Raw genomic sequence first — 67,542 nt, 5'->3', positions numbered from 1 at the left:
AATTAGATATAGAAATCTCTCCTTGAATATGTAGGTTTCCCTTCCATCTCTTTTTAAATCCCTTTTCTTTTTTCTTTCTTTCTTTCTTTTTTTTTTTTTTTGTAAAATATGTAGGTCATTTGTCTTACAGATTTCCACAGTGTGGCGTGTGCCAACTGCATGGTATTATTCAGCATGTCCCTCTGTCCCGTATTTCTTGTAAATTGGTGGTTAGAGAAGCTTGATCAGATTCAGGTTCAGTTTTTGGAAGGTCTACTTTGCAGGTGTGTGTGTTTCCAACAGCAGGGGCATGATGTCTACTTGTCGCCAGAGAGCCATTGACGATCTTTGCCTCGGCTCATGAGTTGATTAGGAGGCAAAGTCATTCCATTTACATCCTATTATTTCTTCAAACATGTTATAGGTTGAAATGCTGAAAACGACGTATGTTTAGGTGGGTTAAAACAAGACCATGAAGCTCATGTGCGTGGTTTAATGCTTAGATTTGAGCACATCCTTTGACTGCAGCTGCTGCCTCTGCCCACTCAGCTCCCGATGAGATGTCCTCTGCTGCCCGTTCTAATGGCTGTCGTCCTCCACTGCCCTTGCCCATCGGTGAGAATGGAGATTAGTTCCATTTTCATCCCTGATCTTGAAATGTCTGAATGCTGCTCTTGTAACTCCAGGCCTGATTAAGTCTTGGCCACACAACTCAGCAGCGGCGTGACCTTGGGCAACTGGCCACCTCTGAGCTGCTGCATCCACCTCTGAGCTGCTACATCTACCTCTGAGCTGCTGCATCCACCTCTGAGTTGCTGCATCCACCTCTGAGTTGCTGCATCTACCTCTGAGCTGCTGCATCCACCTCTGAGTTGCTGCATCTACCTCTGAGCTGCTGCATCCACCTCTGAGCTGCTGCATCCACCTCTGAGCTGCTGCATGCCTGGTCAGCTGTGGCTGGGAAGCTGACGCCACGGCTTCTGTGGGGCCGGACGGGGTAGCTGACTGCCGTGGTGCTTATCAAGGGCATGGCGCCCTGCTCAATAATGGCTGATATTATTATCATAAGTTAGAAATGAAATGCACACGCACGATTAAACCCATCAAGTATATAAAGAGTGTGAAAAATCCCTGCTGCCATATCCCTTGAGTAGGCCACTGGGAACATTACTGATGACTCAAATGTGCTAATTTTAAATTAAATACCATGTCTCTCCAGAAGAGCTGGCCATATGTAGGGTGCGTTTGTGCTGGCGCCGCAGCGCCTAAGGGGGAAGAGTGGGTCTCTGAGGAAGGGGCCATTATCCCAGCAGAACAGGGAGTGGCTGGCGCTGGGCCGGCAGGCAGAGCCGACAAAAGCTCCTTGACCCTGGGGCTGCCCGCTGCTCTCTAATGGGCGCCTGCTACAGAAGCAACCAGGTCCATTATTAAAAACTTTTTTTCTAAAAAATCGTCCGATGTCAGTTACTTAATCCCCAATTTAACAGTCAAGTAACATTTATTGAATGATGCTATGTGCATTACTCAGATTATTTTACTTAATCCTCCCCAAAACCCTAAAAGGCAGTATTGAAAGTGGCAAAGCTGGGACTGGAACCCAGAGAGTGTGATGTCAGGCGTCTGGCAGTCTCCACGAGCCGACTGGGTTACCAAGGAAACCACACCTTCCTCTGCCCGAGCGCTCAGTTCTGCAGCTTGTCTCTGGGTGTGGAATAAAGGAATTCAGTCAGGCACGGGCACAAGGCGTCTGTGGGGCCCGATGCTTCTCTTGCTGGGGACGGCGACGTGGGGACGGGGGCACCTGCTCTTGTCTGCTGCGCTCTCGCCACTGCAAGTCCCACCTCGGTCCTCTGCGTCCTCCGCAGCCACCTCCTCCTGAGCTCGGCCTCTAAGGTCTGCTCTTCCAGAGATGGCTGAGACATGGAGCCATCTGCGGAGCTGTCCCAGGATCGTGATGTGAAACGATTGAAAGACTGGTGTCTTGTAAACACTCGATGTTCTCAATTTGGGAATTTTTCCATTTGGCAAAAATAAATAGGACAAAATCACAAAATTAAGATGTTAGCAAGAATATTTCAATGTGAGAAATGTTCAAAAAAGCAGGGTAGGCTGGGGGTGTTTGGTGCGGCAAAGAGTGCCTGCCCTCACCAGTCCCTGAGCACGGTGTCCACACGTGATGATGACACTTATGATGGTGGCAAGGGTGTTCACATTCTGCTCAGGAGGTGATCAGCACAGCAGCCACACAGTCCTCAGTGCAGCTCGGGGAGCGTCCCAGAAAACTGGGCGGAAACCCCCCTGGGCTCAGAAATGCTGGCGCTGCCTGGCCCTTCAAAGCCTGCGGGAGCCGGGACAGCCAGCATGCGTGTGGGTGTCCCAGGCCAAACGGCCACGGGGAGAAGCAGCCCCACACTGGGGCTTGTTAAAAAAATGGATGTTTTTTTTTCTCAAAAAAGTAAAATAGAGGGTTTTGGGCCCAGAGCTAAGGTCACAGTGCCGTCCAGAAGTGGAGGTGCCTCCCGGCCCTCTGCCCCCACTGCCTCTGACCACCCTGCAGTCAGGGACTGTGAGACTGTTTGGCAGTGACTGACCAATCCCAGAAGGTGGCCCCAGCGGTTCCCCAACTAGAAGGTCCAGCCACATCCTCCCACGTGGCCATGACCCACATCACGAGTCAGAATTTCCAGTCCCTCTGGTGCCCGCTCACAGCTCTGGGCAGCCTTCTGCAGCATGAAACTCTGTGCATACCCTCTAGCACAGAAAATAAGAACTAAACCCAAACAAGAGCAAAAAGCCATTCAGACAAACAGCAGCAAGCTGCACATGGCTGGAGAGAAACACATAAAAGCCACTGACCGGTCTCCCACATTTACAACCCCATGGCCCTCGGGGCTGCCATCCGCACTCCCACGCAGTTCTGGAGTAACTGGAGAAGCCAGGAGAAGAACCTGTGCTTTCCTGAAGTGTGGAGTCCCCAGACCAGCAGCACCAGCATCACCGTGGAACTTGCTAGAGACACAAACTCTCGGACCCTATCCCAGACCCATCAGATGCCTGCCCAGCTCTCTGTGTCCTAACCAGGCCTCCCGTGACTTCTGGAGCATGCTGAAGCTGGACAAGCACGTGTCACTCTCCCTCCTGGGCGACATTTCCCACTGTTTCTTCCCCCTTCATATCCCAACACCTCCTCCTCCTCCGTCTGCACTCAGCAGATGCTGCCTTGCCCACTCCTCCTTCCCTGAGAAATCTGAAGCCATCAGAATGTCCACAGCTGCCACCACCACCAACCCACCCACCAGCACCTGCGGGCCAGAGAGCGTCTGTGTGCCCGTCCGGAGCTGTCCTCCACCTGGCACCAGCCCCCATCCCTCTCACCTGCTGAAGGATGGCACCCCAGCACTGTGCCCTTTCTGTCCCACATTGTCCCTTTTTTAAAAAAACTGTCTTTAGATTTCAGTAGGAAAGTGATTTCCAGTCACGAATTCTACAAACAATGACTTAAGTGTCGAAGCAGAATAGATACTTTCCAGCCGCAGAGGGCGCAGAACAGCGCAGCTGCGCAAGGGCGGCCTCTGCCCGGGAGCCAGGGCGGGGCGGCTGCCTCTTGCTGGTCGGGAGGATGTGTGCAGATTGTCCCTCTTATCTTGGGGATCACACTTAGTTCCAGCAGCCAAGCATAAAGGTTTGATAACTTCTTTATAGCCTCTGCCAGGAAATGGTTTGCAAAGCTGGCCTTGCCAGTTCTTAGAATTGTTAGAAATACTTACGAGATTATGGATCACGTGTGATCATGCTGCTCGGTACATGTTTTATTCTCCTATGGGCAATGCTTTCAAGGGTAGGTAAGATCCACCTGAACACGTGACCAGCGCTGCGTCTGGTGGATGACCCTATGAAAGCCACCAGTCTATCTGGCATAATGACGGGAGGGGTGGGGGGTGGCACAGAACCAGGAAGCTCTCCAGGGGACACTGAACAGAGAAACGGCAGGTGTTCATCAGGCCAGACCATAAGCTGCATGAGCACTGGTCCATGACTCTTCCGTATCATTCACTCTCGGCAATCAGCACAACGCCTGGCACACTGTGGAGCTCAGTAAACATTCGCTGAGTGAAGGAATCAAGCCTCTCGTCTCCAAATAGGAGAAGAAAATGGGTTGAGAAGCAGACTGATTTCATTTTAGCCCCAGCTATGTGAGATCCCTGGGGCTGCAGTGATCAAACTCCAGGGAGTGGGAGTCTTGGCAACACTGGACCCTAAAGGAGGAGATATTCTTGTTTGGATCAGCTGAAGCAATGCATGGAGTACAGCCTTCTGAAGGCCACCGGCCAGTTCACAAGGGGGCTGTGTGCTGTGCAGCCCGGATCTCCATGCCCCCTGCCTACAGCAGCTGAGCACCAAGAAGAGGCTGACAAGCACCGAGGGACATGTCATGTTGTAATTGACACTGGCTCTCCTCAAGACAATCTGATGTGGAAAAACTGGGACCTGCAGGTGGCATCTTCTACTGTATGAGGTCTTCCAATATGTGCATGGCGTCTCCTGACTCCAGACTCCTGCCGTGACCATCTCCACGGCATTCCCTGCTCCCTGTTTTGATCCCAGCTCGCCAGCACACATTCTTCACCCCGCAACCTGGCACCTTACCCTTTTCAGGTCATAGACCACTTTGAAGCTATGATGAAAACTAGGAATCCTCTCCCCAGATAAATTCTTCATATGCACATAAAATTTTGCATACAATTTAGTGGGCTCCCAGCCTCCCAAAGACCACCTATGGCCCCGACCCTATTACACACCCAGCCTCTTCCCAGCTCTAGAGGCTCCTGAAAGGTAGGGTTCTTAGAAGCTGCAGCAGAGTCTGGGATGGAGTGAGAACAGTTTGTGAGAATGTTTTAGGAAACCTGGACTTTACACTTGGATCACTGTTTTTGTGAGTTCAGCAAATGAAGCAGATGTAAAACTGCCTTACTAAGTGTGAAGGTTAATTCTAGGTGCCAACTTGATTAGATTAAGGAATGTCGAGAAACCTGGTAAAGCTATCTTTTCAGGTGTGTCCATGAGGGTGTTTCCAGCAGAGATTAGTATGACAGCTTGAGTGGCCTGGGTAGGAAAGACCCACCCTCAGTGTGGGCAGGAACCATCCAACCCATTGGGGGCCTGAAGAGAATAAAAGAGAAAAAAGGTGCATCTTTCTTTCTACCCGCTGGAGCTGGGATACACTCTTCTCTCCTGTCCGTGGACATCAGAGCTCGAGACTCTTCAGCTTTTGGGTTCCAGGACTCATGCCAAGGATAACATCAGCTTCCCTGGTTTTGAGGCCTTTGGACTTGGACTGAGCCACACTACCAGCATTCAGGTTATAGACAGCCTATCGTGGGATTTTTCTTCACAATCGCATGAGCTAATTCCCCCAATACATCCCTCTCATATATTTAAAGCATATCCTATTGGTTCTGTCTCTCTGGAGAACCCTGACTGATACACTAAAAAGCAACATCAATTTGCAACAATTGGTTGTAGGGTCTCTTTTCCCACCAAGAAGGTGGGGGGAGTAGGGACGAGGGTCAGAGGAAGAGGCGCTGCTCACATCCTGCTCTTCAATTTGCCAGCCATGCCTCACGGCCCAGTTGCACAGCCTCTCCTGGGCTTCCACGGCCTCTCCTGGGCTTCCACGGCCTCTCCTGGGCTTCCACGGCCTCTCCTGGGCTTCCACGGCCTCTCCTGGGCTTCCACAGCCTCTCCTGCACTGACCTCCACACCGCACTTTCTGTGTCAGGCATGGAGGGAAGAGGTATCGAGTGCATCTGGGAAGAGTGACCTCGGGTGAGAACCACCTGGATCTGAGCTCTGATGGTCAGTGCCATGTACGAGCTGTGACCCTGAGCAAGCCCATCACTTCATTCATTTGTAAAAAAGTGATGATAACAGAACCCGCCTCCTGGGTTGTTTGTGCAGATACAGGGCCTGTCATATAAAGCAAGCTTGATATAGGCGGGTAATAGGCAGCTATTATCACTATTACCCAGGTTTTAGAAGGTCTTGTTGGATTCAAAAAAGAATGTCTGTATGGGGACCTTCAACTAGAACATGGTAACATGAGCAACTGCCTCATTTTCAAGCGAAGGATCGAATCTTCAGAGGAACAGTCACCAGTGCTCCTAACCGATGACAGACACAGACAGACGAGCATAGACACGAAGACCCCAGTCATCACCACAACTGTCTTTTACTAACCAAATCAAGAATCCCAAACACTCGGTGTGAAAATCAACTCCTTCCCTTCAAATTTTAAAATGGTATCGCACACGTACATATTTTTAAAATTTAGACACGTTTTGGAGAACAGTTGTAGACACGAACAAATCCAAGAAATGAATGTGAGATGTTCTGAAATCTGACTTCAAACGCTTGTAACTATTAAAGCAGCCTCTGTGAACCGTCTGCTGTGAAGCACGCGCTGTCTCTCTGCCTTCAGGGACTGAGCACTGGAACTGCTGTCACGCGGCAGCCCGTGGAGCGGATCGAGGAAGTGGGCTAATGTAGAATCCTATCTGTTAATATGTAGTGGTAAGTAAGATGTCAACCCAGCTGGCTTTAACAAAAATCTGTAAATAAATCTCCATTTATTCCACAGGTATTTTATCTTTCCCTCTAAAACACTAATAAGGGAAGGAACACTGCTAGGGAGTCGCTCTCACGGCTGCTGGTCTGGAGACACGTGGCCAGAACCAGGGCTTCCACCCGCCGAGAAGGGCGGTATGGAGAGCCCTGGGGTGGCTTCCACGCAGCCCCACGGGCTTCCTCGGAGAAAGGAAGGGGACAGGACCTGTTAGTGAGCTCTGTTCTGTGTTCTTGTGTGATGAGCTGGGGGTGCTCGGGGAGACAGGATGGATGAATGACACTGGGTGAGACCTGATGTGATGCGAGGTCCTCTGCACAACAGCTCCACACCCTGCCTTTGGGGATGGGGTGCTGTACTGCCCTGAGAGGCCCAGGAGGTCAGTTAAGATAAGATCGTGAGGATTTACACCCAAAGAAGTCATAGGACTAATGTGAAAGGAAACAGTAATGTCCTTCCTGGAAGCAAGAGTGTCTGCAGCGAAGAGATGCGTGAGGCGTCCTCGGAAGCCAAAAGCTGCGTGTTCAGGTGCTGGCCCCGCAGAGGCGGCTCAGCCACACCCCAAACACCACATGTGCACAAGGAGACTTGTCTTCTACAGTGATGTCCTTTCTCCTTCAGGAAAGGAGTGGAAACTAGGCCTGACAAACGTTCAGACAGTCCCCGCAGACAAGGACCATGGAGTCCCATCTTGTCTTTCATGACACACGCCTTAGTTGGCAAGACGGAAAGTACTTACGAGGTCCCAGACCACTTGTACCATGATGACAAAACCCTTCTAAAAACTGAAATCTACATGACACAATTACTGAGTGTATGCGAATCCAAATTGATGCCCATTTTTTAAAAATAGAAAATGTCGACAGATAATGCCATAATTTTCTTGGTTAGAACATTTCCCATTCCTGTGAATGTAGACTAGTACTTTTGATTTTATCACCCAAAAGTGGACAAAATATAAGAAATGTATTCATCCCAAATTTATACTTTGATAACTTCCCTAAATTTTGAAATAAGTGTCATTGCGGGGACATGGGTGCAGTCGAGCACAGTCCTGTTTACCCCCATCTGGAATCGTATCCACTGCTCTTACAACACTAATTTATAACGTTGGGGAGTCTGAAGTGGAGTCTGCTTGTTCCTGCCAGTGTGGTATTAAAAAGCTTCCCCTGGTGTCCCCTGGCACTGTGAAGCACACTGCCCAGCGCTTGGCCACCCCGACTGTGAGGAGCCTCCTGACCTGTACTTGGAATCTCTGTGAGGATGGCAGCCCTAACAGTGCACACTGCGCCCCGGCTTCTCGAGGACACAAAGGTGAGCACAGAACAGAGAGGAGACATGTAGCAGCAGCTCGCCAAGCGCCCCAGCAAACCGTCATTGGCTGCGTGTTCTCGGGTTCTGGAGTGGAACAGAAGGGAATCATACTCGTCTGAAAGGGGCCTGCAGAGAATGCTGACAGTGTTGTCACGAGGCTGTCACCCTAGACCTCTTCCTGATGTGAGACATCACCTGACTGTTCCCTTGCGTCCATGTGGAAGACCCCCACTTCATGTTATGTACACGCGGGCACAGCCAGCTACGAGCTTGTGCGGCAGAGGGTTTCCCTTTAGAACAATCTACACCTACAGACAACAAACACCAAGAAACATGCAAACAAACACTACAGAGCGTCTGGGGTGAGGGACTTGTATTTTACACCAGCGAGGGGACACAGTGACAAAACGCCAATGGTGGTTTCTGTCACTCATGCTGTAACTTGAGGGTGTTTGCTCTGCTTTTCTCTCTCAGGATTCACGGTTGGTCTATGTCAGGCACTCAGCAATCTGGTGGTGTTTGGTCCAAACCGGTATTTGTTATCTTTTTGCACCTTTTAAATCCTCTTCGAAGAGCCAAGCTCAAATGCTGGGAACTGCGATGTCTCCGGCACCAGGACGTCGGAGAGGAAGTGAATAGCGCCAGCCATGCCTGCAACGTAAATGCGAGCCTTTTGTGAACAGGCACAAGGGCAGCATTGACAGAAGCTGACTTTCAACCAATTCCTTTACCAAGGGCTGTAAAGGTGTGGGAAAGGTGCTGAGGACTTTAAAAATGACTTCATTGAGAAAAAAGAAAGAAATCCTTATGCTAGCACCCAGCAGGTCACCATACCAGCTTTCTTCACTATCTCATTTTTTAAAAAGTGGCTTCTGGGCTTTAATCTTGTATCCTGAAACTTTAAGATGATATATAATTGCTACCAAAAAGTTATGGAAGCTGCTAGTTATAATATTTCAGCACATGAAACTTCCCATCTCAGAGCCTTTATATTCTCATTCCAAACAAAAAGTTGCGTCTTACACCTTCTTTAGGTTCTAAGAACACTATTTTTAAAAAACAAATTTATTTGGTCAAAATACCCCCCCCCCCAAATTAAGTAAGCAACAGGTTTTCACCTTGACTTATGTGAAGGGTGTGGGGTGGGAAGGCCACTAGCCATTGGCCTGCAGCCCTCCTGCCTCCCACTTATGGCAGAACAATCCCTCCCTCATAGGGTCCTGTTTGTTTACAATTTTTCTTTTGATGTAAAATTCCCACCCAGCAAAACACACAAATCTTAAGTGTACTTCTCTGAGTTCTGACAGATGCACGCACCTGTGTAAAACAAATCTGCTGCATTCCCATCACCCAGGAAGTTCCCACACCACTCTGTGGGGCCATCCCCACCCCTCTGGTCTGATTTAGTTCCCCCAGATTGGCTTTGCCTGCTGAGGGCCTCACATGAGTAGAATCATAGTATGTGGCCTCTTTTGAGATTGATATAAGATGTGGCTGTAAAGCAATTAAAAGTTGTCATCAGGGCTGGCCAGTAGCCCAGCTGCTTAGAGCACCACCTGTGGATGCCCATGCTGGCCAGCCGCCAAAAAAAAAAACAAGACTAAAAGTTATCCTGAATTTATCCCAACACCATTTTACACTTGCCCTTTGATTTCTGTGTCTTATGTTATCAAGTATCCAATTCACCACCCCCCCATATAAATATAAGAAATATAAGAAATGTCCGGGTCTCTCTGCAGGACTTCTGTCCTGTTTCCCTGAATTACATCCTATCTGTTGTGCCTGCAGCAAACTGTTAATTATTGCTGCTTTTACTGACTTCCTGTTACTGGTCATCTTCTTCAGAATGTCCTTCAATATTCACTCATTATTTTTTTCTAATTACTGACTAATATTTCTAATTACAAATACTTCTAATTGTTAATATTAATAATCCACACTTTATGTGACTTGAATTGTAGACACATTTAAGCTATGCAAGCTTCCTTGCAACACACGAACATTATGTACACAGTATTACACACCAAGCGTGGAGGAGTGGACCCTTCATCCCTTCTGCTGGGCAGCAGCCTTCTGTGTTCTGCCTGCATATTTGCAGGACACTCACAGGAGCACAAACAGGTAAGGTAAAGAGACGCAATATAATTTTCAGCAAAACTGATTGGCTCACTATTATTTTATAGTTTTGAAGTCACTGCTCAAGAAGGATCAAATGCAATCGTGCTCGTCCACAGACAGCAGGACTGACTTCACTCACCCAAATGTTTAACTCTGTAGCTTTTCCTCACTCTTACCTTCAAAGAGGGAATAGGGCCTGTCAGGAATGCGGCAACCATGTGCTCCATAATCGAGACACCACTCTGCAAACTAAAGAGAAGACAATTCTTTTCAGGAAAGGTGCTTTCACTGGGTGAAAAGGCACACACGAGACTGCAATAAATTCACCAAGGGTCAGAGAAAGAGGATTCCCCTGCAACAGTGCTGTGCATGGGGTCTAGACTGGACAGTGGCAAGGTGTCACCTCTCCCTGTCGGTTTTCTCATCTGTAAGGTGGCATCTGCCTCAAAACGTGGCAGGGAAGACTGGAGTGGAAAACCAGCAATGCCACACATTGTGCCCTTCCTAGGCCGCTGCCTCTGCCCCTTCACACAATTCCAGAAGTGACTAGAAACACGTGCCCCATCCTGAATTAAAACGCTGGCTATGGAACTGCCTTCAAGTACCTGCAGCTCCCCCTGGCTACCTTCTCTGGCCTCAGTGGGAAACATGGATTCTCAGCCCTGGCACAGGCTGCTCTCAGTCCCACTCCTAAAAGCACAACCTGCGCTGGCCACGGCCACTTCTCTTACCACAGCTGCCGCGCCCCACTCCTCCCCTTGCAGCCACGGCGTGGCCACTGCCTTCCTCCTGAAACCCTGGCCCTAGCTCCCAGCTCTTTCCTCTGAGCTCCCTGCCCCTCTCCTCACACCTCTTCAATGGGTTTTTCTGTATTGTTATAATAAATTTATCTTTTTTGCTTAAGCTAACATTTGTCATTTGTATACTAAGTATCATAATAAACACAATTGTTATCAAATTCAGCACATGTAAAATAAAATTTATTCTGCTTTCTGCCTCCAAATCTGCCAACCCTTTTAGCTTGTTTGATGTACCTTCCACCCGGTTTTCTTAGTCAGACAACAGGGAGACATTCAGATATTTCCATCTTCTTCAGGTTAGGAAAAATGCACTGAATTCTGTGGGTTCTACATTCTAAATCTAAATCTCTCCTTTTTATTATCACACCCAATGAGTTGGTTTATACATCAACATTCTTTGCATTAGTTATTAAACCACAATTTGGGGACACCAGCTTCTGCCTCCTTCTTCCCACTGTGACCACAACAACTTTCTAAGAAAGGAGTCTGAATCCAGTACCTGGGGATCCCTCAATAATTGGCCTAGAGTGGGTCCCGGCCCGGTGACTGGAAGGTGTGAGCAGGCAGGGACTGCGGACTGAAGGGAGGCCGCTGCCCGCCTGTCCAAGTTCGCCTGTTGCCTTCACTCCTCTTTGCATTCCATGGCGCAGAAGCGCTCGGGCTTCAGGAACACGCCAAGCTGCTCTGTGCTTCTGTGGCTTGGCATGAGCTACTCTCCCTATCAGGAGTGTACACCACCTCCCCAGGCCACCTGAAAATCCAGCCATGTTCCTACCCTCATAAAGTCTTTGCAGATTCCCCATGTTTACTTGTCATCCACCGTTGTGATCACTGTCAGGGCTGAGGGACCTTCAGAACCCAGCTGCTCTTGCCTCTCTGCCTGTCCCATTCTGCTCCAACCCTCACGCTCCAGCCACAGTCAACTCCACACAGTCCCCCGGCTGCCTAATGCCTCCAGGTCTTGTACAAACAGGCAATCTTCCCTCGTCCCCCTTTGCTTAATTTCTAGCTGTCCTTCAGGTCTTGGCCTCATGTCACTTCCTGGCCTCCCATGACCAGGTCAGCCACCCTCTCTATGTACTTCCACAGTGTTTCTCTGTGACAGCGGGTGCCACAGAGACGTGTGTGTCTTCCTAGGGGCACGAACGAGGACTCCATTCTATTTGGGTTGACAAAAGGCTTCATAATAGTAGCAGATGTCCATTGTCCAAAAAACATGAAGACTGTGGCAGCCGTGATGCCTCTACCTATCAGGGCCACGGGAGGCCTCCCGAGGCACTTTACTCCAGCCTTCCTTCCGCTGCACATGGGCGCTCTCTGTGGACTGTGTATAGTAACAGAAACCCCAGCACACATTCACTAGGCCTTGTTTGTTCCTTTCATTTTCACACATCAAATGCATATTTATCAAGTTTCTACCTGGAGCCACATGCTCTTCTAGGCACCAGGGTGGGAAGGTGACCTAGACAAATAAGATCATGGAGCTCACGTTCTACCGGTGCAACACATGCAAGAAACAAGCAAAACTATTCAAGGAATGACAAGGGATCCTTCCACCCGGGAGATCTCAGAGGCCCTGTCTGAGAATGTCACAGTTAGGCTAAGATTGGAATGGCGAGGAGCCACCATGCAAATTTCATGGGAAAAGAGCATTCTTGATGAAATGGGAACAGCGTGGCACACTCTGTTCCCTGGAGAAAGAGGGCCAGTGTGGCTGTTGTGTCGTGGGCCGGGAGGTGGGCTACAAGGAGCTGATGAGGGAACAGAGGCTGGCGAGGGCCAGGCGCAGGGCTCTGCAAACTTGGGAGCAGCATGGGCTATGCGGTGCATGAGAAACCACTGAAGACCCGAAGCAGGGGCAATTCCAGATGCTCTGCACATTAACCCAATTAATTCTTCTTGGAATATCCTTAGGAGATGGGTAGTATTTTTTTTTTTCCTTTTTACAAATGAAGAAACTGAGGCTTGAAGAAGAAATATACCCAAAATCATAAATCTAATAAATGGTATAGATGGCTATTCTCTCTTTTTTTTTCCCCAAAAAGATGATCAGTAAGGGGATCTTAACCCTTGACTTGGTGTTGTCAGCACCACGCTCTCGCAAGTGTGCTAACCGGCCATCCCTATATAGGGATCCAAACCTGCGGCCTTGGCGTTACCAGCACCACACTCTCCCTAGTGAGCCACGGGCTGGCCCCACAGATGGTTATTCTAATCAGGCAGCTGTGTGTGATTCCAGAACTTGTGTGACCTCGGAAAGTCATTTACATTTGTTATCCTCATTTTACAGACACAGATGCCATGGCACAGAGAGGCCAGAGACAAGGCTGTGCCAGAGGAAATATAGGAAATGACAGAGTTGGGACAAACAGACTACAGAAGAGGAGGAGCTGTATTTTTGGACTTTGTGCATATCTGGGGAGTTCAGAAGTTGTTTGGATAGAGACATTAGTACCTTGCAAGCTCGGTAGAGGTACTTTTTATCTTGTGTGAGGTGGTAAAGGGACAGGAATGAGTAGCCATTTCCAGCAGTCCCGTGGCAGATCCCATAACCCTTCCGTAGTAAACCTCGCTGCCAAATCACATCACTGCACTCCATGGCCTCTTTCAAGTACTTCTCCTCCTTAAAAACCTGGGCAATGAAGAAACAAAGCAGTATTAAAAAGATGTTTTGAATGAAGAGTCAGCAAAATCCTTTCCCTTTCCAGTTAGAAAATTGCATGACACTAGGAAAACGGAAATGGCATTGGGGGCAAAAAACCAAAAAAGCACCAGCAATATGAGACTTCACAACTTACAATCTCAGTCTCTCACCGCCTTTCCCCTGTCCTCCTCCTAATTTGTAGCTTCGCAAAAGCAGTTCTAAGTTTTAGATTAAAAAATTAAAATTAAAGCTACCACATCTCTCTGGTAAGATGTTTTGCCACAAATAAACCGTTCCATGTTTCCTGGGACAGACAACCTGCAGCTCTAAAACTCGTGCTCTTGTAGAAGGCAATCAAGTACTAATGATTCTGCAGTGTCCTGTCACTAAAACAAGAATATCCAGTATTCTGGGTCAGCCCACACAGCAGCAGGACCTGCACTGCCAGGGCTGGTGAGGTCTGTCATGATCCACCACAAGGAAACTTGCATAGAGCTCTCTGGAGTCCAGGAGCAGGCAGGCCTGGGCCGAAGACTTACGGGCACCGTCTCCACGGAGTTGGCTATAAGCAGAGCTGCAGAGACAGAAAAGCTCAGTGCAGGCAAGTGACCGGCAAGAGGAGGCTGTTTTAGCCTCCCCAAACTCCCTTTTAAATTTCTTCTCTTTCTCCTCACATCTCATTTACTGTTTCCCTGGTCCTGTCCTCAGAACCTGTCACTAGTCATCTCCATCTGTCTGGCTCATTCCGTGCTGGTGCAAGTGAGCTCTGGACAGTGAAGAAGGGGAACGAAGGTATGAGTGGTGATCTACTCTGGGGCAAGCAGGATCTCCTTAACTGTGACTGTGGGTGGTGACCTCCTGGTCACTGCCAAGAAGGGTTCTGAGGCTGCAGGGAAGAGAGGGCACAGACTTTGATCAATGTCTGCAGGAGAGAGAGGGGACAGGCACATTGAGTCAGCAGGGAGAGTAAACGTTCCTGAAGTCAGGCTGCCAGAGTCAGAAGCAAGCCTCTCTTTCTTAGTTGTAAAAACAGCTGAGATGTGGGCTCTGGGGTTTGACTGCTTGAGTCTGAATCTTAGTTCTGTCACCTTTTATCTGTGTGACCTTGGACAAGTCATTTAATCTCTATGTCTTAGTTTTATTAACTATAAAAGGATAATATTTCTTCCCCTCAGTGGCTTATTGTGAGGATTTAATACACAAGAAGCTCTTGGAATGGTGCCCAGCACATGGTAAGTGCTAACTACCTTTTAGCTATAATTAACCATTATTCTTTCTATGTTATCATGCCAGCGCAAATATTTCATTCTGTCATTTGCATCATAAGCCTCTTAAAATTGGAAAGGAAATATTTGGCCAAAGCTAATGGGTGAAAAGACAAATGTTTTAGAGGCTGTGTCCTGAAATCACACGAAGAGTAAGGCCAGCCCTAAAGTAAACCTGATTTCCTCCTTGCTGGTGGTAGCTGGTGCCACATGAGAGCTGGAAGGGAAACAAAGCACATTTACTTCACACTGTCCCTGCTCCCCTGGTAAGAGCGTGGCTGCTCCGTCGCCAGCAGCAGCAGCAGCACTACAGCACAGCACTCCTGTTCTGAGCAAGAACTCCTTTTCATAGGAGATACTTAAGAATTTAGCATTACAGGAAACAGCTCCCAGATTCAGTCATAGATCGATCTTCTCTACATTGTAGCATTCATAACTTGGCCAGAAAATACATTTACTTATCCACACTGCTTCTTCCACATGGTAAACCTCTCGGGAAGCACTGTGACAGACTGTGGAGAGAGTGCCATGCAGAGGAAAACCTGAGGGGTCTGCAGTCCAAGACTGGGACGGGGTCCTCCCCAACAGCCGCTGACAGTGTGACCTCAGGCAAGCCACTCTAGCTCCTCTGAACTGCTGTGTTCTTATAACAAAGTAGATCGACTCTGAGATGGCCCAAATGTTGGAAATAGAAACAAGAATGTGGGGTGGTTATAAAAACTGTACGTAAGAATGAAAAGAAGACTATATGAATCATCAATGAACACTTAGGAACTCTCAGAAGAGAGGGTACTATGAAAAAAGAAGCAAATGAATATTCCAGACCTGGAAAAGCATCAATAGGTAAAACTGAAAATTCACTGGGTAGGCTTCATAGTGGATTGGACATGACAGAAGAAATCATTAGTGAATATGAAGGTGGATATATAAACATTATCCAATCTGACTCACAAAGAAAAAAAAAAGCCTCAGGGACCTGTGGGAAAACAATGGCAAAACATTTACCAAATGTAGTAAAAGACACACAGTTACTAGCGCAAGAAGCTCAAAGGATCTCGAGCAGGATAAACACAAACAAATACATCTAGGCACATAATAATTAAACTATGGAAAACCAAAAATTAAAAGAAAATCTTGAAAGTTTCTAGGGAAAAAAAAACAGTACATAGCAGAGAACAATAAGAAGAACGACTAACTTCTTGTCAAAAACAATAGAGACTAGAAGAAAATAGAATACTACCTTTAAAGTACTGAAAAGAAAAAAAAAGAACTGCCGACCTAGAATTCCATATCCAGCAAAAACACCTTTAAACCATGAAGGTAAAATAAAGACAAATTTAAAATAAATTAAAATCAGTTTGTTGTCACCAAACCTAGACTACGAGAGACGCTAAAGGAAGTTCTAAGGCCGAAGGGAACAATGGCAGATAGAAATCTGTACCTTCAGGAAGAAATGAAGAACACTGGAAATGGGAAATATGGGCATTAATATCAGAACTATCTCTTTCCTGTCTGTCTTAATTTCTTTAAAATACTCATGATAAAACAAAAACTATAACAGTATGTTGGGGGTTATAACACTTGTACACGTAACATGTGATAGATACAGTGTGAAAAACTAGAGTCAATAGAACTGTATGCTTAGTTTCTTACATTTTATGTGAAGTGCTACAATGTTCACTCTAAGAAGACTAAAAAGGTAGGGATGTACATTGCAAGCCCCAGAGCAACCACTGAAAAAAATGTACAGATATACACTTAGAGAGCCAACAACAAGGGCTGGCCAGTTAGCTCTGCTGGTTGGTTAGAGCACAGCCTTGTAATACCAAGGTCATGGTTTCAGATCCCTGTACTGACCAGCTACCAGGAAATAAATGAATAAACATATAAATAAAGAGCCAACAGAGAAATTTAAATGGAATTCTAAAATATACCTGACTAATCTCTACTACCTCCCTATAAAAAGTCGGGAAAGGAAAAACAGAGCAGGGGAAAAAGACCTAACCAAAAGCTAAATCCAACCAGTATCAATAACTACATTAAATATATATGAACTAAACATTCTAACTAAGAGGCTCAGCTTATTAGACTGGATATAGTACAAGTTTCAACTATAAAGAGACATACTTTAAATATAAAGACTCAGACAGTTTGAAAGCAGAAAGATGGCAAAAGCTGTATCACTGAATCATGTAGACAGTAATTACGAAATGCTGCAGTGGCTGTATTAATATTAGACAAAGCAGATTCAAGAGAAAGAATATTACCAGAGATAAAAGGACATTTCATAATGATAAAAGAGCCAATTCATTAGTAAGACATAACAATCACAAATATTATAAATGCCTAATAACAGATCCTCAATGTACATGAAATAAAAACTGGCAAAATTAAAGAGAATAAAATAAATAAATCCACAATAACAGTTGGAAGATGATAACACTCCTCCTCGCCATAACTGAGGCCACAGAACAGGGCCAGCAGACTCCAAGCGCACGCAGTCTGATTTTGTAAATAAAGGTCACTGGGAGCACAGCCACGAACTCTCATTTACATACTGCCTATGGCTGCTTTTGTGCTGCAACGCAGAATTGAGTGGTCCAGCAAGACTGTATGGACCACAAGCCTAAAATATTTATTTTCTGTCATTACAGGAAGTTTGCTTACCCTTGTCACAGACTACCTGAACTATATTTTCCACTATCAGACTTAATTGACTTTTATACAACCCGATGCCCAACAACTAAAGAATGCACATTATACTCAATGCCCATTCACCAAGACAGGCAAAATGAACCATAAAGTAAGACTAAATACGTTTTAAAAGATTTAAATTGTACAGAATATGTTCTCTGACAAAATGGAATAAAATCATAAATCAAAACTACAACATCTAGGGTTGGATCAGGTGGTTAGAGGGTGGTGGTGATAACACTGAGGTCCAGGATTCAATCCTTGTACTGGCCAGCCACACACAAAAAAATAAAAATAAATAAATAAATTAATTAATTAAAGAAAGAAAGAAAGAAAGAAAGAGATATCTAGAAAATCCATAAAATATGCAACACACTTCTACATACCCATGGGTCAAAAGAGAAATAATAAGTATAATCAGAAAATATTTCAAACTAAATGAAAATGAAAACAAAACATAAAATATTTGGGGACAGAACTAAAGGAGTGCTTAGAGGAAAATGTAAAATTTTAGATGCTTATACCAAAAAAAAGAAAGGCATAAAATCAATGACCAAAGATTCTATTTTAAGAATTATAGAAAGAAGGATCAGCAGCGGCATGCCCAGGGACTTCACCAGCCATGGGCACCAGCCGTGCCTGCAGGGCACCAAGGGAACTCACCAGCTGCAAACCTTGGCCCCCACTGATGCCACAGACATGAATGCCAGGCGAGTGGTTCACAACAGCCACTGCCACAGTCACTGCCATCACAGGGGCAGCTCACTGCCACAGCAGCAGCCACTGCTGCCTTATAAGAGGCCTGCTAACCACCTGACAGCACTGACAGAAGGAGAGTCACCAGGGGAGCCTAGGGAAAGAGGTGAGCAAGCACAGACCTGCGAACCAGTGGCCCAATCCATGGGGGAATTATACCACCACACACAGTCGCACACTTGGGGATGGGAGGTACATACGCAGCCCACAACACTGCCTTGATCCAGGGAGAGAGACACACGGAACCCCCTGAAAGTGCAAAAACCCATGACACCCCAATAGAGTAAGAAAAAAATTCCCAATCATCGCCAACCCATCCCCCAACTAAGGGAAGCAAGAACTCAGGAAGAGCCTCTGCCTGAAGGAAAGAGGAAAGAAAAAAAGAGTCCAAGGTCACCCTTTAAACTGAGGAGTACGTATACCCCAGTCCATCCATCAGGGTCATGGGATGCTAGCTGGGGTACCAACAAGCCTGTCCCAGGTCACCCACCTAGCCAAAGAGCAACAGGGCACCCAGATGCTTCTCCCCAAAACTTGAGAGTTTGCCTACATCCTCAATAAACCAACACAGTGTCATTGACCCAAGCAAAGAATCACCAAGTGCCCCAGTGCCCAGGCCACAGAAGCATTCACATGCAACTCCATCACTGAAAATAGCCAAAGTACCCACAAGGAGATTATACTACTGTGTCTACCCGAAACCAATACTAAAAGAGTCCACCCAACCATCAATATAAAACACACGAGGAAGTCTCTCTCCTTGAAGTCCACTAAAGAGTAACAGAAGCAACTGTTCTACCAGATGACCAGACATCAAGATAGAGATACCATATTATATGGAAAAAAAAAAAAAAAAAAAAAAGAAAAGAAAATGTGATATCACCCAAGGAATATAATAATTCTCAACTATCAGACCCCATAAAGCAGGAAAAAGAATTTGGAGCAACAACCTTAAGGAAACTCAGTGAGATATAAGAGGACCCAGGATCTGAAGAAGGAAATTTACAAGCAGATTAATACCTTTAAAAAGAATGTAGCAGAACTCTTGGAGCTGAAATATTCATTTCACAAAATAAAAAACACAAATGAGAGTTTAAGCAGCAGGTTAGAGTAAGCAGAAAAAGAATTTCTGATGTTGAAGATGGCCTTTTCAAAATAACACAGGTAGATCCAAAAAAAAAAAAAAAAAAAAGAAAAGAAAAGAAAAGAAAGAAGGAAAAAAAAAAGAACAAAATCTAAAAGAGCTAGCAGACAACCTTAAGAGCACAAACATCTGAATCATGGGTGTTCCAGAATGGGAGGAGAAAGGAAAGGGCATTGAAAACCTCTTCAATGAAATAACAGGGGAAAACTTCCCAGGTATATGGATCCTTCAGATCCAGGAGGCTCAAAGATCCCCAGATTCAATCCAAAAAGGTCCTCCCTGAGACACATTATAATCAAACTGGCAAAGCTCGAAGACAGAGACAGAATCTTAAAAAAAGCAAGAGAAAAGCATCAAGTCACCTATAAGGGAGAGTCCCTATCAGGCTAACAGCAGACTTCTCAACAGAAACCCTACAAGCCAGAAGAAAATGGGATGATATATTCAAAATACTCAAGAAAACTGCCAGCCAAGGATACTCCCAGCATGACCATCCTTCAGAAATGAGGGAGAAATAGTGCATTCCCCAGACAAACAAAAACTGCAGGAGTTCACAACCACATGATTAGCCCTACAAGAAATCCTCGAGGGAGTGTTGCACCTGGAATCCAAAAAATGATAATCACTACCATAAACACAAAGAAAGAACAAAACCCACTGGCTGAACAAAAATGCAAACGAGAAAGAGAAAGAAACTTTATCTTCCCACCTCATAAAACCAACAAACACCAAAGACAAAGAATAAAAAGGGAAGAAAGGATCAAAAGGTATTTAAAACATACAAACAAAAATCAATAAAATGCCAGGAGTAAGACAATACCTTTCAATAATAACCCTAAATGTAAATGGATTAAATAGGCCAATCAAGAGACACAGCCCAACTGAGTGGATAAAAAAGGTAGACACAAATATTGCTGTCTACATGAAACTCACCTCACCTGTAAAGACACATACACACTACACTAATAGTGAAGGGATGGAAAAAGATATACCACACAAATGGAAACCAAAAACAAGCAGGAGTAGCTATCAGATAAAATAGACTTTAAACCAAAAACCAAAAAAAGAGACAAAGAAGTCTACTATATAATGATAAAGAGATCTATCCAGCAATAACACATAACAATCAGTAATATATAAGGACCCAACATCAGAGCACCCAGATATATAAAGCAAAAACTATTAGACCTAAGGAAAAAGATAAACCCAAATACAATGTTTGAGGACTTGAACACCCCTCTCTCAACACTGGACAGATCATTTAGGTGACAAATCAGCAGAGAAACACAAGATTTAAACTACACTTTAGACCAGTTGGACCTGCAGATTTCAGAACATTTAATCCAAAAAACTACAGAATAAACATTGTTCTCATCAGCACTTGGAACATCCTCCAGGATAGAACACATGTTAGATCACAAATCAAGTCTCAGAAAATTTTAAAAACTTGAAATCATTTCAAATATTTTTCAGACCACAAGAAATTAAAACTAGAAATCAATAACCTATTAAACTCTGTAAACTATACAAATACAAGGAAATTAAACAACATGCTCCCAAATGACCAAAGAAGAAATTAAACAGGAAATCAAACATTTCTTGAAACTAATGAAAATAAAGACACATAACACCAAAACCTGTGGATTACTGCAAAAGCAATACTAAAACGGAATTTACGGCAATAAAGACTTACATCAAAAGAATAGAAAGATTTCAAATGAAAAAACCTAATGCTATATGTGAATGTTAATTCTAGATGTCAACTTGGTTAGATGAAGGAATGCTGAGAAACCTTTAAAGCAATCTTTTCAAGTGTGTCGATGAGGGTGTTTCCAGCAGAGACTAGTATGAGAGTCTGAGTGGCCTGGGTGTGAAAGACCCACCCTCAGTGTGGGTGGGAACCATCCAATCCACTGGGGGTCCAGAGAGAACAAAAGACAGAGGAAAGAGGTGAAGCTCTCTCTTGATCCGCTGGAGCTGGGACACACTCTTCTCTCCTGTCTGTGGACATCAGAGCTTGAGACTCTTCAGCTTTTGGGTTCCAGAACTTACACCAAGGACACCATCAGCTTCCCTGGTTCTGAGGCCTTTGGACTTGGACTGAACCACGCTACCGGCATCCAGTTTATAGATGGCCTATCGTGGGACTTTTCTTCATAGCCACATGAGCTAATTCCCCTAATAAAATCCTTCTCATATAATTATAACATATCCTATTGATTCTGTCTCTCTGGAGAACCCTGACTAATACATTATACCTCAAAGAACTAAAAAAACCAAGAACAATCCAACACCAAAAATCAGTAGATGGAAAGAAATAATTAAGATCAGAGTAGAACTAAATGAGAGACCCAAGAAATGATACAAAATATCAATGAAAGAAGAAGTTGTTTCTCTGAGAAGATAAACAAAATAGACAAACCATTAGCTAGGCTAACCAAAAAAAAAAAAAAAGAAGAGAGAAGACACAGATAACAAAAATCAGAAATGAAAAAGGGGACATTACAACCAATACCACAGCAATACAAACAATCATTAGGGAATATTATAAACAACTACATGCAAATAAATTGGAAAACCTGGAAGAAATGGATAAATTTCTGGACACATACAAACTACCAAGACTGAACCAAAAAGAAATAAAAAACTTGAACACATCAAAAATGAGCAGTGGACTGAAGCAGTAATCAGCAGTCTCCCTACAAAGAAAGCTGAGAAATAGATGGCTTTACTGTTGAATTCTACCTAACCTTTAAAGAGGAATTAACACCAATTCTTTTCAAACTATTCCAAAAATTGAAACAGAGACCATTCTCCCAAACTTATTCCATGAGGCCAGCATCACCCTTATACCAAAACCAGAGATACAACAACAACAAAAAAGAAAACTATAGGCCAATATCTTTGATGATCACAGACACAAAAATTCTCAACAAAATATTAGCAAACAGAACACTGCAACATATCAAAAAATTTATATACCATCATCAAGTGGAATTCATCTCGGGGATGCAAGGATGGTTCAACATATGCAAGTCAATAAATCTGATGCACCACATCAACAAAATCAAGGACAAAAAAACACATGGTTAGCTTACTTAACAGACACAGGAGAAATGGTAAAGGGCCACAAATATGATTACATTGCATAATGCTGAACATAACAATTATCCTGATTTGATCATCATACATTGTACACAGGTATAGATATTCAACTCTGTACTCCACAAATATGTACGATCAATTATGTTTCAATAAATATAAATAAGTAAATAAATTACAAAAAGAAGAACAAAGTCAATCTAAAATTGGGAGAAGGAAGTTGTAAAGAGAAGAGAAAAAAAAATCAATGAATTGGAGAACAGATAAAACCCAAAGAAAACTAACAAAGCTAAAAGTTGTTTCATTGAAAGACCAGCAAAACTGATAGGCCCTTATTTAGACTGAAAAGAGAGAACACAAATTACTAATGAGAAAGAAGCTCACAATAGACCCTAGAGCCATTAAAAAGATAATTATGAACAACACTGTGCTATTAAATTTACAACTTAGATTAACTGAGAAAATATATTGCTAAATACAATTAATAGTACTAACACCAAATGAATTCGTTTAAAGAAATTAAGTTTGTAATAAAAAAGTTTTCCAAAAACATTTAAGCAAGAAATAACACCAATTTTATATAAAATCTTGCTGAAAATAAGAGGAAACACTTTCCAATTCATAAATGTGACCAGCATAAGAAAGTTACAAACAGAGACATAAAAATCTTTAACAAAATACTAGCAAACTAAATCTAGCAATATTAATAAAAGAGGATAAAACTCATGTCCAAGTGAAGTTTATACCAGGATTGCAAGGTTGGCCTAACTTTGAAAAACAATCAACAAACAATCAACAAACTAAAAAGCAAAGGGAACAATCAACAGAGTGAAAGGACATCCTACAGAATGGGAGAAAATATTTGCAAAAAATGCATCTGACAAGGGATTAATATCCAGAATATACAAAGAGCTCAGACAACTTAACAGCAAAAAACCAAATAATCCAATTAAAAAATGGGCAAAGTAGCTGAACAGACATTTCTCAAAGGAAGACATACATACAAATGGCCAACAGGTATATAAAAAAATGCTCAACATCACTAATCATCAGGGAAATGCAAATCAAAACCACTCCGAGATATCACCTCACCCCAATCAGACAGGCTATTATAAAAAAGACAGAGGATAACAAATGCTGGTGAGGATGTGGAGAGAGAGGAACCCTCCTGGCACTGTTGGTGGGACTGTAAATTAGTACAGCCACTATGGATAACAGTATGAAGGTTCCTTAAACAACTACCAAAAGAACTTCCATATGATCCAGCAATCCCACTCCTGGGGATATATCCAGAGGATTGGAGAACATCAGGTCAAAGGGATACCTGCACTCCCATATTTATTGCAGCTCTATTTACAATAGCTAGGTCATGGAACCAACCTAAAAGTCCATCAGTGGATGAGTGGATAAGGAAATTGTGGTATATATACACAATGGAATACTACTCTGCCATAAAAAAAAATGAAATTCTAACATTTGCAACAACATGGATGAGCCTGGAGAAAATTATCCTAAGTGAAACAACCCAAGTAAAGAAAGAGAAATATTGCATGTTCTCCCTCATAACTGGGATCTGAATCCATAAATAAACAAATGAACAATAAAGAGAGAGAGTAAGAAGGAAAGAAACAACAATCACAGTAATACATTGAACTTTTAGAAAACGAGAGGTGGAAAAGGGGAGCAGAGGGGGTGAGGGAGGGTGGCTAATGAGGAATTGGTCAACGGACACAAAGAATGATTGCGTTTTGTAATGGTGAATAAGCTCACTATATTGATCTAACCACCACACATTCTACACAATTACTGAAAAGCAACGTTGTATCTCACATGTATGCATAATAGAAAAATAAAAAAATTAAAAATTAAATTAAAAAAAGAAATACAGTGAATTTACACTGATCGTTTAACACAATAAAGGAGGAAAACAATAGGAGCATTTGAATAAATGCAAAAAAAAATGACAAAATTCAATATTCATTCATGATAAATAGTAACAGAAGAAAACTTTCTCAGTCTGATAAAGAGCATCTAAGAAAGTATATTTGATGGGGAAATATTTAACATTTTCCCCCTATGATTGGGAATAAAGCTAAGAGGTCCACTCTTACCACTTCTACTCAATATTGTACTGATTTTAACCAATGCAGTAAGTCAAATAAAGGAAATAAAAGGCATAGTGATTGGAAAGAAGTGAAATTATCTTTATTCACAGAAATGATGTGTGTACATAGAAAATACTAAAGAATCTACAAAAAGCTACTAGAACTAATGTGTGAATTTAGCAAGGTCACAGGATATAAAGTCAATATACAAAAATCAATTGAATTTCTTATATTAGCAATGAATAATTGGAAAATGTAAATAAATAACATACCTAAGAAGAGATGTGCAAGATCTACATATCAGAAACTATAAAACATTGCTGACAGAAATTAAAGAAAATATAAATAGAGAGATATAGCATATTTGTGGGTAGACTCAACGTTAAGATGTCAATTCTGCCCATATTGATCTATAGATTCAATACACTGTCACTCATAATCTCAATAGGATTCATTTTTAGAAGTTGACAAGTTGATCTTAAAATTTATATAGAACCTAGAATATTCAAAGTGACTTTCAAAAAGAACAAAGTTGGAGGTCTTAGATCAACTGACTTCAAAACTTACAATAAAACCTGAGTAAGCAAAACAGCACAATCGTATCATAAAGAGAGATAAACAGGTCAAAAGAATGGAATAGATCAGACAAGACTGGGAGTATTCAGGGTGGTATGGCTGCAGACCAGAGGAACAGAAAAGAATTCAAACATAAACTCATGCTTATTAGGTCATTTGATTTTTGATAAAGGCACCAAATCAGTCAAATGAGTGAAATAAAATTCTTTTCAATAAATGGTATGAGAGCAATCAAATATCTCTATGGATAAAAGAAAACAAAACTTCATTTTCATGTAATATACAGAACCTAATTTGAGACAGATCATAGGCCTAAATGTAAAATCTAAAACCATATAGCTTACAGGAGAATGTTATCTGTACAGCCTGGGAGTAGGTAAGGTTTCTTATACAAGACACAGAAAGTAATTATCATTAAATAAAATACTAATAAAATAGAATTATTAAAATTAAAAACTCTATTAATCAAAAGATACCATAAAGAATATAATTAGATAAACTACAGAGTGGAGAAATTATTTGTAAAATATATATCTGACAAAAGGACTTTATCCAGAACATATGAAGAATTCTTACAACTCAATGATAAAAAGACAAAAAAGAATAAAACAATGTAGATACAAGATGTAAAGAGCCACTCAACAGAGGAAGACATACAAATAGCCCATGAGCACAAGCAACATTGCTCAACATCATTAATCATCAGGAAGATACAAATTAAAACTACAGTAAAATACCCACCAGAATAACTAAAACTAAAAAGACTTTTAACACCTGTGTTGGCAATGAGCAATCAGAACTTTCTTACATTATTGATTTAATGTAAAAAGAACAATTTGGGAAGGTCTGGAAGTTTTTTTTACAGAACTGAACATACACCTACCCTATGATCGAGAAATTCTACTCCTAGATACAACCCAAAAGAAATGAACACATATGTCTAACAGAAAGACCTGTACAAGGCTGTTCATAGCTAAAAAACTGGAAATAACTGAAAAACATACCTATATGCTTAAAATTAGGAAGGTATCGAATCTTGGGGAAGAAGGAAAGAAAGTACAGTTTGAAAGAATCTCTCCAGGTGATTCTGATACACACCCCTACAAAGATATTCCATGTTTCAAATAACCAGCTTGCAAATGCTTTGGGGATATAATTTATATGGGAGCAGTTCCTGACGTATACAACACAGCTGGCCACCAGGGAGCATTTCTAATGCAGTACTATTCTGGGATTTTCAGAGTAGGCATGTAGGCGCAGGAGTGGGATGGTATTATGGCTGTTTGCCACATTTAGTACAAAACTGAAGAATTACATTGATATCACTCTGGTATCACTTTTATATGGTTTTCTTGGGCATCATATTTACCTTTCCAAATACAATTTTATTTGACCAATGTTGGTATTTGTTTAAAGTGGCTAAACCCACACAAATTGCTAATGCCCAAGTGCTCAAAATGTGTGGTTAAAAGGTAGAATTTGCTACCATTACCCATAATTTACTGTCAAATAATCAAGAGCTAACTGTAACTACTCATCAAAATAGCTTCCAGTTACAGAGTCCACATATCTAATATGTTAGAAATCATTTGCAATTAATGAAATTCCAAGTACAGCATAAAATACTGTTAAAACCTTGATTTTTTTTAACGACCATCTAAAATACCATATAATTTTAAATTAGCAAATAATACATGTTCATACACAGAAGAGTATACCCTAACTAAATACTAAAGTATGATCAGCATCTACAGGGAAGCAAAACAAATTTTGTGAATCTGGACTCAACTTATAGCTTTATTTGTGAAGTATATTAATATTTTTTTCAAATACTTGAAAACCTTATGCCTTCACAAGCATACTTGAAACTTATGACTTTATATGCCAGGATGAGAACTGTAAAACAGGATAAGAAACTATTAAAGCTTTTTCTTACATAAACTTAAAAGCATTTCCTACCTAATTTTAAGAGACACCATTAATGAACACAGGCCCTCCTAACTGAAGTCAGCTACAAGGTGAGAGGAAACAGTCCAGGGCCACGACCCCCTCTGCCTGGGCCCCTGCTCCCGCTGGACACCAACGCCAGGGGCGCTTGCCATGTGCAAGGTGCAGCTCACGCTCTGTACCCCGCAGGCGGGAGGGCTTCATCTAAACTTATTTTCCATAGTTCATGTGATTAAGAAGGCATATTTTTTTACCCCCAGGCATAAAGCTGTATTACACATGCTTTTTCAAGCGACCATCGCTGCCTGCTGCCCCCTGAAGATTCTGACATTCCTCCCTTCCTTGTGCTCGAGCATCTGCATGGAGAGGACAGAGCAGGTTTTAACGACCGAGTCCAGGGTGCTAGCATCCCAGCCCTGTGCTCTGCTGTGGAAGATACTAACATTTATAAAGCAAATGTATTTCACAGGGCCTAGCTTCAAGGCCCTGTACTTTCAGGTACAGACTAACTTTTTAGAATTACACATAGAAATGTTAAGCTTGCAAAAGATAAAAAACTTTCCCCGGGCTAAAGTCTCTATTGTAGATAAAGAATTGTAACAGAGCAAAATTGTGGGCTCCAAGGACAGATGTCTTCCATGCAGCAAAACCTAATGATTGTTGCCATGACAATTATCTTACTGTTCTTTTTGTAACCACCTATGTTCCTTTTCTGTAACTTTCTGGCCTGCAGAATAAATATTGAGAGAAAACCAGAGTTCAGTGTCATTTTTCTGAGGAATGCTTCTCTCTTGAGGGTTCCTGGAAAATTAACCCTTTCGGGGCCTCTCACTGCTCAGAAGAAATGGGCTTTGAGTACTCCTTTGCATCTCCATCACCCTGGGGGAGAGGTGACACTCTGCCTGCCTGGGGTGGCCATCCGCAGGCGAGGGAGCCCCAGCAGTGGAGGCCTGGCCGTGCTACCATTCCCTTGAAGTGAAAGGGGATGGGAAGTTTGACTAACAGAAGCTTTCAGTTTTCAGCAGTTACCCATCTGCTTAGAGCATAGAAACGTCCCTGTCTGCACCGCCAGTAGTACGCTCACACATTACTGTTAGACATTTGTAACATTACAGACTTGTCTCTCTGTCACTGAAGTTACAACTGCTCCCAAACTCTAGGAAGGGAGGCAGTTATTTGAACAGAGTTAATTTAAAAGCTGGGGTATTGTTGGGCCGAGCCCGTGGCTCACTCGGGAGAGTGCGGCGCTGGGAGCACGGCGGCGAGCGCCGCGGGTTCGGATCCTACATAGGAATGGCCGGTGCACTCACTGGCTGAGGGCCGGTCACGAAAAAGACGGAAAAAAAAAAAAAAAAAAGCTGGGGTATTGTTAAGCAGGTGAATCATTAAGTTCTTCTGATTTTCAGACAGTATATTTCACTGGGCTTCACTTTTACCAAATATCATCCCTTTTTGAGTTGTTTTCTTGAATGTCCATATCTGACTTTTACATTATTTGAATGTTTTTGGTGTTATTGTTGTAGGAGGACGAAAAAGTTCTGAGAAATTACCTTAATCATGAGAGATAATTCCCTAAAATTTTTCTGAAGAATTTATTATAGTTAGTCATATAGGGAAAATAAAATTGATTCAGATATCAGTTCCTTTGTGATTTTCAGGTAGAAATATGAATTCTGCTCCATTAATCCCACCTATTTCTCCAAAACTAAGAGACTTTAACAAGATACTGTGTTGAATACAGCATCATTGCTGTTCAAGTCATATACTTTTACTGATAAATGAGCAACAATCCCAAACATCAACTATTACAAATAAAGATGTACTAAATGAAAAACAAAACCACAAAAGCAGCTTTGTTTGCTTTCAATTTACATGAAAAATCTTAGTCTAGGACAGAAATCAATAGCATTTTTAATACTGTGCCCAAATATACCTAGAGCCTACTAAAATTAATCAGCGAAGGCACTGCCTATCTTCCTATAATAAAACAGATGTGTAAAAATTTGAGCACCACATGTATCTCTTGTAAATAATTTAATTACAAGTTTAAACACAAATCATCATCATTGTCACCCAGCAATAAAAGTTTATTCAAGCAAGAAAATAAAACGATGTGAAGACAAGAAAACATTTTGGTGGAAATACTGTCTTCTGCTCATACTCATTAGAATGAAAATCATCAGTATCTTGTCATCTAGCTTTTTTAAGCGCATGAACATAACCTCTGTTAAAACACACACACATACACTTGTTGCACTAACTACAGTGGTGATGAACAGTAAGATAAAGAGACTTTCTGTTTCTTTTGTAAAAATATTAATTCTAAAAGGCTTTCAATGTGCAATCGAATGGGCTTACCAAAATCAAACTGAGAACCTGGTGGTGAAAACTGCATCTCTGTCCACTGAATGCTTGTGACACAGACTGAGGCACTGACCTTATGTGCTTGCATGAGCATGTGGATAACGCCCGGGGCGCCGTGGCACCAGTGGACCAGTCGATCGGTTTCATTGCTTAATGATGATGGATAATTTCCAGATCGGAATTTTTTGTGGCGCACATAATCAATACTAGGTTTCACCATTTCTGTCAAGGTTTCTTGGTCCACATTTGCTGCTGGCTTTAAACAAACAAAAATAAAAGTTAATCTATTTTTTCTGAAATTTTTTTTTAAACCATTGTATCATGGCTAATAAAGTGTCAATTACCTGGAATACTGAGGAGAATATAAAATTAGAATTAATTCAATTATCTGGTTATTTAAGACTTAGGTAAACCTTTTATTGTTTCAACTCTTTTTGAAATCTTTCTAAAATATATTAGTATTATAATGTATTAAACATATTTTATCTTTTCTCTGATAAATCAGGACCATTGACTTGAAGTAAACCATGCTACAGAGTAGCGAAGGAGACTAGACTGGACCTGGAGTGAGCCTAGGACTATAAAGGCTTTTGTTTTGTGCTTTCGCTTTGTTTAAATACTAATTTCCTCCCACGTAGCTCTTGCCTCCTGAAAAGTCAAGGGCCCCACTTCTCCCAAAACTATTTACTGGCTTTGTCACTTAGCCAAATGATTTACCTCAGTTTCTTCCTCTCTAAAACAGGGTAATCACAGTACTTAACTCCTACTGCTGTTGTGAAGAGCAAATGAGAAAAAAGACAAACGCGTGCTTCATTCCTTCATCCCGTAATTTGTGAGTAGTAAGTAATAGCTCTCACTGAAGGTCCTTCCTAAATGTTCCCTCTTAGAATTTATTATCAAATTTGTGTCGAAGTTTTGCTATAGGACTAAGACTAAAAAACACATTTGGAAAATATTTACTAACTTTGAGGCACTGTTTTTTAAGAGAACTTAAATGAAAACATTCAAAAATTCTCAAGTTAGTGTACAGATTCCCATGAAAAACAAGGAGGGATAATTAAACGTCTTCAGTGTGGCACGTGAGGAAGCCCACACAGATCTGAATCACTGGTAACGTCTGGGGTAGAGAGTCAGTCTCCAGCCATTGATTTAATTTTCATTTGTTTCTAGCAGCAGACGTCCAGAGGTGATATAAATTACACTTATAGCTTTGAAATGAAATATTGCTTTAAAATTCTCATTATTCTATTAAAGCCAATGAAAATCTACAACATAACACTTTCTTCTACAAAATAAAATGAAAACTTTTTTTTTTTTTTTTAAGTATACATTTAGGTGTGAATTTTCTATATGGGATCCGAACCCATGGCCTTGGTGTTACCAGCACCACACTCTCCTGAGTGAGCCACGGGCCGGCCCGAAAACCTCATTTCTTTAATAAAAAGTTAATTTTGTTAAGCACGAAGAAGAGATACTTTAAGGAACACCAATGTTTTTAAACTTCACTAAAGTAAAACTATTTAAATATTTTTAAAAAATATTTACTTATTAGAAAATCTTTAGGTGTTTTTCTTGACACACACTTAGATGATGTACTAGATTTTTTTAAACCACAAGTCATGAAGTATATTTCCAAATATACTTGTACAGATACTGCATAGTTTAAAAAGTCAAAAAATGTTAAAGAGCTTATCACAAAGGACAACAGCCAGTAGTCCTTCCCAGGACACAACTGAGCTTTTCCTTATTTTTTATTTTTTTAGCTTTTTCTTCATACTACCTCAATATGTCCAAATAATCCATGCACGACTATGTCCTGACTACTAATTTTGGATGTCCCTTGTGGGCCTCCCTGTGTGGCAGATGAGGACACTTTCCCTCTTCTAATCTTCCCAGAGAATTAGATTCTGATCACCTTTTTTGGTTACATCCACATTCACTGTGTTCTTTATAGGAAAGACTATGTAAATACTGCTTGTTGCTGAGATAAGAAATAAACTAAATTACATACAAGTATATTCTTTTATAACTTAGAAATCCTGGAGTTACTTTCTCACGTTTCCATCTGCTTTGTTTTCTTTGAGCTGCTACCTAAGCTCTGTCTCACCCATCAACAGATTTGTAAAGCCTAAGAAGTCTCTCAATAAGATTTTCCACAGTCAAGTCTACCATGATTTTCTTTTCCCCGTGGAGGTATTGCTCCACTCTCTGACTCCAACCTTAATCGATTACTTGCTAGGTCCTCTGTGCAATGGTTCTTGGGGGCCCCATTCCCCTCCCTCTCGTAGTGGGCCCCTTTTCCTGGATCTGACGTCTTCCTCTCTCTCAGTGCACTCCTCTGTTTGGATAGATACCATACTCCCATAGCTTCCCGAGCCAGGGTGCAGGGGAATCACATTTTTTGAGACTGGATGTTTAAAATTGTCTTTGTTCTACCTCACATTTAACTGATAAACTTCTGGGAAGAACTCAGTGTTGGAAATCACTTCTACCCAGAACTGGGAAGGCATTTCCATTTATCTTTTAGCTTCAATGGAACTGTTGCCAAGTCAATGCCACTTTGACTCTCAACCTTTGCACACACCTGTTTTTCCTCTCTGAAGTGTTTGGCATTGGCTCTTTATGCCTTCATCTTCGGCTTTCTCAATGATGGGCACATGTGTATTTGTTTGGGTTTTCCCCATTCATTGTGCAGGTACTTGGTAAGTCTTTTCAATATGGCAACTCAGGTCCCTTAGTTTTAGAACATATTCTGTTATTATTATTTTTCTTAAAATTTCCTTCCTACCATTTTGTGTTCTCTCTTACTAGATCTCCCGTTAGTCAGATGTTGGATCTCTTGAATTAATCCTTTTATTTTCTTATATTTTCCTCTCCCATTGTTGATTTGTTTGCTTTCTAAGATATCTTTGATTTCCATTTCCACAAATTCTTTAAAAATTCAGCCATCCTATTTTTAATTTTCAAGAGCTCTTTCTTGTTCCTCAAGTGTTTATTTCTCGGATGTAACAGCTTCTCCTATTTCCCTGAGGATACTGATTATTAATTAATTACAGTTTCTTTGAAGTTTTTTTTGCATCCTAGATTACTTCTGTTTTTTCTGAATTTCTTTTTCCTACTTACTAGTTCTCTAGCTTTGAAGTTGGATGCTTCCCTCAAATGTCTGCATGTTTCACTTTCTACAGCAATACACAAAGACAACTAATTACCAGAAAAGGAGGTTTTGTCCTGTGCAGATATGAATTTCCTATTTTCCTTTTGTGAGTAGTAGCATGGTGTAGTAGGTTAACAAAAAAAGGAATTGGAAGTAAAAAAATTTTTAAGAAGAATATATTGGTTTTTCAGTTGAAGATATCTAAATTCTAATCCATGCTCCTGGACTTACCAGCTTTGTGATTTTGTAGATTTTGTAGAACGAAGAAAAAAAAAATTTTTTTTTAAAGGAGACTATGTACCCAGCAGGGAAGGCTGGAAGCTAAGGTTGAAGCGATGGTTGGGGTGCGGTCTCTGCTGGCTTGACAAGAGAGTCAGTACCTAATTAAGTAGGTGTTACTGATACTAGATAACGACCAAGAGACAAGATCATTATCACAGCAATAAACTTGTTAAAAATTTAGAACATAACCAATAGCAAGTTGAGGGTATCTGAATATGACAAAGTCTCTGCCTCAGTCTGGATTCTTGAGGTGCTTTTTTCTCCCTGAAAGTTTTCCTCCATTTAAAGAGCTCCTGCTTCGATCAGCAGGAGAACAAGAACAGAAGAAAAGTCTGGGCAACAGACAGCTGAAAACCACACACAGAATGTACTTTTAGGAACCCACTGCTTAGGGTTCATGAGGCAGATTTTAAGTATCTGTGATTCAAAGTAAGATCCTTATTTCAATTCAGTCTGGCTGGTTTATACTAAGAATTTCACTTCCCATCCAATATTTGACCTATCATGTTGTAAGATGGTCACTGCATGGGTATTTCAGGGTATTCTCACTTACCTGCATTAACATGTAGTAGATTCCAGCCATGCCGTGGGCTGCTCCGACATACTGCTTCCTGTGCCACTGATATAACAGGGGGCAGCGCTCAGTTTTTCTCTCTTCCCTTGACAGAGTCTTACCAGATTCAATAATAGCATTGACTACCTACAGAGATGAGACAACATGAATCTAAAAAACTTACATACATCTTGTTCTGTCTAATTAACACTAATACATGTTTATATTATATATATATAAATATATATACATATATAAACAGAGAGAGAGAAATTACTTAATCTAAAAATCTTTAAGCAGTTAGTAGCTAACATAGTTATTTTTATTTTATAAATTAATAAATGCAGGCAGAGAGAAATCAGAAGATAATGCCATTTAAGTCAAACGAAGAAATCAAAAGTTCTTTGCATGACAAGTTCACTAAAATCTAGAAAAACTTCTATAAAATCTGTTCTAGACTTCTTAGTTGCTTTGTAGTTACAAGGTTTTCTGCAAAAGATGGGCAAGTAGATTTTCCAGGAAAGGCTGGGGGAACTGGCTTTATTACTGAAAGGCTAATAAAATGAGACCTGGTTATGGCATGATGGATTTTGGTTAGATCAAAAGAAAAACATGTCTGGAATGACATGTGACAAAGACACAAATTGTTTTATCCTACCCTTTCTCCTCTCATCCTATCTGTAAGGTCCTCCAGGTTCTAGCTGGGCAGCTGGCCTTCTCACTAGAGACAGCTGGACACAGTCATTTGACTAAGTTCTGACAATGGGATGTGGGCAACTTGTAGATGGAGTCTTTAAAAAGGAAGCTCCTCTTGCCCTCTTCCACAGGAGGTGGTGCTAAATTAGCTGTGGTCATGTGGCTAGGGTGCACTCTAGGACAGGACAAGACAGAGAGTGGGTTCCCCAGCCACATTTGCCTGGACTGCTTGTGCAGACATCTCAAGAAGAGAAATCAACATTCTAACTTTTGGAAGCTGCTGTTATTTGGTTCCAGTAAAAACAGCTGCATTAATAAAGGATGAAGAACAGCATAGATTTATTAAAAAATGTTCCCAGAAAGAAAAACAGGGACTATTTTTTAATTTTTATGTGATGCTTTAAAAAATCAATCACTATAACTCTATGCAAGACAGGTTTGCACGGCAGGATGAGTGTATGCCCACAGTTATAAGTAATCCCACAATACCTCTTTAATAGCTGATTCACACACGGTGCCTGGACCAATCTCCGTGTTTAGGTATAGTAAGGCATACAGATAACCCGCCCGTCCATAAAGCAGCTCATCAGGAAGGTCTGAATCTTGGCACACAACGGTTCTCTGGAGCTGCAAAAGTCTAACCAACAAGAAAAATTCTTTTTTTCTCAGAGAATGTTTAAAATACCTCTTCATGAAACAGTAATTCTATTACTTTAGGAATTATCTGATAGTCATTTTAAATTTAAAACTACAATTTTAAATAAATACCCCAAAACCCAGAGAACAATAAACTTCCCCACTTCATTAATTCCTCTCTCAAATGTCAAAATGAAGAATAGAACATCTTTCTGCTAAAATTTTTTCATTTATATCTATTCTAAAGTATGTAGCAGAAGATAGTTCATTTTGAGATCCTGAATTTAAAAAAGTGATTTAAAATCTAAATAAAAATGGCACTGAAATGTATTCAAAGCTTGGGAATTAGCTTGAGTCACTCTGTTTTTCAGCAAACATTAACTGACTAGCATGTGTCAGGTTCTCTATCAGATCCCGAGGAGTGAGCCTGGTTTCTGCTTCTTCAAGAAAGAATATAAATCAATAGATCCAATAAGAGTTTATATTCCCTAATTGTTCCATTACTACATAGCTAATCAGTTACCTAAAGGCTAAACCTAATATTAATTTAGTTATTGTAGTAGATCTATGGCATGTAAGCTAATTTCCATGCATTGAAGGCAACCAAAAATTGCTTAGAAAAATGATTAAAGTAACTCAATGAAACATGTTTATTTCCCCCAAATTAAGGTACACACATGCCTGGATAGAGAGAAGCATCTGATCCCTGTTATTCTGAATATTAAAATACAAACCTCTTCACTTCTTGGCAAGGTCTGTTTGCAACAGAAGATGAATTAAAAAGTAATTTCCTTTTTGAATATCTTTCTATAGCAAGAACTTCAACTGCGTATTTGGAGAACAGGTTTCCAGTTTTAAACACTCACTTTGTGATGCATTCCCGGGACTCAGAATCACTGTTGAGTTTATGATATATCACAGCTCCTACAGCAAGCGGCCCAGCATCTCCACAGAGGAAGGTGACCCTGCGGCCATTCAGGTTCCGAAGCGTTCTCTTCACGTAATCCAGGGACCGCAGCAAATAAGTCTGGTCACATGTGACCCGGTACAACTGCAGGTACAAAAGGGCTATGCCTAGAATAATCCCCCCACCCCAGAAGAAAAGCATTATTACCTTTCCTTTTTACCTTCAGGACATTATTTTGTAATTACATAATAACTTCTTCTACATAAACCCTATGTTTACAAAGGAGCAACATCAAAAAAATTACACATCATTCATTACTTAAAAATAAAAACCCCCACCAAGACAGAAAAGTCAGGGTGGGAAAAAACATGAAACAAGCTTAAACATAATATCTTTGTAATCACTGGCACAGTGATTCAATAACACCTCTTACTCTTTGACAAGAGAAGATACACCATTTCCTACTCATTCCCAATTAATTTTCTTTCATTTCCAGGTTATATTCATTTTCCCTTGTATCTTAAGCTAACTTGGATCCTAATAAAATGATTACTTTTCTGGATTTTATATCCTCTTCTTCCGAATTCTATTTTCCTAATTCTTCCTATTTCTGTTTCACAATTTTTCAATTTTCTTTGGTGACCATCCTATCCAGTTAACCAACCAACCAGTGAGTTAACTCACCTCTTATGGAATAGCCACATGATGCAGAGTAAGGTGACCAGTAAGGAGGGTATAGTTTATCACCCACCCAACCTTCCTATTTTAGATTAAAGGACAGACCCAGTCAGATCTTCAAATGAACCATTGGGGTCTTTGTCTGAACATCTTTGGAAAATAACCTCTATGGCTTCTTAAACATGCACAGTATTTTTCTTGGGTTCAGGAAGTCAACATGACAGCTAAGTAAGAAATGAGTCAATATAAATATATACTTCATAAAGTTTATTGTAAGAAACAGTAGTGACAGAGATGATATGATGGTGGAAAGGCCAAGGAAAGCATTTCTTTAAGGCTGAATATCCTATTCTGACTTTTGCTATTTTTCATTTTGCTTTTTAAATTTCTCTAAATATCTAGCTGCTTCTTTCTCCTATTCTTCTGTTCAGGACATCCCACTTCTTTTTCAAACTAATTCTTAACACCTTAAAAAAATTTTTTTTTGAGAAGTCCTTCTTTTATTAGTACCCATTTCTTTAAAGATGTTGAGTCAGATGTAAAAGTAGCATATTCAGAAGCTCTGAAAAAAACTCTTCTTGTGTGAATTGCGTATCATCTCCTTGAGTGCACGTTTTCTGTGTTCAAAAAATTTAACTGGCCAGCCGCCAAAAAAAAGGAAAAAAAGTAAAATATAAGCACATAGAAAACATAGATAAGTATCTGTAAATTTCAAACATAATAATCAGTACAAAAGCTTTACAAATAAGTACTCCGATTGACTCAGAAACCTTTAAAAACAGGATGCTGATCTGCTTAACTTGTGAACCTAAAAATCTATAGTTATACATATTTAATGCTTAAGTATTTTAAAGTAAATGACGATGGGTAAAGTAAAAAAAAAAAAAAAAAGGTCATCATGCTTCACAATTCTTTGAAGGGCAGACATGTTGTGCTCACTAAAAGGAACTGTGGAAATAGGCCTTTAGGGATGTGATGGTAAAGTGCTGGGAGAGGGAAGCAGTCTACAGTGCTAGGGTTAGGTCTCAGTCTTTGGTGAGCCTGTGCCCCTGGACTTGGACTTTGCCAGAGTCCCTCATCTCCCACTTTTGGTGGGCTCGCAGGCTACAGGGCTCAGCTGCAACTGGTCATCTCCCTTCCCCAGTGCTGAAGGCCTAGCCAGCTGGAGTTAGGTATTTCCTTTACCCCAGGTAGGATAGGCCCTGGTAAAACCCCAGCAGGTTTGGATCTGGTAAAATAGTTTCATCTGTGGGCAGGCCTCCTTAAGAACAGAATGTTCCGATGTATTTCAAAATGGTTCCTTTTCCTCTCCCGCTTCAAGAAGCACAGGGGACTTTTCTCTGATATTCACTGTGAGTACCTACTAGGGCTCCTGGAGGTAAAACTCACAAAAGTGGGGGAGCCCTCCCATAACTGGGTTTACCTGGAGTTTTCATCTCTCATACTTGTCCACACTGAGCCCGTAGCACTGCAATCGCAGTTCAGGTTCTCCTCCCGGGCACTGGTTCCTGCAGAGGTTTCTGTCCCGTGATCTGTAACTATGTGCATGCCCCGTCGGTCTCTCCAATTTTTGGTGCAGCAATTTGCCCTGTCACCTCCCTTCTCTGACCCATCTTAGAAGAGATTGATTGTTGATTTTTCAGTGGGTACAGGTTTTTACTTGCTGTTAGGCTGAAGTGGCGACTTCTAAACTCTTTATATGCTAGACTGGAAATGGGAGTCTCTCTACAATTTATTTAGTTTTCTTTTTTTTTTTTTTAACTTTTTTTTCCTTAGTAGTTTGATTTAGTCATTCATTTATTCAGCTAATACTTATTGAAACTTTGCAGACAGTGAGAACACTTTCTTTTTCGGGGTCAGTTCTTTCTTCAGCCCCTCATACTTTGGTCCTCATTTCTCAAATGACTTTGTCTTTTCCTTCAAATTCTTTTCTTAGTTCTGTCCATTCTTATTTCATAAGCTCTGGCTGGCATTCTCTTTTCCAAGTTCCTTTAATTCTGCTTTGTGAACTTACTGCTTAATTAAATTACAAAATTAATGTCAAAAGTACTACCAAGTTTTCTCCACATTATAGTAACATTTTCCTAGTGTGTTTTCTCTTTCTGAGATAGGAAGTGCTCAGTTTCCCTGGGCTCGGGTTGCAGGACACACCTCTGGGTTTTAAGCCATTCCCCAAGGTTTCAGGCTCTTCCTGTAGGCCTGCCCTAGAGGAAAGTTACTGTTACTTGTCAGACCTATTTTCAGCACCAACACAGGGATATTGAGACCTAAGGGGTTGGCTTATGCAAATCAAGTGGCTGGGCATGCTCAGTAGAGAAGGGTTAGCTGTTAGCAGAATGACCTCTCACTTGGGGTATGAAAGAGCACAGAATATTCTTGAATGTTTTTGGTGCATGTGATAGGATTTGACAATGAACATACTCCAAGAAGAGACCAACCGCACATGTGCAAGACTAATGTTACATAACTGGGAACCACCCCTTAATTGAATAATCATTAGACAGCAAAACTGTAAAAGCTGAATCCTGGCAGAAGGTGGGGCTGTTGCTCACTTTCCTAGAGCCAGCCTGCACTTTGCTGGCTGAGGTGTGTATGCTTTACTTTGTATGAAGCTCATTTTTAGCAGATGGCTGCTCACTCTCTTGAGCCAGCCTGCACTCTGTACTGAAGTGTGCATTTCTTACATTTGTATTAAACTTGGAGTGGGCCCTGCTCAGTCTCTAGAGCTAGGTTGCACTCTCTCTGTGAAATTGGTATCTCTTATTCATCATATTAAATCTGTTCTCACTTTTTACTGTGACTCTGCTCTTGAATTCTTTCCATGGTGGAGTCACGAACCTGGTAAGAGGATATGGTGGGTTGAGGCCAACTATTGGGCCCCCCAGACCCTTCCTCCAGCATTACTTCCATATTCTTACCCGTCCAACCAGTGTAAGCTGAGCAGTCATGGGGATCAGCTGTCTTCAGCCCTTCTTCCATCTGCTGTAGAAGATCTTTGATTTTGGTTTGGATCCGCTTTATGAAATCATGGATGATCTGAGAACCAAACGAAGAGACAACTTTTAATTGCACAAGAATAGGACAAGGCTGTAATATATACTTTAACTGCATACAGACAGAAGTTATTTCACCTGGCCCATCTCAGTGTTCCACGGTTGAAGTCTGCCTTGGCCTTTATAAGTTTAGTTTTGCAATGAGATAATGTCCTATATTATCTCTAATATATACTAAAACTAATATATACTAAAACTCATAAGTAGAATCATGAAAATAATTTGCAGAAACTGAAGAGAAAAACCAGAAAAGAAAAAAAAAGATAGATCTGACTGCATGTTTTAATTCAATAAAGAACATAAGATAGTTTAAAGGTTAATGACAAAGGGTAAATATTTGTAACATAAGATATTATAAATCAAAAAAAGAACACAACGATACAGAAATAGACCCAAAATTATTATTGTATTTCATATAAAAATCAAATGATAACCATATGTAAAAATATTCAATCACTTAGTGATTAATGAAATGCAAATAAAAACAAATACCATGGTTTTCCTAACAGATTAACAAAGAATAAAATTTTTTAAAAATATTAAGCCCCATAGCTGCTTAGAGCAAAGAAAACAGGTATTCTTACTCATTGCTGGTAGTCTATCCCAAAAGAAATTTGCAGTATTCTTAAATATATAGTTGATAGTGTTGTTAAGATCATTTCTGCCTTTGCTCATTTTTAAAAATCTAGTTGCTATATCAATTGCTGAGGGGTATTAAAAATCTCCGACTATGATTGTAAAATTGTTTATTTCTCCCTTTAATTTTCTTTTTTTTGGTGCTCTTGTGTATTTTGAAGTTCTGTTACGAGGCACAGACTAACTCAGGACTGTTATGTCTTCCTGACAAACTGACTCATTTTCATAATGAAACGTCCCTCTGTGGGACTGTAGACAAAATGCTTTTATGTTCTGCACAATTAGGGCTTTCAGTGCAAATCTAACTGAAATTTGGAATTCTGGACTAAAAGTAAACCTGAGGAATTAATTTACACTATACACAGTAAGAACTCCAGGGAGGCTTACTTAACCCTGGAGGTAGATGTTTACATTTCAAAAGGAGATGAGGCCTTAGAACAGAGAGACACTTCTGACATATAAACTGAAGACAACGGGCTTATCTGTTCCAGGCAGAGATTTACGCACCTTCCAAAGGGTTAGAGTAGGATGTTTCCCGTGAGACTCTTTCAGAAGGGGAAGGGTGACAACTGCTTCTTTCCCTTTACAAAAAGCACAGATAGCTTATTTTTCTTCCTTCCCTCCTTGTCTACAATACAGATGTTGTGTATGTGGAACGGGTGACCTTGACTTCACACCACCCCCACCTCCACGTAAGGGCTAGGACACAGAGAACCACCCACTGCTTATTTGCTGACAGGTAAATAACAAGAAATCCCTGATCCAAAAACCACTTGCATACACCAAGGACAAAATTCTTTATCTTCCTGTCATAGAATCTATCCCACATGGGACGAATGAAGTCCCCTCAGTTGTCTGATGTCTGCTGAGCCTGGTCTGTCGTGTGCTCACTTTCTACCTCTGTCTTTATGTTTAAAGTGTGTCTCCCGTACAGCACGTGGGTAGGTATGTTTTGTTTATTTTTTGTTAATTCATTCTGGTAGTCTTACTTGGAGTATTTAGTTCACTGATTTTAAATGCAACTATTGATAGAGTTGGTACTGAATCTACCACTTTGCTGTTTTCTCCTTGTTTTCTCTGTTCCTCTGTTCTTTCTTGCCTCTCCCACCACATTTTTGGAGTATTTGAATATATTTAAAAAGGGCATTTTAACTCTCCTGCCAAGCTTTTAGCTATATTTCTTTGCATTATATTTTAGTGGTTGCTCTTTATCTTCACCTTGATTTGGGCTTCTTTGTGTTCATTCTGCTTGGTATTTGTTGGGCATTTTGTATCTATAAATTTGTTTTTCATTGACTTTGTAAAGTTCTTAACCATTATTTCTTCAAATATTTTTTTTCTGCTTCATTCTTCCTCTGCTCTCCTTCTATGATTCCAGTTACACATATGTTGGATAGTTTGATAATGTTAAACCAGAAATCTGCTCTAACTGAGATCAGCTAAATTCCTGATGGCCCTGGGGAATCTTGAATGGGGCAACAGCCATGTCCACACATTCTGGAACTGTTGCCAGAAAAGTACTTTTAACCTGCCACCAGGCTTTCCAATGCCTAAAGAAGTATTAATGAGGGATGCTGAAAATGTATCTCATGATCCTCACTCATACATCCATACCTAGGATGCAACGGAGAACAAATCACTAACCTATGTGACGCTGTGTAACCAACAGGAGACCTGATGCGCTGATGAAGGGGCTGTCCCCTTTTCTCTCCTTTGTTCTTCACTTTTCTGTGACTGTCAAAATACTGAAGTCCAGCTAACCCTTTGGAAAGCACTTCCCAAGGCCACTTGGTGGTATTTTCCTATGCCACGGTCACACATATTGGCTAAAATAATTTTTTTTGATATGTTCTCAGTGCCTTGGGATTTTTTTTTGCAGGTTGACAACTATAATCTAACAGGTCCCTAAAACCCTGTAACTCTTTTATTCCCTTCAATCTTTTTTCTGTTTTTCACATTGGATAATTTCTATTGATCTATTTTCAAGTTCATTCACTCTTTCCTCTGTCATCTCCATTCACCTGCTAAGTCTATCCAGTGACTATTTTTTTATTGAGACATAACTGATTATACATATCTGTGGGGTACAGAATTGAATATCAATACCTATGTACAATATGTGATGATCAAATTCCAGTGACTTAACTTCAGATATATTTATCAGTTCTAGAATATTCGTAAGATTCTTATTTTTACGGTTTCTATTTCTCTGCTGCGAGTTCCTATTTTTTCATTCATTAAAAGCATATTTTGTTTTACTTCATGGAGGACAGCTATAGTAGTCACTTTAAAACCCCTGTCTGCTAGTTTCACTATCTGGTTTCATTTCAGGGTTGAACCCAGCTAATTTTCTTTTCTATTGAACACGTTTCTGTTGCAGGAGAATAGATTATGGCACCCCATAACATTGCCTTTTTGACATAAGGGCTATTTTGAGCTGTGGGCAACTGAGGAGAAGCAGATACAAGGAAAGCTTCCTGCCCTCCCCCATTTGCTTAGAAGCAGAGCATAGATTTACAAAGGTGTCTGTCCTCCCCTCTCAACCAGTGAAGACAACTCTACACCTGAATCAGCCAAAGAAAGCATCAGAGGAATCCACATAACAAACTCCCATTTATTTGCCTTTCCAGGATACCCACACATAGAAGCTCAAAGTCCTTTTCCATTGTCTTGCCAGTTTTCTAAAAGTGTTACTGTTCTTTGTTGAAGAGGCCTTACAAGACAGATTTCTAAACCATCTCTTCGAGTTTTATTCGTTTCCTGGCTATTTTCCAAGAAATATACATGTTACTAAACTTGTTTTTCTTTTGTTAATCTGTCTTTTGTACAGGGGTCTGTCCAGCTAAGAACTCTTAAGGGTACAGAGAAAATTATTTTTCTCCCGTATACTATTTTCTTGGTTCTTCATATATCAGTAATTTTGTACTGAATCTGGAATTCTAATTTGTAGACTGCTACCTTGCTTGTATTGAATTGCAAATTGTTTCTTGGGCAGCAGCTCTGATCTCAGTTTAGACATGCTGTCTTTAGCTGAGCTTCTTTGAGTCTGTTCGAGGCATGCACAGTTCAAAATTTGGTTAGATATACATTTACGTAATATTTGAGGATCCTTTCTCTGGCTCATCTCTCTTCCCCATTGTCTTTAAAAGCCACAGGTACCCAGTCCTCTAGTCCCCCTACTGCCACTGTGTGCACCATGCAAATGGCACTTAGCTCCAGGATAAAAGATATGGAGATGGGGACTTCCTTCACAGGACCCTCCCCCAATCACATTCTACAGAACTTGGACATCATGCAATTCTATACACAACCATATACTGTAGAACTGGGATATAATACCAAAAAGCAACTACACTCTGGTCTGCTCATTCTCCAGTGATTTTGAGTAGTGGCTTTTTATATTATACACAAGTTCTACAGTCATTTTCTACAGGAAGTCCTCCAGTAGGGCCCATCATTACTGGAAGTAAACGTCCATTAAAATTACTTTTTAAGTTAAAAAATATTTCCAGTATATGCACCTTCTTGTGTACTCAGTTGCACTTAATACTTTTAAAACCTCCATCCCTGCCCACATTTTTAAGCCATTGTAAGTAACAGCTGGGCATTCAGAGATGGGTATATCCATTTTAAGATCACCAATTATGCCAAAGAGAACTTAAATGGGCATATCTGCAAGTATATATTTCTGTTATAATATGGGTATTGATATGATTTTCCCCCTTAACATTATATGTATTTATTTGCCCAAGATTATAATGGGCAGGCTAGACAATGGATTCTATTAAGTGACTAAAACACAGCAAATGTGCTTACTTAAATAAAATGATAAAGATAGCACACTAATGAATGCAGTATCAATGATATTCCACCCATCTCAGGTGATGCAGCAGGTACTATACAAACAGTTTCATTCTCCCAATCTTTGCTTACTAGCAATGCTTTCTGGACTTATTCCCTACAGTTTTGATGATGTGCTTACAAATGTATTTTACTTTGCTGCTGTTAATGAATGTGCCCAAAAGAATAATTGTCTGATTCTCCATCCAACTGCTTAATAACTTTTGACTCCAAGTTAGTAATTTAAGCCTCCTGAGTCTTGCCCTTTGGTTTTTACTGTAATCAAAGAGATACAAAATAATTTACATGAGAAGGAAAACACTGGAGTAATACCTCTTTAACACCTGGTGTTGCAGAACCTGTAAGAGAGTAGGAAGTTTTATCTATTCCTCACACCCTTCTTTTTTGCTCTCAGAATTCTGATTATATTCAGAGCAGCAATGCATCCAGCCCTAGAAGAGCTGCTTGCTTTCCCAGACTCCCTTATGAACAATGCTGGCTGTGTGACACAGTTCTGACCAGTGAGACCTAAGTTCAAGTCATCCAGGAGATCTTGGAAGGTTCTTATTTTTCTTGATAAAAGAGACACAGTTGGCACGCCCCTTTTCTCTCCTTCCCCTCTGCTAAAAACTTGGATATAGTGTCTGGGGCTACATCAGCCATCTTGTACTACAACAGAACAAACAAGAGAGAAAGACCAAAATAGTTGCTGAAATTCTGGCCCTGAACTTGTCGGAGCTAATCAACACCAACAGCCATCTACCTCTACACTTCCTGTTATATAGGGAAAATAATCTGATTAAGATACAGCAATCCCCCCTTATCCACGGGGATACATTCTAAGACCTCCAATGGATGCCTGAAACCTCAAACAGCAACAAGCCCTATGTTTTCTCCTATGCAATAATGGGCAGGTAGCAAATACAGCGTGGATATGTTGCACAAAGGGATGATTCACATCCAAAGGAGGATGGTGAGAAATTTCGTTATACTACTCAGAAAAGTGCAAAATTTAAAACTTATGAATTGTTTATTTCTGGAATTTTCCATTTAATATTTTCAGACTGTGGTTGACTGTGGGTCACTGAAACCACAGAAGGCAAAACCAAGGACAAGGGGGGACTACCGTACTTGTAGGTTGAGTTTTCTCCTTATTGTAGCTGAATGCAGGCCTAACACACATTCCATGCAGTCTTAGCTCTGTCATGACAACCTCAGTCCAAAGCAAATGCTATTCACTCTTCATGCCTCATAAATGTTGCTGGATTATATTTTTAAGGCTTATAATTACTTACTCCAACTCCCTTTAATATTTTCCAAAATTTCACTGAAAAAACCATTTCTCTGTCCTTTGCTTTAAGGTACTTTTTCTGATTTCTCTTTTTCTAAGTACCTCTCATAAAAGAGACTTGTAAGTTGCTTATACTGGAACCACAGTCTTGTAAACAAAGAAAATTTATTACACTATAATCCTATTTGCATTTTATGGAGATTACTAACCAGGAGAAATTTTAACTGGTTCATCTCATTTAATACTGGTATTATAAAGATAACTAACAATTATCCAGCACTTATTACGTGCCTGGCACTAAGTGCCTTATGTGATATTTCAATTAATCTTTACATTACCAAGTGATTCTGTTTTTTAGGTGAAAAACCTGAGGACTACTCAAGGTCATGTAACAATAAGAAACTGAGCTCTTGGAACCCTGACTAGCCTGTCTAATTCCAAAGTTCCTGGGCTCACATGCTCTGCTTAGTGTGAAAGTTTTTTCTTGAGTCTATCTGCACACTTTACCTTTAGATCTTCAAGACTTACAGCCTTCACTCAATCACACCATATGAATATAAATGCATACCTGCCAGAGAGCACAGAAAGGGCCAGAGTAGTTAAAGAACTTTGGAGATTTCATCTCTGACTCTGAGATGGATTTTTAGCAATTACATTGCAATCAGAAAGAAACTGCTCATTTTCTATATGGTAGGCAATTTTCCCAAACAAGGATGCCCAAATACATTATAAAGCAAAAATATACTGAGGTGGATGTCAATCAACCATTGTAAAAGTCCTTGTAAGGTATCACTGTACCTATTATTGCAAGTGATGCATGATGCATGTTTATGGCAAGATTGATTTCTCTTCCTCACAGAGTTTTTCATAGTAATAAATCTTAGAATTTAGACGGGAGCACTTTTCTCCCAGGGGGATGCAGAGGGAGGAGAGCAGGTGGAGGGGAAGAGAGGGGAAGAAAGAGAGAGACTGACAGACACTAGGTGATAATTAAGCATACAAACTACCCTAGTTACGTTCTTGAAATCCCTCTTTAGCCATGATATTTTTTTCCATGTATTTCACAAAAGGAATAATTTACTTCCTAATTTGTTGTTTCCTAGAACGTATACACATTTTCTGTACCTCTTTGCCTGGACTCTAGATTTTAGCCAAGGGGAGGATTCAGCTCAGCATGTTCATAAGCTTTGTTTGGTATTGCGTATTGAAAAAATAAAAAGTTGATTTTACAAGTTTTTACAATTTTACAAATATAGGTGATTAGAATGGATCAATACTCTAAAAACTGTTCCTGAAGATAAAAACTCAAATTTTCCTTATCCTGCCATAAAGCTTAGCAAGCATAATATAAAAGGTATATTAATAACTTAATATATGATAAAATACCCAGCATTATATACATTTCTGTAACTTTCAGATACCCATGAAACAGGTAAGAAAAAAAAGAAAATATAGAACATTAGCAAATTTTGAGTCTAAGGTTATTTTATTATTCTTCTGAAAAACAAATAATCAATGCTTTCCATATGTCAGGAACTGTTATTGGGACATGTGGGGAAAATAGGATAATTTAGTCAGGCTCCCTCGGCTCAGGTCTGGCTGAGGGGTCAACAGCACATTTCTTGTAAACAAGTTGTGTGGGTAGAGTTAGCGCACATGTGCACCAATGTATCTTTTTAGTTTTGTAGCTATTGTGTGTTCTGCAGTTTGTGAAGCAGGCTGGCAGCAGGGCAGAGAGCTTGCATCTAACAACAGAGCACATTTACTCTGCTGGCAGCTGCTCAGTTTCAGTTTTTTCTTCGGACTTTGCTGGTAGCAGTTGAGTTTTTGAGTTTCTCTTCGCACTGCCTAGCTCATAGTGTTGTGTGTGCTGAACAAAGACTATTCCTACTTCAGCCAAGGCTCCAAGGACCTTTGTGCCAGTTACCTAGCTCATAGACCTGCGTTGTAAAGGGTTTATGAATGAGCTCTAGGGGTGAGCTTCAGACCCTAGCTCTAGCTCCACAATTGGTGTAGTCAGCAGGATTGCACCACAATTGGTATAGTTGGTGCAGGATTCTGAGCAGGTACAGGAGCCAAGAAGCCCTTGGAGGAGGAGGAAATGTGGCTACTTTTGAACATGCTGTGCACCGTGGCCACTTTCCTGTTGACTAGGATCTGGTTGCTGTTCACGGTAATGCAAGGCAGCATAGACCAGGCACTGAAGCGGAAAGCCCCTTGGCGGGGGGGGGGGGGGGGGGGGGGGAGGAAATGTGGCTGTCTTTGAGCATGTGGTGCCCAGTGGCCACTTTTCTGCTGACCAGAGCCTGGCTGCTGATTACTCTGCTGCAAACTGATCAAGAGCTGAAGAAGAAAGCAGAGTTGTTCGAAGCACAGACAATTATCCTGGAGAATGATGTGCAGCAACTGGAAGATACAAAGCAGAAAGCAGAGTTGTTGAAAGCATGGATGAATGTCCTGGAGGATGACATGCAGCGACTGGCCACTCCAGCCTCTCACACCAGGGAAGACGACAAACCCAGTGGTGAGTTGGGGGAGACCGTGCATCCCTAGGCATGACCTGCCATGCAGCAGAAAATGAAATGCTAGCAGCCTATGGGACCAGGTGGACAACCAGTGGGCAATCCACAGGTGACCCAATTTACCACCTATGTCCCATATACCCAGGTTGAGTTAGTTGACTTGGGGAGACAGTTTCGGTAGAAACAGGGGGAGCCCCCGGTGGCTTGGCTGTTGTAGTTATGTGACCTAGGGGTGGATAGTGTGATGTGCTCTTGTGAGGAGATGGAAAAATTGGCCTTCATCACCATGCACCCATCTCTGAGGCAGAGGCTGCAGAATAGCCGCAGGTATCCACAAGGGCCATGTAATCACTCCTTAATGGAATGGGTGAGTGCAGCTGCCCGAATCGTGTGAGCAAATGCTAGAGAACTGCCCAAGATTGTCAGTAAATGGTAAATGTATGCTGAGTTAGTTCAAATAATTCGAGAGCTGGGGATGCGGCAGTCCATGTTTAATGTGAACACTCGTGGTCCAGACGATGAAAATTTTACAGGCAGCGTGAGAGACATAGTGCTGCAGAATGCACTGTCAACGTCCTTTGGGTCACTGATGGCCATACTGGCCCCATACATTGGTCGCCCTATACATGAGGTAATGACCACAATAGCCAGCCTGGGTGAAGAAGAGGAGAGGAGACAAGCAAAAGGGTTCTGAAAGGTGGCTAAGACCAAACCCCCAAGAAATACTCGGGATTTTATCCCAAAGGGACCAAGCAAGACTTGCCGTAAAACAGATGTGGCTTGACTTGCTTGCAGCAGGGGTTGATAGGAAGAAAACTGACCAGCAGCCAAATGCAGTTCTGTTTGTCTTGTGGAAGCAATTATGCCCTGGACAGCATTTTATTAAACGTCCAGAAACAGGTAGCAAGGTATGCTCAGTGGATTTAAAGGACTTTTTGGTTGCTCCCAAGGAGGCAGATGAAATGTTCAATTTTGAATAGGGAGCAGGACAAGATGCTTGTCTTTTGGGGGCAGGTGAGGACCAGAGGTCTCATGTTGAGTTGGCAATGATGAAGCTGATGCACTGGCTAAGGTAAGATGGCTGGAGAGAGCTCCAGCAGCTGATGTGGCTGGGTGGCTACATTGGAGAATGCAGCAATGCTGGCTGCAAGACCGGGTGGTTGATGGCTTGCCGGGTGCTGTGTAAACCTGAGAAAGAATGCTCCTGATGAGCAGATGTGCGCCTGATGAGCAGATGGGTGCCCCTGATGGGCAGATAACTCGTGTGAGAGTGCCCCCGACATGGTGGCAGGTGAATCTTGTGGCACCACTGCCAAAGTCAGAGAGTTACTAGTCTTCTGTTTGTATGGCCTTGTGGGGCCCCAAACCAAGTAAGATACCTATTCCTGCAACCATTCTTTCTCAGGATGGCAAACTGGCATATATCTTACCAGAGGGGCGAGAACTTCCCGTATCGGTACCAATAACCTTTCTGTCTTTTTGCCCAGTGTTCTGGCTGCAGACACTGCACCAGAGTTGACTGGGCATATACATACGTTGGTGTGATCACCTACTGAATATGCACTGCACTTCACATCAGTATGACTACAAGATTCCCATGGAAAATCACACCAGTGATGACTACTAACTGGACATGTGTGACTAAAGGACACAGAAAGGACAGAACTACAGGACAGCCTTAAGGACAAGCCTTAAGGCATACCAAACAGACAATAGGTTGCATAAATAAAAGGGTCATTTATCCTCCCTAAGGGAACATCCTGGAAGATTTTTAACGTGGAGATTGTACGGGGAGGGACTCTGAAGGGGTGGATTGTGGGGAAAATAAGATAATTTAGTCAGGCTCCCTCAGCTCAGGTCTAGCTGGGGAGTCAGCAGCACATTTCCTGTAAACAAGTTGTGTGGGTGGAGTTAGTGTGCATGTGCACCAATGCTATCTTTTTAGTTTTGTAGCTATTGTGTGTTCTGCAGTTTGTGAAGCAGGCTGGCAGCAGGGCAGAGAGCTTGCATCTAACAGTAGAGCACGTTTACTCTGCTAACAGCTGCTCAGTTTCAGTTTTTCTTTGGACTTTGCTGGTAGCAGTTGAGTTTTTGAGTTTCTCTTCGCACTGCCTAGCTCATAGTGTTGTGTGTGCTGAACAAAGACTATTCCTACTTCAGCCAAGGCTCCAAGGACCTTTGTGCCAGTTACCTAGCTCATAGACCTGCATGTGAAGGGTTTGTGAATGGGCTTGAGGGGTCTGTGAGCCTCAGACCCTAGCCCTAGCTCCACAGGACAAAAAGTAGAATAAGATTGGTTCCATGCTGACACCACCTCGCCCCTGCCAAGTTCCTGGTCTAATGAGACAAACATAAAAATAATTATGATTCTGCACGATAAATGCCTGGCTAGTAATATACAACATGGTACATTCAGGAAAATGTATATGTACACGTAGACTGATACATGAAGACTGCAGACATGTCTGCAGCCTGGAGCTACAAGGAAAATGGTACATCTTGGAAAACAATCTTTGATTTGCTCTTGCAGAAGGTATTGAGGAATTCACTAAGGTTGCTATCAGATATGTGCTCCCTGAGGCAGGCTGGTGGGGGTATGGACTGGAGAAAGAACATTTCATAATCTCAGATCTCCTAGGCTAACGATCATTTGTAAGTAAAATGCTCTGTGATGGTTTATATACATGAAGGGTATGGGCTTGGTTTTCAAACATTCCATTCTGCAAACAAAAAAGTATAAAACAAAAGTATCCCAATCCTTACCTCAGAGTTACTTATTGAAATTGGGGGGTGGGGGCAGCTGTATCTTTTGACAGTAAAGAATTAGACGGTAGTTGGAAACATCCACTTTCACTAATCCTATTTTCACTAAACAGGTCCTTACCTAAACTGAATCTGAATCAAGAAAATGCTATTTGCTTAAATGTTTGAAAAGAGCTCAATTTGCTAAAAAAACAAGCATAGATTACACAATCAGCTCTGTTTCTGTTTTTCTTTCAAACTCAAAAATATTATAGAAAATATTATAGATTATGTATCCTAAGCACACACCTCAGTCCAATTTTGATGTTTATCACAAATATTCATTGATAATCTCCTGTGTATACTCTCTAGGGGATATATATTCTAACCACAAGGAAGTTTATAATTGCAATAAAAAGCCAAGACAAACTGCTAAGTCATGGTATATTAATAAGTTGCACACAAAGGCTCAAAACATACATAATTACAGTTAAAGGAATGATAAGGAGCCCAGGGAGACAGTGGAATTTTGAGGTTAAACCATGTTTAATTATGGAAAGCTCTCCTTGAAAAGTTAAGTTTATTTCGATTAAACAATTGCTGCTTGGTATTAACTAAAATCTATGGAGGAGAGAGGAACATTTTCTGAAAAGGAAACTTGTATTCAATTCTATTCAAGCAAAGTTTGCTCAGAACCTATTCTAGCCCTAGCAGGCTGCTAGCTGTGCCTTCAGAGTACACTCCCTCACCCAGGACCTCCACAAAGTATATTTCATGGTCCTTGTCTTACATTAGCTTATAGAGTAACATCTAGAAGACCAAGATGTTGACAATGTCTACATAACATTCTAGATACAGAATAGAGATTTTTAAAAAGTAAAATTATGCCATTAATATGTAAAAATGGTTCTAGTAAAACAATAAACTTTTTTTCCCATTACATTTAATCATTCGTTGAACAGACACTACTGAGTACCATGTTCCTAGCTCAATATCAAGTGGTGATGATATTTAAAAATAATAACAACTAAAGCATATTTAACAAAAATTCTGTTCTCAAAGAGTAAAGTGGGAAGAAAAACAAAAATGAATTACAGTATGACTTTGGTAATCACGGATTACATGTTCAGAGATCCTGTTTGAGGTTTCAAGCATAACCATCTGAATCTGAAGACTCCTGTCACAATATACGGCAATTTGCAATTCTGTTGAGGCCAGAATGTGAACAGCATGAGCCGGCAGAATTGTGGGCAGAATTCCCAACCTCCACATCTCCAAGTGGCTTTGCTATTACTTATCCTCACCACCATCAGCAGAAGTCCCTTGGCCTGGGGATCTTGTTAAAAAGCAGATTATGGTTCACTGGGTCTGGATGGAATCTGCATTTCTAAGAGTCTTTTGGGGAATGTTGATGATTTTGGTCCACATATCTCACCTGAGAAAGTACACAGAGTATATCCTTCCCCCACCCCCCATGCAACACGCAAACTACTTCAGTTCATTTTGAATAAATAGAAAAAGAATTATATTTCTCTCAGCAATTGAGAAGTGCACATTTCCTTATGTTTCCGTAACGTATTATGATGTCAAAAAAATTTTGAGGCAAAAGAGAATCCTCTTTTAAACAAAAACATTCAAAATTAAATAATTAGAAAATTAAGCATTTCCAATAGCTCACAATTATGCCAAGTTATAGCTACCAAGTAAAGTTTTCCTGATTTTATTTCTCTGTAGAGAAACTTTTAAATCCTTCAGATTGACCAGAAACTATAAAACTCCTAGAAGAGAACACAGGGGAAAAACTCCTGGACACTGTCCTTAGCAATGATCTTTTGAATATTACACCAAAAGCTCAGGACACAAAAGCAAAAATAAACAAATGAGACTACATCAAACTGAAAAGCTCCTACACAGCAAAGGAAACAGTCAACAAAAAGGGACAGCAGCCTGTGGACTGGGAAAAACATTTGCAAACCATATGTCTGATAAGGGGTTAATACCTAAAATTCATAAAGAACTCATACAATTCAATAGTGGAAAAACAAATAACCCAATTAAAAAGTGGGCTAAAGACCTAAATAGACATTTCCCCAAAGAAGTCATAAAAACAGCCAACAGGTATATGAAAGGGTGCTCAACATCATTAATCACCAGGGAAATGAAAATCAAAGCCACCATGACATACCACTTCACATCCATTAGGATGGTTATGATCAAAACAAATGTTGGCAAGTGTGCGGGGAAATAGGAACTCTTGCACACTGCTTGTAGGAAGGTAGACTGGTACATCCACTGTTGAAAACAGTATGGAGGTTTCTACCATATATCCCAGCAATCAATCCCTCTTCTGGGCATATAACCAAAGGAAATGAAGTCACCACTTTGTAAAAATATCTGTACTTCCATGTTCACTGCAGCATTATTCACACAATAGCCAAGATATGGAAACCTAAGTGTTCCTCCATGTGTGAATGGATAAAGAAACTGTGGTAAATATGTACAATGGAATATTATTCAGCCCTAAAAAAGAACAAGATCTTGCCATTTGTCACAACATGGATGAGCCTGGAGGGATACTATGCTAAGTGAAATAAGCCTGACAGATAACGAAAAATATTGCATGATCTCACTTACATGTGGAATTATTAAAAAAAAATTCAAATTCAAATATGCAGAGATAGAGAACAAAAGCACTGGTTACCAGAGGTGGAGGTGGGGGAGAACAAATAGGGAGGTGTTGTTCAGAGGACACAAAGTAGCAGATACGTAGGATGAACAAATCTAGACATCTAACGCACAACATGAGGACTACAGGTAATGGAATTGTTCTGTATATGGGATTCATGCTAAATAAGTAGATTTCAGCTGTTCTTGCCTCAAAAACAAACGGGTAACTATGAGAGATGATGATACATTCATTTGCCTAACTTGAATGCTCACTGCCTGGTTCTAGAGGTACATTTCCAACAAGTTCCACTGGTATGGTATCACAGGAATTTCTCTGCCAGCCAGTGAGCTATAGCAACACCCTCCCTGACAAGTTCAAGATGTCAGCCTGGCTGCAGGGCTCTAAATGTATGCTCTTAACATTTATGCTCTTGGGTAATCTCTCTGCTCGAGTGCAGGCTGGACTTACTGCCTTGCTTGTAATGAATAGAATATGGCAGAAGTAATGGTATGTCACTTTTGAGATTGCATTATAAAATGACCACAGCTTCTATTTTTGGGTGCTCTTGTACACTTTCTCTCTTTGGTCACTTAGTCTGGGGAGAGCCGGTGGCTATGTCATGAGGCAGCCCTATAGAAAGGCCCATATGGTGCAAAACAAGCATCCAGCCAATAGCTAGTGAGGCCTGCCAACAACCACGTGCATGGGCTTGGCAGCAGATTCTCCTGCCCTAGTTGAGCCTTTTAATGACTGCGGCTTCGGCTTCGTGAGAGTCCCTGAGCCATGATTGCCAAGAACCTGCACTAGATTTCTGATCTTCAGATGGTGTGTGAGACAAGTGCTTACAAAGTTGCTAAGTCTGGGGGTAATTCATTACACTGCAACAAACAGCTAATAACAGAGGCCTTTTTCTTGAGTGCCCTCTCAGCCCTTGAGGTGGGGCTGCTCCTTACATCTGCTATTCCTATATTCTTTAGAGTTCTCTTTACTTCTTCTGAGGCAATCAATTGTTATTCCAATATCATTACAGAGAATAATTCTTTTTATTAAACTTTTCCTATCAAATTCTGTGTGGTTTCCATTTTCTGATTGGACCCTGTTGATACACAAGATAAAGGTGATGCTGTTGCTCAAAGAATCACACTTTGAGAACCAGTGGTTTGTATTAATTCAGCTTCTGGAGCTGGGCTCAGTGTTCCCCTTAAGTCTGCAGCCATAACAATGTCAAGAAAAAGGAAAGGATGAAACGGCTGTGAGATAGGAAACTAAGAATGTTTGCTTCATTGGCTCACTGCTTTTCATAATATTAGGACCAATATTATAAAAAATGTCATAAAAGCCTACCTATAGAAATATGACTCAGACAAGCAGACTTGAGCAGTTTTAGAATTGGGGGTGAATTTTATTGATTGATTACACCACACATATATGTAGCTAACCTAAAATAAGATCAGGTAAATTACTTAAAGAATACTTAGTAAGAAACTGAAACTACACAATGCTTAATTTACAAATTAACAAGTCATCCTCTGTATTAGTATTAGTTTCCTAGGGCTGCCATAAAGTACCACAAAGTGGGTGTCTTAAAACAAGAGAAATGTACTGTATCACAGTCTGAAGGCTACAAGCCCCAAATCAGTGTCAGCAGGGCCATGTGCTCCTTCTGACACCTACAGGTGCAGAATCTTTCCTTGCCTCTTCTAGCTTCCAGTGTTGGCTGGTAATCCTCGGCATTCCTTGTCTGGTAGAGCCATCATTCCAATCTCTGCCTCTGTCAACACATGGCCATCTTATTCCGTGTATCTGTGTGTAAAGCTACTCGAACATGCCAGTTGTCGGGCTCTTTTTACCTGCCAGTAATCCTGAACCAACTGGGCCAATTGTCGAGCTAGGGCTGGGTCTGGTCTTCACAGACCCCTCAAGCCCGTTCACAGGCTGGGTCCCCAGACCCCTCACATGCCAGGCTGGGTCACCAGACCCCTTACACACAGGTCTATGAGCTAGGTAACTGGCAAACAGGTCCTTGGAAGCCACAGGTTGAAAAGCATGGCTGTGCTGAGTGGAGGCTGCCCAAGGCAGTCCTCAGCCAGCCTGCTTCACAAGCTCTGAAGAACACAAGAATAGCAGCAAAACTAAAAAGGATACATTGGTGTGCATGCGCACTAACTCCACACCCCACCCCACCCTCACCCCATTTGCTTACAAAGGATGTGCTGAACCACACACAACTAGACCTGAGGAGAGGGTCCTGACCAAGCCATTCTATTTTCCCAACACTCTGCCTCTCTTCTGTTCTTACAAGGAAACCAGTCACACTGGGTAATGGGTTTACACTACTCAAGTATGACCTGATCTTAATTAATTACATCTGCCACGATTTTACTTCCAAATAAGGTCACATTATGAGGTCCTGGTGGTTAGGACTTCAGCACATCTTTTTGAGAGAAGAACACAATTAGACCCACAACACTCATTTTCATGAAATTTCATGTCTATCAAAAGAAATGCATAGTTTGATATCATCTAACTGCATTCTTAACATATTTTAAGAAGTAAAAATGTAAAAATCTATCAATCGTAAAAATATCTAATAAAGAAGACAGTGGCACTTAATTCATATTCATTTTATCTTATGGCTTTCCTATAACCACCTTTTAAAACGACTATCCCTCTCTCCCTTTAATGTTTTCTCATGTTCACATTCAAGAACAATACAATTTCCATTTTCCCCTTTCTTTAGCATGTAATCACAACCACTGGCGTAGATTCCCCACCCCAACTTATTTTAAGTAATAATCTTACTACTTATTATGCACAGAGATATCACAAGCCCCATTAGCTATTTGTGGTTTAATTTTCTCTTAAACGTAAGTCAGTTTGTTATATAGCTGAGATCAAAACCACATTTATCCAGATATAAATGGTAAAAAGAAAAATACACAATTTCAGAACTTTTGAGTTGGACCAGCATTTATATTGTGATGTTGAAAATGAAATTCACCTGCTCCCACATCTCTGTTCTCATGGAGACTGTTACCCCCATCAGATGGCTGTCGAGTTCATTTCATTCATCTTTCACTAAACATTGCAATAGCCTCCTTACTCCAAGGTTAGTATTGAGATACTAACTGATAATATATATCAATGATGGATATTTTTTAATGCTTGCCAGAGATTTATTTTTGTTATAAAGAATTTGAAGACTAAATCACAAATATAGCAGATATATGTATATAAAAACAGAGGAAATCTAGACAAACACCAATATTGACATGAATTCTAAAACATGATTTAATGGGCAGAGACAGGCTAACGTTCATTGAGGCCCTACAGAAGGTAGCACATCAGGCAGTTTGCCAGGCAATTTATAGACTTTAATTCAGTCACTAACATCCCCGTAAGTGAAGAATTGTTATCCACAGTTTTTAACCACATATTAAACAAAAAAGGCTGAGAGAAGTTATTTGCCCAAGATTCCACATTCAGACCAATGGCTCTTTCAAGACTGCCTTTGAGACAGAGTAAGACTAGGCCTGTGAACCAAACTGACTCCATTTTCCCTGCAGAGGACACTTTGTTACTTTTCCACTCCTCAGTCATAAGACCCCCAAAGGCACATGTTTACCCCATGGCCTGCCCTGATAAAATAGACTAACAGAAGAACAGATACTCACTGAGTTGCAAAACCCCTCCCCAAGGCTTGTATACTGTAATTGTAAAAATTAAGTTACAGATTAACCTTAAGACACTTCAAGGTGACCACTACAATGACCCTCCTGCGGTAACAATAAGGACCACCACCACCATCTCGGTCCTACTGAGCAGGTGCAAGGACCAAAGCTTTAACTGAGCATCTGACCATGACCCAACCAGGAAGAACAGAATGGACCACCTCCAGTGATGCTGGCCTGCACCCTTTAACTCCTTTCCCTATAAAAGACCCTGAACAGCTCCCCTGGGAGGGAGGGGGGGGCCTAGCTTTCCCGTATCTACCCCCTGTATGCATAAGTCTATCCTCGCTTTTAATAAAGCCTTGCTTGCTTTACTGCTGGGTGCATTGTTCATTTCTACGACTTTGGGACCCAAGAGCCTAATTCAGTAATACCTTCTTAGTTTTGGCCAACTTAACCCCTTTCAAATATAAAATGCATGGGGAGCCAGGGACGTGCAGTGGAACTTGGATCAGTAAATCAGTGGAAATGACAACCTGGTGAACGTATGGTTTTACCAACATGACAACAGTGTGCTGATGCTCACATCTTCCTCTACTTCCACTCTTCCCCTCCAAATCAGTCTGTTCAAAGACCTTTGTTCAGCCAACTATAAAAGCATTTAGGATCTGCCCTTCTTTGTGAGTTCATCTCCCCAGGGGGGCGCCCACGTCACACGAAACATATTAGATAAATTTGTGGGCTTTCCTCCTGCTCATCTGTGTTTTGTCAATTTAATTTCCTGGCCCAGCTCAGGACCTTAGGAAGGTAAAGTTTTGCCTCCCTACCTACACCCATTTCCAATTCCTGGACACTCGGACAAAAAGGACCAAGGCGACGCGACTGTTTGACAACAACGCTTTTCTGCTGTTGTTCCCAGCTCGTGAATCCCGGGGGTGAGGACGGGGGCTGGGCGGGACCGAAAAAAACATAGCCGGCCTCGGGAAGGCCCGTGCAGCGGGGCGGCCCGCGCGTCCAGACGGAGGGGCGCGGTCGGCGCAGCGGCCTCCGCCCGAGGGGCCCCCAGCCGGCAGCCGCGAGTCCGGCGCACGCTCGCCCGGGGCGCGCGGGGACGCGGGCGCGCGCTGACGTCGGCGCGCGGGGGGCGGCGGGCGCTACCACCCGCGGCGCTCCCCTCAGCGCGCGGCCCCCGGCCCGGCCGCCGCCCGCCCCGACTCACCTTCCCGTCCTTGTGGAAAGGGAGGCCGACGTCGTCGGCGGGGGGCGGGGGCCGAGCGCCGCCCGCGTCCTCGGCCGCTCCGGCGGCCAGCACCGCGGAGGCGGCGGCCTCGTAGTCCGGGAAGGGGTTGGCGAACGCGCGCTCCTCCATCTCGGCCTCCCCGCCCAGGTGCAGCTTCAGCCTTTTCGACATGGTCTCGCCCATCGCCGCCCCGGGCCGCGGTACGGCGCGCGCGCGGGGACAAACCTCCTGCGGCGCGCCGGTCCGGCCGCGGGCTCCCTGGACGGGCACTGGCGGGGCAAGCGGGTCCTCGGGGCGGGCGGCTCGCGCATCGGGCTGCGGCCGGCGGGGACGGGCGCCGCGCACGGCGGCCAGAGCCCGGCTGGGGCGCTCCCGTGGACGAGCCCCGCGGCGACTGTGGGGCCGCCGGGCGCGCGCGGGCTCGTTCCCGCGGGACAGCCGCCGCGCCGAGCCGGCCGTCGTGGGCGGTCGCCCGCCGTCCCTGTGCGTCCCCGGACCTGGCGCACCCGCCGCGGGAGCAGCAGCCGCTGCCGCGTGATGAGGCTGCGGACGGAGATGCACCTGCAGAAGAGGAGACGGTCAGACAGCCCCAGACGCCTCCGCCGCCGGGGAGCCCCGGACGCCCCACTGCTCATCTCTGCGGGAGGGGGCGGCTGGGAGGAGGAGCGCAGGCCTTCGTTTCCTTTTCTGTTTTATTTTCAGTTCCTTTGTTTTGAATAAATGGACTTCTTCGGTAACAAGAGATTACATGAAAGCAGAGACTCTTCCAGTATTAATTTAGTTGGCCGGAAGCGGAGCAGGTGTTGTGAAAAGGACACAGGCAAACACGTGTTCGCGTTTGTATGATTTACGGTATGATTAACTTCACAGTCTCTGTCGAGTCTCCTTATTCTTCCTGTTATCTGTTTAGACTCAAATAGATGTACTGATTCCTCCTCCTTGAGGAAAATCTTATTTCAGTTTTCTTCCATTTAGCCAACACCGAGCGCCGGAAATTACAAGATGATCAGGAAGAGATTAAAAAGATAGTTTCTGCCCTCCGGGGATTCCCAATTAGTGGATGAGAAAGGCGAGGATTACAGCATAGCACGATGTGGATACTTTTCTGGAACAGGCCAGGTACACGTTAATACCTGAATAATGTAAAAAGTGGCACGGTTGAGAAACACACAGTACCAAGCACAAGAAAGGCTGTCTTTCCTGTGGCCTTCTCAGTGGGGTGATGTGGGGAAGGCCTGGCTTCCCACTGTGGTCCTGTCCTCCTGTCTGCCCCAACCCCACAAGGCTGTCATGTGAAACACAATCAACTGAGATGAGAGCATGACCATGAGAAATTAGTGTGGGAGGAAGTAAACGTAAAGGGGTACTCAGCGCAGTGTCCTGAGACTTCAAGGACAAAATCGATATAAGAGGATGATTGTTGCAGCGTCAACCCTTGGTAGCTCCACTTTCCTTCCAGGCCTTCCCCACATCTGCCTCCGTCTAGCCAGTTATTTCCTCTTCTCCATGCAAAAAGAAGTAGGCCTCTTCTGATGCCGGCTGGACTTCACTTGGGACAGCTCCAAAGCTCCCCGTTTATGAGGAGTGAGTTGGCCAGCTAGTTAACTACCTGACTTGCTAAGCAGATCATGGCACAGAAACATTCCCCCTCTCTTCTGTGTGTCTATCTGTCAATAAGACATTAGGCTTACTGTGAGATATTTTCACACTGGCGCTTTGTTAAGGTCATAGGCAAGGCCACCCTCTATGAATAGGTGGGATTTTCCCTTTAGTGAGTGTGTGTGTGTGTGTGTGTGTGTGTGTGTGTGTGTGTGTATATATATATATATATATATATATATATATATATTTATTTATTAATTTTTTTTTTGCTAGTCTTCCAGCTGGCCTGTACAGACAGGAGTTAGAACCCCTGCCTCTCTCAGAGCCCCACCCTCTTGGTCCAGATGTGGACAGATTCAGTTGTGTTTGAGGGGACACTTGTGTGGTTGGGAAAAGATAACCTCTGCCTCATGCAGGTAAGTCTGGAGCTAAGGTGCAAGGTGGTTATGTAGGGATTCCCTTAAGGGGAAGAATACATTATGCTTTTGAAACCATGTTATCTATGCACATGTTATCTTCATATGTTTTCATTTTTGTTTTGAGCCTTTGGTAAAATCTTGTTTTAATGATTTCAGACCTTTCTCACCCACATCACAGGAGTTAAGCCCCTCTGGGGTCAGAGCATTAAAGGAAGAGAGCTGTGCCCAGTCTGCAGTCACACGGGGACAGCAGTGGAAATTAATGAGCATGCCCCAAAAGGGAGCCGATCTTGGGGAGCAGGAGAGGAGTTGGAGGCACAGGGTCCAGCTACTCAACCCATGTGGTGACTCCCCATCCATTTTCATGTTTGGAGTCTCTGTCCTGGTTATTTAAAGGATAAAGTGGGTTCCGTTAAACTATCCAGCTAAGAAGCTGTCCTGTTAGCATAGGCCATAAATTGTTCTATTCTTAAAAAGACCCAGTGGTCCACCCACAAAAAGGATATAAAAAATAGAGGGCTCCATGCCTAGGTATACATCCAAGAGAAACGAAAACATGTCAACATAGAAACTTGTAATCATTGTTCATAGCAGCATTATTCATAGTAGCCAAAAAGTGTAAACAACCACAGATTTCCTCAACTGATGAACAGAAGAATAAAATGTGGTGTATCTATACAAAAGAGTGTTATTCAGCAGTAAAACGGAATGAAGTATCGATACATGCTGTAACATGGATGAACCTGGAAATCATACTAATGAGGAAAGCTAGGCAGAAAAGGGCAAATATTTTCTGATCTCATTCATACGTAATGTCCAAAATAAGCAAGTCTATAGAGACAGAAAGCAGATTAGTGGTTTCCAGGGGCTGGGAGGAGGAAGAGATGGGGAGGAACTACTTAATAGGTAAGGGGATTCTTTTAGGGGTGATGAAAATGTTCTGGAACTGGATAGTGGTTGCATAACGTGAATGAAGTAAATGTCACTGAACTGTACACTTTAAAATATTTAAAATGGTGAATTTTATGTTATGTCTATTTTACCACACAAAAAATGAAGTATCGATACATGCTATATGCCATGGATGAACCTTAAAAACATTGTGTTAAATGGAAGAAGGCAGTCACAGAAGATCACATATTGTACGATTCCATTTGTATGTTATAAATAAAATCTGCTCTGACCAGGTCAGCTAAATTGTAGTTCCTTGGGAAATCAGGATGAGTCTGTAGTCATGTCTCATGTCTTGCAAAATGTTATCATAAAACCATTTTAACTTAGAAGCAGACATACTGGCATCAGAAAGTAATAAAATAATCAAGAATGCCACCTATAACCCTTACACTAGGTCCCTGCATGGAGGATGTAACTAGTAACAATCCCAAATCTATACGTCATGTGCAAAAGAGAAAAACTGATCTAATGATTGGGGGCTGTCCTCTTCTCTCTCTCCTTTGATTCTCCCCCCTTCTTGTGATTATAAAATGCTAAGCCCTGCTGGCCCTCTCTGGAGGGTGTTTCTCAGGGTGACCTGACCTGTGTGTTTCCCCAGTTGCAATTGTCATATTGGCTCAATAAATCCTATGCTTTATATGTTCGGCCTCAGTTTCTTTTAGGTCAACATATAAAAGATCCAGAATAGGCTAATCTATTGACAGAAAGATTAGTCATTGTCTGGGGCTGAGGGAGACGGGATTAGAGACCTATGGTGAGGAGGTATTGAGTGATGATGAAAATGTTCTAAAATTGATTGTGGTGATAGTTACACAACTCTGTGGATGCACTAAAAATAATTGAATTGTGTATTTTAAATGAATGAATTCCATCTCAATAAAGCTATTACACACACACAAATATTGTGAGACTGATAGCCGATACCTAGATAGCAGAGTATTATGATCCAACTCTCTAACAATATAGGTAGAAGAAATGACTGTTCTAACTTGTACTAGATAAGGTAGAGACTCAAAACAATGGGGCTCAATGTTGGGACACAGATTTATTACTACTGGCCAAAAACAAGGCTTTGGGAGTGGGCGTTGGATGGCTTCACTCAAATGTGCTCTTACTTGGCCCCCATAAAACTGTAGGGAAAAAGGAAACTTTCCTCCATCTGAAGATTCAGTCATTTGAGTCTATAAAACAAACTGACAACAGACTGACAGGAGAAAAGGCATATAAAATGTAGGTAGCAAGTGGAACTGCATTCTAATTCTTAGAATGAGTAAAGACGAGGTCAGTGTGTTTGTTGGCATAATTGTGTGAGTACATAACACACCTCTGACTTTATACTTTATCTGTGCAGCACATTTTGCAAAACATGAGCATTGTGCAAAATATATGAGGGCCTTAAAATTGTTCCTAAAGCCCTCTCTTTATTCTTTGATATTCAAAATTTTCTCTTTACTGCCTACTTTATCATTATCCTTTTTTGTCAATTTTCTCTTCTTCAAGCAAAGGCTTTGGTTTATGTCACTATTTGCCTTTCCATCAGCGAACACTATTTCTTTAGGCAATTCAAAACCAGCAGTAGACATCTGGTGGGGTTGTTGGATGCACAGGAGTTTTGGGAGCAAGGGTTGAACATGGGGACAGGTGCAAGGCATGTAACCGTGACGGCTAGGTACTGTGGTGATCCTGGGTTCTGAGGAGCACCTGGGTTCCACTTCCAGCACCTGCTAGAAGCAAACCTCCTGTGTACAGTGCTGACCAGAACTGTGTGCACTACCTCCTGGGTGGACCTTTCCTTTTGACTCTTTCCTCTCGTCTTCCATTCCCCTGTGTGGCTCTTCTTCCTGGCAGTTTGCCTGAGAATACAGATCAACCTGCAAAATAGAATTTCCAGGACATCACTCTGAGTGAGACTTTGCTGATTTTTTTCTTTGCCAGCACCATCTTGCACCTTATGGACAAGAACAACCTTGGCTAAATATTTCTTCTTTTCTTAATGGAGATGTAAAAGCTAAAAAACCATTTTTTTCTTTTTCCACCTAGATAAAAGTTCTTCAGATATCAGCTCATGAATACACATAAATTTTTTCATATCTGCACAAAGTCATTATAGACTTTGATTTTGTATTCCCATGGAGAGCCTAGGAAACATTTTCCTGACTTTCTTCACTTAACATAATGTCCTTCAGCTCATTGATGTTGCAGCAAATGACAGGATTTTATTTTTTTTATGGCCGAATAGTATTCCATTGTGTGTGTAAACCACATTTTCTTTATCCATTCATCTGTTGATAGACATGAGTTGATTACATATCTTGGCTATTGTGAATATTGCTGCAATAAACATGGGAGTGCAAATATCTCTTCGATATACTGGTTTCCTTTCCTTTGGCTATACACCCAGTAGTGAGATTGCTGGATCATATCATAGTTCTGTTTTTAATTGTGTGAGGAACCTCCATACTGTTTTCCATAATAGCTGTACTAATTTACATTCCCACCAACAGTGTAGGAGAGTTCAGTTCCCCTTTCCCTGAATCCTCACCAACATTTGTTATTTTCTTTTTGATACTAGCCATTTGGGGTGAGATGATATCTCATTGTGGTTTTGATTGCATTTCCCTGATGATTAGTGATGTTGAGCATTTTTTCATGTATCTGTTGGCCATTTGTATGTCTTCTTTTGGGAAATGTCTATTCAGCTCATTTGCCCTTATTTTTTATTGAATTATTTGGTTTTTGCTATTGAGTTGTTTGAATTCCTATATATTCTGGATATTAATCCCTTGTTGGATGCATATTTTGCAAATATTTTCTCCCATTCTTCATGTTGTCTCTTCACTCTGTTGATTGTTTCCTTTTCTGTAAAGAAGTTTTTTACTTTGATATAGTCCCATTTGTCTATTTTCGCTTTTGTTGCTTGTGCTTTTGAGGTCCTCTTCATCAAGTCTTTGCTCAGCCCAATGTCCTGAGTTTTTTCCTTGTGTTTTCTTCTAGTAGTTTCATTTTGGGTCTTACATTAAAGGCTTTAATCCACTTTGAATTGATTTGGGTATATGGTGAGAGAAAGGGATCTAGTTTCATTTTTCTGTATGTGGATGTCCAGTTTTTCCAGCACCATTTATTGAAGAGACTGTTCCTTCCCCAACAAATATTCCTGGTGCCTTTGTCAAAGATCAGTTGGCTGTAAATACATGACTTTATTTCTGGATTCTCTATTCTGTTCCATTGATCTGTGTGTCTGTTTTTATGCCAGTACCATGCTGATTTGGTTACTATAGCTTTGTAGTATATTTTGAACTTAGGTAGTATGATGTCTCCCATTTTGTTCTTTTTGTTCAGGATTGCTTTGGCTATTTAGGGTCTTTTGTGGTTTCATACAACTTTTAGATTGTTTTCTTCTATTTCTGTGAAGAATGTTTTTGGTATTTTGATAGGGATTGTACTGAATCTGTAGATCACTTTTCAGAATATGCATGAATATGGGATGTCTTTCCATTTCTTTGGGTCCTTTCTTTGATTTCTTTCTTTCATCAGTGTGGGGTCCTGAGTGGCAAGCTGAGTCCTTGCCATTCTAGGGGAGCCAACAAGTCTGGCATCTATTTTGCCTACTTCCCCCTTCTCCCTTTCTTTGAGATCTGACCTTTGGTTGAATCCAGGACCCTGAGAATTTTGTAAGTAAGGAACTTATGTTCTTGCTTTGTAAATGAGGAATGTATGCTCTTGCTTTGTTGATGTAGTTAGCCAGGAACCTTTAAGTGCTATGGCAGCTGAAAATGTTCTGTTCTATAAATAGTTTGGTACCAGACATAACTGATTTAATTAGTATGATTTGTTAATTTCACTGGCTTATAAAAAGGAACTAAAAATAAACTAGGATGCCTAGCAGGTCAGCAGCCTGCAAGGTCCTCCTGATCCCATAAAATAAATCATGTCTTTCTTCATTTCCCACCATCTCCCCTCGGGGTACTGGTCAACAGTACATAAGTGTTTTATGGTTTTCCTTGTAGAGATCTTTCACCTCCTTGGTTAAATTAATTCCCAGGGTTTTTATTATTGTTCTCTCTCTCTCTCTCTCTCTTTTTTTTTTGTAGCTATTGTAAATGGAATTGCTTTCTTGATTTCTTTTTCCTCTTGCTCATTATAGGTGTACAGAAACAGTACTGATTTTGTATGTTGATTTTGTATCCTGCAAATTTACTGAATTTGTTCATTAGTTTTAAGAGTTCTTTAGTGAGCCTTCCAGAGTTTTTCGTATATAAGATCATGCTGTCTACAAACAGAGACAATTTGACTTCTCAATTTTGATGCTCTTTATTTCCTTCTCTTGCCTAATAGCTCTGGCTAGGAATATTATTATATTTTTTAAAACAACTGGTACATTTTTCAAGAAAAAAAGTAGATGGTTCCCAATTGGAAAATCTACACAATTAATGAGCATGGGTTGATTAAGAAAATGTGCACCTATAATTTCTGTAAACTGTGCCTATTATTTTACCCTGAAGTTTGCATACAATGTCACATGATAGCTTTACTTTGTAAATGCCTATGTGTATATGTTATCCTGGAGAGAAATCATGGGAGAAAAGAGAAGGGCAACAGCCAGGAGCCGATTTCTTGGAGTAGTTCTTTCCTCTTAACTGTGGCAAAGCTAAACATACAGGAGCCTCTGCCAGGCAGAGGATATCTACTAGCTAACACCTTCTTATGTTGAAATGTTATGTATCAGAGTTAGCATTAAATAATAAAAATTACCATCAAGGGAAATTCTCCCTGATCCCAAGGATCAGGAATTCTCCTGTATGTACTCTATGCTTAAAATAACACAACTTTCCCCCTACTCCAAGTTGTTTATCTTGAAAAAATTTCCTCTTCACCCAGCTTGTGTTATGCTTTGTGAATCAGGTTTAGAGGAAAATAGTATTTGGAAATATTTTATTCTCAGGTCTGACCTTCTTGGCTCAAACCCAGTGGCAGATCCAGGACAGATGTCCTGCTGGTCCCTAGCCAGTGACTTCCTAGCTGTCCATCTGTGAACTCTCACATCCTGGCTTAGCTGAGGATCACCTGACATTTGTTTTAGCAGTACAACTTTGGATGAAGGAAAACTCACCAACTGCTGTTTTATAGTAAATTTTTAAATGACTTGGAGTTTCATATGTAATTGTTTTTTCTTGGCCTCCAGTCTAAGAAAAGACAATAGAGAAAAGAAGAATGAACCTTCCTCTTCTTGGTAACAAAACCAAAAATTATTGTAATCTCAGGCCTCTCCTTCTGCCACTTTTTCTCCTGGTAAAGCAAGAGGAGATGGAGCTGGGTTTGGAGGTACAGGACCCACAAACTGTTCTTGTTGCCCAAAGAGTGTTTCAGCATTTTTAGGTGTCAACTGATTATGGGTCTCTGGAATTTGCTGTGTGCACCGTTTGGAACCAGAGTCTGCTTTCTGCCATGGGTGCTGAGTTACCGCTGCTGCCCACACACCAGTGCCTCGTGGAGAGTGCACCTAGCAAAGCATCAGTGCCAGAACATTCCAGCAGTATTTCCATGCTAGACAATCTGATCAGAGCTCTGCTCAGCTACTGCACAAACGCTAAGTCATCATGGCCTCATTTCCCTCAGAAATATCTCATATTTGAGATTTCCAAAGAGTGCAGTTTCCACATTAGTTAATACAGTAGAGTCAGATGAGTCCCAGGGACAAGAGAGTGCCAAGTGTGGTTTCCTCAGCGTGCCAAGTGCCAGCCAATCTGCTTATTCCGTTACTGTTGTCATGCTGTTTGCCAATAATGGCAGAAAATGTTATGTTCTGCTGAGCAGTTTTGATCCATAAGACGTGTTCAAGTGATATTACTGTAGGTGCCTACAAGGTGCAATGCTGGGGCTGCTTAAAACACAAGTCAAAATGCAAGTTTCATGGTGTCACTAAGGAATGAACCACCGGAGTAATGAGTTGGCATAAAATCAGAAATACAGAATCACTGGAAGTGGTTTAACTTCTGAGAGGAACTCTTGTATACAACTGGTGAGGAAGTGACCAGCAATTGTATGGGTATAACTGGAAGGAGCTACAGGAAGCGTGCCGTGCCTGCAGGGGACGTGAAGTGAAGGCAGCAGGAGAGATGTGCTTGGGTCCTGGTGGCCAGGTGGTGTTCATGGCACTGGGTCAGGAAGTGCTGGATCAGGAAGCTCTCTCACTTCCAGCAGAACAGCCCTTGGTTGGAAAGGACAAAGCAGCAGTCACAGCATGTCTGTTGTTCTGAAACTCCAGCTATGCCATGTCACTGCTCCCTGCTGCCCAGCTGGCCCCTGGGGTTGGCGTTCCTTTCATTAGCTTGGTTTCAGCCCCTTCAGCATCCTTCTCGACTGTTCTGTAGGCTGGTGACCTTCCTCCCTTCCCTCTTCTCTTTCTTACTGCCTTAAAAGGATTTTGAAAAACTCTCAAAAGTTGACATACAATAATGTTTTCAATTTAGGCTTTAATAGTTACAAAGGGAGGAATTTACTAATCCATGAGTCAAATAAGTGTGCTGTTCATTTCTTTCCCCTACCCCCTCTTCCCTCACTCCCAACT

The 67,542-nt window shown here is 41.6% G+C and overlaps 1 protein-coding gene and 1 long non-coding RNA gene across 2 annotated transcripts; one reads left to right on the top strand and one right to left on the bottom strand.

Annotated features, from left to right (window-relative positions):
- Positions 1-8,271: 8,271 nt before the first annotated feature.
- On the bottom strand, positions 8,272-58,360 carry LANCL2 (LanC like glutathione S-transferase 2). Its single transcript, XM_063087438.1, has 9 exons — positions 57,979-58,360; positions 39,255-39,372; positions 35,618-35,825; positions 34,605-34,752; positions 33,420-33,566; positions 29,504-29,686; positions 13,289-13,465; positions 10,210-10,282; positions 8,272-8,566 (listed from the first exon to the last, which is right to left on the bottom strand). The coding sequence occupies exons 1-9, from the start codon at positions 58,180-58,182 to the stop codon at positions 8,472-8,474; spliced, it is 1,353 nt and encodes a 450-aa protein (XP_062943508.1). The 5' UTR covers positions 58,183-58,360; the 3' UTR covers positions 8,272-8,471.
- Positions 58,361-58,480: 120 nt separating this feature from the next.
- Positions 58,481-60,011, top strand: LOC134370330 (uncharacterized). The gene is made up of 3 exons (XR_010022661.1): positions 58,481-58,851; positions 58,975-59,118; positions 59,875-60,011. It is a non-coding gene; the product is annotated as an uncharacterized LOC134370330 (long non-coding RNA).
- Positions 60,012-67,542: the final 7,531 nt, after the last annotated feature.

This window comes from Cynocephalus volans, chromosome 2, assembly GCF_027409185.1.
Source record: "Cynocephalus volans isolate mCynVol1 chromosome 2, mCynVol1.pri, whole genome shotgun sequence".
Classification (NCBI taxonomy): domain Eukaryota; kingdom Metazoa; phylum Chordata; class Mammalia; order Dermoptera; family Cynocephalidae; genus Cynocephalus; species Cynocephalus volans.
The sequence above is the reverse complement of the archived record's forward strand: the minus strand, read 5'-3'. Positions and strand labels throughout refer to the sequence as shown.

Coding starts and splice junctions, on each gene's coding strand:
- LANCL2 (XM_063087438.1), bottom strand. CDS start 58,182: ATGGGCGAGACCATGTCGAAAAGGCTGAAGCTGCACCTGGGCGGGGAG. Junction 10,283..13,288: donor ACCTCTACCGAGCTTGCAAG/GTACTAATGTCT, acceptor TCTTCTCTTTAG/TTTGCAGAGTGGTGTCTCGA. Junction 8,567..10,209: donor GCCCTATTCCCTCTTTGAAG/GTAAGAGTGAGG, acceptor TTTACGTTGCAG/GCATGGCTGGCGCTATTCAC.